The sequence below is a fragment of the Pogoniulus pusillus genome, chromosome 33 (genome assembly GCF_015220805.1).
Source record: "Pogoniulus pusillus isolate bPogPus1 chromosome 33, bPogPus1.pri, whole genome shotgun sequence".
Classification (NCBI taxonomy): domain Eukaryota; kingdom Metazoa; phylum Chordata; class Aves; order Piciformes; family Lybiidae; genus Pogoniulus; species Pogoniulus pusillus.
The window spans coordinates 6977144-7041389 of NC_087296.1; the positions used below are offsets into that span (position 1 = coordinate 6977144).

The window sequence follows — 64246 nt, forward strand, 5'->3', positions numbered from 1 at the left end:
TAGAACAGTGTTCTGCTCCTTCTTAAACTCTTTTTTCTCCCAAGCCACCCATCACAATTCAAAAATGTCATGTCAATGTTTTATGGGCAGACTCCTGGTGGCTTTGTAGAAACAGCAGCATCCTTGAATAATTTATTTGACTGTGTTTCTGCTCTGATTTTGGTTGTTGGTTTGTTTTTGTTTCCCTAGATTTCAGTGAGCTTCCATAAAGGAGAAGGAATTAGCAAGTACTTGCCTCTGCTTCCTGAGCTTGTGCTCCATTGTTCTGCCCTGTCTGTAAGGACAACAAAACTTGTGAGGAGCCTGGAAAACATGGAGAGGCTGAGGGAGCTGGGAGTGTTTAGCCTGGAGAAGAGGAGCTCAGAGGTGACCTCATTACTGTCTACGACTACCTGAAGGGAGACTGTAGCTATGGGGACTTTGCTCTCTTCTCCAAAGCAACCAGAAATACAGTCTCAAGTTGTGCTGGAGGAAGTCTAGGCTGGCTGTTAGGAGGAAGTTCTTCACAAAGAGAGTGATTGGCATTGGAATGGGCTGCCCAGGGAGCAGGAGGATTTGCTGTCCCTGGAGGTGTTCAAGCTAAGCCTGGATTGGGGCACTTAGTGCCATGGTCTAGTTGATTGGACAGGGCTGGGTGCTAGGGTGGGCTGGATGCTCTTGGAGGTCTCTTCCAACCTGCTTGATTCTATGAATCCATGAAAGACAGGGAAGAAAATTCTTCTCTTAGAAATGTTAAAGGCTGAATTCAAGTTCAAGACTAGCAGGGCTTTCCAGCAACAGCTACAAGGATTACAGCAAGAAAAATCAGGCTGAACAAACCTCTGCTTGTTAATATTGTGTTTAGCACCATAACTGAGAGATGTATTAGAGAAATAAGGGGTAAAGAGGAAATTTGACCACACAATGATCTCCCCCTGGGGATTTACCATTGCCTTCCAAGTCAATCTATAACTTAAATAATTTCTGCCTTTGTTGAAGCAGATTTTGAAACAAAGCAAATCAAATCAAAACAAAACCACATAAATACAAAAGAAAGAAAATTAAAACAACCAGCAAAGGCTGAAGGACTGCTGGAGTATCCCTTCTGAGCTGAAACGCAGAGGAGCAGAAAAACATGAAGGAGGTCCAGGAGTGGAGGGTCAGGCTGGATATGCCAGAGTCAACTGCACTCCCCTCCAGCTACCAGCCCTCCCTAGAAAGTAAAAACCTCCTTCCGTGGAGAGAAGGCAGTCTGCCTGGAGGCAATCCAGGCTAGAACTAGGGGACTAAAACATGTCTCATGAAGAAAGGCGGAGGGACCTGGGGCTTTTTAGCCTGGAAAGAAGCTTGAAGGGAGTTCTTATCAATGGGTGAGTGCCAGGAGAACAGGGCTAGTCTTCTTTTCAGTGGTGCCCAGTGACAGGACAAGAGGCATTGGGTACACACTTGGACACAGAAAGTTCCATCTAAACATGAGGAGGAGCTACTTTACTTTGAGGATGCTGGAACACTGGAGTGGGCTGCCCAGAGAGGTGGTGGACTCCTGGATGCAATCCTGTAAACCTGCTCTAGGTGAACCTGCTCTGGCAGGAAGGGTTGGACTTAACCCCTACCAGTCTGTGATTCTGTGAAACATCCAGAGGAGGACTCCACATGTAATGCATTCCTGACTGCAGCGCTGGTCTTAGAGCAGAACACTTTGCTCATCTTTTTATCTCACATTCACCCACTTAGGGCAGATAAAATGTCTTCAGTGCTTTACACTGCAGATCAAAAGTAAGTCTGTGGTTTGTGCAGGCCATTCCTAACCTATTAACCGAACCCTGTACCAGCACATCACAGTAACACGGCGTAAAAGCTTTCAGCTGAGCATTTGCCTTGTTCTGAACACTGAGTTATCTCTGATGGGTGAGAAACAACAGCGTTTCAGCAGCCAGCCCAACTGCTGCTCAGGAGACTATTTATTAAACTTTCATCTCTCTCTTTTCAAAGCAAAATACTGAGATTGAAAGACTTTAGGCTTCTCTTTATCAATTTCTCAGAAGCACAGAGGATATATCTTCATTGTACTTGTTGAAACTTATGCTACCCTACCTGGCACATATTTTACCAGCTAACAGTGAGGCCAAAACATCACAGAACTGCAGAGACTAATTCCATGATACATTTCTCCAGCTTTCTCCATGATAGATTCTAGCTTCCTACAAATATTTGGTAGTGGCATCCAAGTTCTTTTGTAATGTGAAGCTTGCTCTGTTAGACCTGTGCAGGCTGAAGTCAGGCCTTAGCCTCAAGCACAAAAATGCCATAAAGAGAATTGCTGTTTCCTAACTTGAAATAGCCTCTTTGCAAGTACCAGAAGGTTTCTTAACTGCTTTCACAGCCACAGAAATGTGCTCCTGTTGAGAGTGTGCAACTGTAAATTTGAATTGCAGAAGGACAGAAGTTTCATATTCCTCATAAAATGTGAAAGATAATCAAGTCAGGAGTCAGATGTTTTCCCCCTTAAGAAACGGCACCGTTATGATTTAGATCTCAGTCATAATTAACTCCACATCAATATCTGACACTTGCACTATATTTAAGTTATACTGCTGTAAAGCACATTAAGAATTCCCTGCTGAGAATAGTTATCCTCCAGATCAGGCTAAAGAAGAGCTAATGCAATAAACAATTTATAACTTTAAGTAATGTTTCCAGCAATAAAGTTCCAAAAATGCATCCCAAATAAATCTTGGGCAACGTCTCATAATGACTTCTAATTTAGTTATATGAAGAATTAGAGAAGTAAATGATGGTTGTTCTCTAATACCACAGTATTAGAGATGGATGCTTTATCTCTGTCCTCAAGAATCATTTCACATGATAATTGATTGCTGTAGCCACATCTCTCTTCTCAAGGGTGAATAAGAAAAAACCTCACCAAATTATTGTAGAGCCTTAAGACCTGGAAGAGGATTTGCTATGCCCTTATCAGCCCTCCAGAAAACACAGGTATAGAGAATTCTCTTATCTCTCTATGAGGCAGGCATTAGCAAACACATTTCCTTTATGAATGTAACAACTGATCAGAAGAGAATCACAGCTACATTGCACAGCCCTCAAGTGGAGAAGGTGAGTGTTCTCAGAAGTCAGACATGCAGTGCTATGCACATGTACCATTGTGGTACCAGAATGGGGAGACCTCCAGGTCACCCTGTAGCTATTCATTCCCACCACTGAGCCTGCATAGCAATCTGTGGTGTTGCAGGGTGTGATGGTTTGGGTGCTTCAAACTAGCACACAGGGCTGTAGAAGGTTGGACAGATACAAGCGTGATGGGAAATGATTTTGGCATAAGGAAGCTTCCAACTTTTAGCTTAATCAGTCCATTTGACACTAAAATTTAAACCTGTCAAGCTACATTAAAATTCTCTAGCAATGCCTTTGGTTAGGGATAGGTTTTCCTGAGAAGCCCTAAAAGGCTTTAAAAAACATAAGAGTGGAAAGTATAGAATGAAATGTCTATACAGACTTCACAGTATCACAGTATTATCAGGGTTGGAAGAGACCTCACAGATCATCAAGTCCAACCCTTTACCACAGAGCTCAAGGCCAGACCATGGCACCAAGTGCCACGTCCAATCCTGCCTTGAACAGCTCCAGGGATGGTGACTCCACCATCTCCCCGGGCAGCCCATTCCAGTGTCCAATGACTCTCACAGTGAAGAACTTTCTTCTCACTAAAGAGACTTAAAAAAGAGAGCTGATCTCAAATAAAAACTAAATCTCTTTTTGCTCTCAATTCTCTCCTTCTGTTTCTTTTAGTTACAGTCCCCTGAGAAACTGTTTTCTTATCTGAGTCCTTCATCTTTTTCTGCTGAAACAGGGAGTCACCAGCACTAGGAACAGGCCTTCTGATACTGCAACCTGAAGTCATGTAAAATCTCTCCAAGACCCTGGAGAAAGAGCTGAGCAAGATGTAAGCACTTGCCAAAAGAAAGCCTTTTTCTGCCGAATTTCCAAGGCCAGAGCATTGTCTTGGCTGTGTGTGAGAGCTCCAGCGTGCGTGGGTGGCATTTCAGAAATCAGAGCTCTCATCCACACCAAAAGTCAGAATGAGACCAATTAGCAACTGCTGTTTTGAAAGGGCCACAGCCAGAGGACAGCAGCTACCTGAGCTGGACAGGCTGGTGTTCAGACACACATCCACAGCATACATTTTGTGACCAGTGTTTGCTTTACCATATTGCAAGCAAAGGCAGAGCTTTCATTAGAGACAACTAACAATGGCAGTTTTGGTCTCTGATGTGTGTCTGTGTTTTGAGGCAGACTCTCTGGGAGCCAAACCCTCATGTAGTCCCAATGCAAGTAGAAAAAGAGTACAGCAGCCTGCCCCCCCAGCTGCAGATTTATACTGTGCTAATCCCTTAGGCTATAGTTATGCCATGTATCTACGCTATTTCTAGTCTCATGGATCAATAATAAGATGCTGATGTCAGGAATTTAAGGACAACCACAATCTCTTGTGCCTTGCCATCAATGACTTTCTCTTCCCATCACCTCTCCCTATAGAAACATCCCTGTGTTTTTCTTTCAGGGAAGGCTCTTATGAAGTTTGTGACACAGCAGTTCTCAAGTCTTGTTGCTCCCAAATTCCAGTACTTTATTAATCTGACTACAGTAATATTAGTCATTCATAGCTGAGAGGTCCCAAAGATTTGCATCAAGTCATTTCTTATCAACTCCAAAGTCAGTCTGTCAACTGCAATAGGAGTCTATCTTATTATCTTAACTCAATGCATGTGTGCGCAGCAGAGCGACAGCTAAATAAATCAGAGAGGACCCCTGGGCTTCCAACTTGTTACTGCATCTCTCTCTCTGTAAGTGATCCAGTTCCTGGCAGGGATGAGAATATGAATGAGAGCCAGTTTGATAAGGAGAAAGGCAATGCTTGTTGGTGGAACAACTGGAAGAGGAGAGACAATTATTATCACAGCGTTGTGATAAGAGCAGGGCTTCAGGTGATAGTGCTGACTTTGGAGAAGTGGTGCTTGCAGGAGAAGATGAGGGAAAAGGAACAGTGAAGCAGATAATTTTGAAACTTCAGATTCCAGTGCAAGGTAACTCATATCCAAGGAGTTCTACAAGATTGTGCAAGTTCAGTTCTGACTCTGATTGCTTCTGAGAGGAGTGTGGAACTGAGATGCTGGTAATGGCTCAGAGTGGAGAGGAAGCTGCCTCACAGTAAAAGAAACATCTAATACATTGGCTTCTGGTTTTTGGCCATTTCCAATATATAGCAGAATAATGGAGCACTTTGGAATGCTAATGGATTTTGCTGTTTGGAAATGTAAATGAACAAACCATAGTATAAAACTCTTGGAGTTAATGTTTAAAAGTATCGAGAGGGGGAAAGAAAAAGATGAGAGGAAAAAAAGCAATGCTGAAAACCATAGAATCATAGAATGGTTTAGGTTGGAAAGGATCCCAAAGATTACCTAGTTCTAACCCCCCACCATAGGAAGGGGCACCTCCCCATAGAACAGGTTGCTCAAGGCTTCATCCAACCTGACCGTGAACACTCCCAGGGAGGCTGTGGATCACAGAAGTACAGAATGTGATCACAGCCTCCCTGGGCAACCTGTGCCAGGGTCTCACCACCCTCACTGGAAAGAATTTCTTCCTAACATCCAGTTGAAATCCCCCCTCTGCCAATTTATCTCCTTGTAGTGCACAGAAATCCAATCAATACACTTGGATACTCATATCAAAGTGATGAGAGAAAAGAATGCATGGCAACACTCTGCTTTTCTTTGCTAGTGTAAAGAACATCACCAGCAGCTTTCTGTTTCCTCTGCAGTGCTTTCCTGTCGACTGTTCTAGAGACATCAACAATTGTAAAAAGATGGTAAACAGTTCCTATATTATTTCTTCTTTTTCTCCTCTGGATTTGTTGCTTGGTTTGATTTTTTTTTTGTTGCTGAGGGGTGTTTGGGTTTGTTTGTGTTTCTTTTTAAAGGGTAGTTTTAGGGATAAACTTCAAGGCTCAACTATTTTACTTTAGAAAAAGAGCAGAAAAAAAATTCTTCTGTGTCAGCACAACTCAAAAAAAGTCTTTTTTAGCTCCGTGGGAGTTCAAATCCTCCTGTGACAATACTGGTAAAGAACTAGGGCAGGGGGAAGAAATAAAGAATTCTTCCTATACCAAACTTCTTATCTACCTAATTTTAGTTGAATGTATTTTACTGAAAATAGTGATGGGAACCAAGGTAAAACTTCTGTCACATTTTTCAGTTGTAGTGATATTCAGATCCAGGAATTGGCTAAGCTCCGTTTCTAGGATACTGAATGCTTCCAAGGTACATTTAAATTTTCTCCACACCAAAATAAGGAAGGACTGAATTGCAGCTGTGAAGATTAAGATGCCAAAGGACTTTGCAGTGATTTCCCCAGCTTGCTTGCACATCTCATTGTGTTTTTCCTTTTCTGTTAGTCAGTCCTGAGAAGCTGGAGACTGAAAAACATCAATTACGTTGGCCTGCTGCAAGTAAGCATGGGCAGAATGAAGCCTTTGTCATACACCCCAGCTCAGCACTCTATTCAAGCACATGCAGAGTGCTTCCAGGCAAGCAGCAGGTGACTGAGGCAGGGGTCTGTCACCCACTGGGGACCACATCTGGCATAGATGCTCTTGCAACAGAATGGAAGCCATACAAGTTTCCATAAAAATATAGCAGGGTGGCACAACTCTTAGCTGCAGCATTTGCATCTGCTCCAAGATCTACACACTACAAGCAGCTGACTGCAATGGCCTTGGGAGCACTGAACAGGTACTACAGCACTTGGTAAAGGGGTGGAAACAGAAGCAGGAGACCACAAGGACCATCCACTGGGATGAGCCGCATGCTCCATTTTTACTCATGGATAGTTTGTTGAGTGTGAACCACAATAAATGCAGTCTGCTGGTTCAGTTCTTTGCATGCTCTAAGTTCCATGCTTCACAAAAACAGTTGATGCTTATTTCAAGCCTTTCAGAGAGCAAATGTGAGATACAATGGATAAAAATAAAAGACAGCAATATGAGGGATTAAAGGTTCCCTGTTGCTTTATCACATATTTATTATCCTTGCCTATGTTCTTGAATGCAGATTAGGTGAGCAAATATTCTCCAATAAGAGTCCAAAATAAACACAAGAGACTGCCTAATACTTAATAGCTCAATTGCATTGCTCCATAACTTCCTGAAGAATGGAAAGCTCAGGTAAAACAGAGGCTCTTTCTTTCTGGTTGGACATTTTTTTTTTTAGCTATCTTTTGTAATACCACATAAAATGATTTAGTTCTCAAAGAATAACTGAATTACATAAATAAAACATTGCATAAAAGAAGTCTCGGTACAATTTATGTGAAGTGAATTTCACAAGGACCCATTTATTGTAGAGAACTCAACCTATCTCCTCCTGATCCTTTTATTCTATCTAAACAGAGAAATTTATGTCAGTACAAAAAAAAAATCTATTACTCTTTCTCATAACTGAAACCATTATTTTCTCTCCATGATCCATCAGGTAAAAACAAGTGCAATAGATAGCTCTAGCAGAGCCTTGAACATAAAAAGGCCTGAAGAATAGAATGAGATAAAGCTAAACCCTTCTTGCTGTGCATTGTAAATGGAAATGATGGCCTTGATTTTTAATTTAAATCAAGACATAGCAAAGGCTCCTGACTATAATTGCTGTATGTCCCAGATAAAATTATTAGGAAATGGCACTGGAAAGGTATAGTTTTGCTTGTTGCACTGCCTATAAGCAAATTGAACTCCTTGAAGGTTTATCACCGTCTGCTGCCTTCTTCCCCCAGTCCTTCTCAGTAATGAATCCATTTGGTTGCAAAAATATGGACAGAAAGAGATGAAAACAAATTACTAATTTTCTATGCTACTCTTCCTTTCTAGAGGTTTGCTGATTCTATTGCACTGTTGATTTGTCTCCACTTTATTCCTCTGCCTGCTTGGGGAAGAAGAGATCCAAAATTAGAGTGGCAGCAGTTTACACACAGGCAGAATGATGCAGCAAGTGCAAGCACATGAACTTGAGCCAGAAAGAGGAATCTTTGGATCTCACAGCACCATTCATGGTTAGTAAGCCTGGCCTCAGAAGGGTTGTTGGTAGGAGCAAAGGGGCTCTACCAGGCACCAGAATTCTCAGAGCAACCCAGTGCAAGAGAGCGATTTGCCACTGGAACAGGCTGCCCAGGGAGGTGGTGAAGTCGTCATCCCTGGAGGTGTCCAAGAAAAAACTGAATGAGGCACTTAGTGCCATGGTCTACTTGATTGGATAGGGCTGGGGGATAGGTTGGACTGGATGATTTTGGAGGTCTCTTCCAACCTGGTCGATTCTATGATGCTATGAAAAACGAAAGCCCTGGTTTCAGGACACACATCAATGGGGTGGAAATGGTGTTCAGGCTTGGAAGACAAAGTCTGACTGCACGTCTTCACTTACTGTACCTCACCTTGAGGAGGCCACATAGACAGAGGCTGCCTGAAAAATCAATAGGTCTTGGATGAAGTGTCTAGAATAAGACGCATCAGAGTGTTCCTCGCTCCTGCTTTCAGGCAGTGCTGTTGCTTGTCTGGGCTGGGATGTACTAGGAGCAGCTAGTGGATTCAAACTCCATTAGTTAGCTGTCTGTGCAAGTACAGCAAGAGGAAGCACAGGAGATAAAATGGTAGAGGAGGAGCTCACCTGCTGGCAGCAGCCTGTGCCAGGCTGGTGCCTGTCCAGGTTCTCTCCTCACATAATTCAGGAGGGTACAGCTCATTCAGTCCTGCTCCTTTCAGCTAAAGGTGGCTCATGGAGAGCTTGAAAGAGCCAATTTCAGTTCATAACATGTGGGTTACTATACACACCCCTCAGCAGAGTCACATCTTTCCTGGTTAACCTTTAAGCAGCAAATAGAAAGAAGCCCCCCAAGTATACTTCAGAGGAGAAATGTAGTTTTGGCTCACTGATTCACCAGCTGAAGGAGCCTCTCTCTCTCTCTCCTTTGACTGTATTTAATTTAACTGGGTAAACAGACCTTTTATTCCCTTTATGCTGGCCTAGGAAGATATTTATCACACAGGTGAGGTGTATTTTCTTCAGACTTGCTGGCATCTCTTTTATAGAGTCCTACAAGCTCCTGCTGACTTTGTCCCTGAGAGCAGAGACCAGCACAGAGCAGCTTGGGCCAGCTGGCATAATCCAGAGCTCTGAACAATTTGGTATTTTCCTGCTGTTGGGTTTTTCTCTTTTTTTTCTGGCACTTCATCTTCTGTTAACTGCACAGATTTGTGCTTTTTAAGATTGTATTTCTTTCACCAACAGCTTCCTTGAGATGGGCAAACTCAAGTTTTATTTGCAACATTCTTAATGCTGTAAGTCTGAAAAATCACATTAGAAGTAGTGCTGGAACATGAAGAGTGCAAGTGCAATGCAAAGATCTTTGCAAGCAAACAGCATTCCTGTTCTTACCACTTAAAGCTACTCTGTGAGACTTGCTAAGCTCATACTGTAACAGAGTTAAACACAGCCCCCAGCCAGATGAAAGATGCATGGACTGATGGAGGTTTGATAATCATAAATGACATCTTGTTGAGGCCATGAGCCAGTAGTTAGCATGAGTCTCAGAACAAACATGGACAGAGGACAGCAGGAGACCTTGGCTGGAAGTCTCCCAGTTCTTTCCATGCCAATTCTTATCAGGATGGGTGTGGTGAAGTCATTTAACCTTTTCTTTCAGAGTGGCTGATTACTTTCCAAAATCACAGGATGCTCTGACAGCTAAATTAATTATCACTGTTATTATGTTTTACAAATGGAATTAGTACAAAGAGAGTTAGTAGGGGGAAACACTGCACAGGAAATGAAGGTAAACAGAGACAGAATGCTAGAAAGCCTCTAAGTGTAGCAGGATAGAAAGAGGAGAACAATACATAAGGAGTTTTGAATAGTACACAAGATGTGTATGGAGGAAAGAAAAGTCTGCTGCCTGCCAAAAGCAGAGGAGGGGAAAGGGAAATTAAAAGTTAGTAGCAATTCACTGAGATGGGTGGATTTGAAGTACAAAGAGGAGAAAAGGAAATCAAGAAGAGGTAATAAAAGCTACTCAGCCTTTAAAGTAATTGATCTTTTCATTTATTTATACTCTCTTTTAATATTAGAGGAAAAATGTTAGCACACTTATCATGAGCTCACTCTACGCTACAGCTCTTAACTCCTGAATTAAGTTGTTAAATAATTAACCAATGAATTGCAAGTAAGTAATTAAAACTTGGTCTCACAATTGAGAACAAAAAAACTGTCACAGTGACGCCAGATTTTAGCAGAACCAATATTGTGGTTCATTAGAAGAACTGCAAACCTCTAAAATCTCTAGTTGGTAAGACTGGAGAAGAGGAGGCTCAGGGGTGATCTTATTACTGTCTACAACTACCTGAAGGGGCATTGTAGCCAGGTGGGGGGTGGCCTCTTCTCCCAGGCAACCAGCAATAGAACAAGGGGACACAGTCTCAAGTTGTGCCAGGGTAGGTATAGGCTGGATATTAGGAAGAAGTTTTTCACAGAGAGAGTGATTTCCCATTGGAATGGGCTGCCCAGGGAGGTGGTGGAGGCACCGTCCCTGGGGGTCTTCAAGAAAAGACTGGATGAGGCACTTAGTGCCATGGTCTAGTTGACTGGTTAGGGCTGGGTGATAGGTTGGACTGGATGATCTTGGAGGTCTCTTCCAATCTGATTGATTCTATGATTCTATGATTCTATGACTGCTAGCAAAAGCACCTGGGCTCTGTTTCCCCGTGGAACAAAATAAAATGGATCATCCATTAATTAAATCTCCCATACCAAAGTTATACCTGGAGAGGATGGAAGCCTGGATTGCTAGTTTGTCTACCTAGACTCATGCTGGGCCTTGTCCTGTTGGAGAGAGTTCTCAGCAGGAGAGGAAAGGGTGTCATTCTAAAAGGCTAAGGCAGCTTTGAATTCAGGATAAAATATCTCTTCCTCTAATATCCCTAAAATTAAGAACTATAAAACAAATGCTTGCACTTCAATGGACAGTAACTCATGGCTTCCGTGGCACTATTTAATAACATTAGGAACAAACAGCTTCAAGAATCTAGTAATAATTGGGTTTATTTTTGTAAAAGAGGAACAGTAGGGAAACCAAGAAAGATCTCACTTTGCATCCACAAAACACAACGATTCCTTTTCTCCCCTGAACATCTTGCAATCCAGAATAGCACTTGGGCTTCAGATCTAAGCTAAGCAATCAACCTGCATTCTGCCCTAATCACAGTCATAGGATTATTGTTATTGCCTTTGTCAGTGGCAGGACTCTGGAAGCACAGATCCTGCTGTGCAGAGCCAGCACGTGAGAACAACCTGGTAGCAAGGAAACAATCTGAAGGACAGCAGATAATTATTCCAATAAAGAACTGACAAAATGCCACAATAGCTACTTTCATTTGTCCATCCTTTCAATCTGTTACTTAAAAAAATAAATAGAAGATTGTTATTATTTTTTTGGAAGCCCCCATCCCTCCAGCTTCCTGATGCAAAGTCTTGCAGAAAGCCCTTGCCAGCAACAAAAGTTGCAAGTGTCTTTGAGTGCGGGGATGAAAATGTACCCGAATTCCTCAGCACCTCCTCACAGCCTCCTCCTCTGAGGCTGGGCTGCGTTCACAGCCACACTGACTGCTCGTCCCTCAGCCCCCATCCCGGGCTCACTTCACCGCAGCCTCAGGTGGGGCGCAGGATGAGGACTCAGTCTGCAAGTAGCCCTCCAGCTGCTCGCAGAGAGCCTCAAAGGTGGGGCGCTCGCCCGGCTCCGCGCACCAGCACTGCAGCATCAGCCGGTAGAGCGGCGCTGGGCAAGTCTCTGGCTGAGGAAGTCTGTACCCCTTGTCCAGCATCTGGATCACCTGGTGTCCTGGCATACCTGAAAGCCAAAAGAGTTTGTCAGGCTACTGCATGTCTACTTCAGTGATGCCACATGTCTCTGCCTCTTCAATGAGGTGATGAGGTCCCCCGGTGCGTTCAGGGTGGAGCTGGCCTCAGCAGGTGTCCCAGTTTGGGCCACAAGCTTTCCTGGTCCTGGAGGACAGAAATGGCTCTTACCCCTTTCCAGGGTAATGAGGATGCTGCACACTGCTGGGAAGCTTGAGAGGAACTCTATTTACAAGAGTATATATACAAAAGGCCTTCTAGAATCCTCCAGCCCTTCCACCCTCAGTCAGCCTAAGGGTAGGCTGGAGCCACCCTCCCCAGCTGGGCCTACAAGGCCTCCGTGGCTCAATTCCCTGCCAGCCATCTCCCCCCAGGAGCTGCGAGAGTGAAGTGGAGGGAAGAAAAGGGGGAAAGATCAAGCCAGGCACTATCTTTTAAGCTGTGATAGCAGAAAAGGAATAGACTAACACTATTACAATATCCTGGGAGGAGCAGGATGGACCTCTGTCCTATGGTTTTGTTTAAGGGGGACCTAGGATCCCTCAAACCACCACATTAGGCCCACCTCAATATCCACAGGAGTCACTGGGGAATCCCAGACCAACAGCTAAAAAACACCTCCAGCCCTTCCCAGCTCACTCACCCCAACCACACCACCTGAGAGGCATAGCAAATAGGTTTGTCAGGGTGTAAGGCTTTTCCTCCACCACCTGGGTTTGCCAAAATTTCTCTGACATCTGTTTCACTGAAATGGGTCCTAAGTCCCTCTACTCCCAGCAATTGCAAAATCTTCAAGGAAAATCTGCCCTGTTGCTGAGTTGCCCTCACATACAGAAAGCTTTTCCTCAACTCAGCCCTATGTGTCCTCTGGTGCAGCTATGCAAGGGTATCCTGCCTGCTCTGCCAGTCATGGAGAAGAAACCATTCCTCTGTCTTGGCAATACCTTTATTTGTCAAGACTTGCCTCATTCAGTGTCCCATGCAGCACTACAGGCAGAGTGGCAGGGAGCAGCCAGGCAGAGAGGGACCTGAGGGTACTGATTGACAGCAGTTGAACATGACCCACCAGTGTGCCCAGGTGGCCAAGAAGGCCAATAGCATCCCGGCCTGTATCAGGAATAGTGTGGCCAGCAGAACCAGGGAAGTCCTTCTGCCCCTGTACTCAGCACTGGTTAGCTGCATCTTGAGCCTTGTGTCCAGTTCTGGGCCTCTCAGTTTAAGAAAGATGTTGAGGTGCTTCAATGTGTCCACAGGAGGGCGACAAAGCTGTGAGGGGCCTGGAACATAGCCCTTGAGGAGAGGCTGAGGGAGCTGGGGGTGTGCAGCCTGCAGCAGAGGAGGCTCAGGGCAGAGCTCATTGCTGTCTGCAACTACCTGCAGGGAGGCTGTAGCCAGGTGGGGTTGGTCTCTGTTCCCAGGTAACAAGAGGACACAGCCTCAAACTGAACCAGGGCAGGTTTAGGATGTTAGGAGGAAGTTCTTCACAGAAGGAGAGATTGGCATTGGAATGGGCTGCCCAGGGAGGTGGCAGAGTCACCATCCCTGGAGGTGTTTAAGAGGAGGCTGGATGAGGCACTTAGTGCCATAGGTTAGTTAATTAGAAGGGTTAGGTGCTAGGTTGGACTCGATGATCTTAGAGGTCTTTTCTGACCTGGTTAATCCTGTGGTTCTGTGTGATTCTTTGTGGTTCTGTGTTGGGTTTTTTTTTAACCAAATCCTGAATTGCATCATCTTTACTTCTTTTCTCTAGATCTCTGAATGGTATTTCTTCTGTACATTTCCCACTGCCACCCAAGAATCAAAGTAACCTCTCCTACTGAGGCCAAACTCCTGCAAGTAATACCAATTAAGCAAACAGCCACAGCAAAAGGACATTTTCTACTGTACAGTAACAGGCAAACTTTGCCTTTGCAAAGGGCTAACACTGAACATATTTTCAGAGCACCATGGTGTTACCTCTATTTATACTTGACTAGTTTGTTGATGTGCATGTGTGCACACAGCTACAGTTTGTGTAAGAAAGCTTTTTTTGCTTTTGCTTTTTCTTCTTTTCCTCCCAGAACGGTTTTGCAGGAGGCAAGAGTGGGAATCAAAAGCAAAATCATTTTTTCCTTTTACAGGAAATACCAGTTTGGGACCCTGTGAAATGTAGTTTATGATGAATCCACCACCCCTCAGGCCTGCACAGATGTAGCATAATGTGTTTGGTTTGGTTGTTTTTTTCTGTAGTATTTTCCTTGTGCTCTCCTCATCAGCGCAAAATGAGTCACAGTCAATCATCTCACTGATATCTTGTGTTATTGGAGTCACAGTTCCCTCAGTAGTTCTCACAGTGCTGGGAATAATAGCTGCCCTCATCCCATAAATCTGCTTTTGAGGTTGGTGACATTTTATTCTTAATTCTTATCATCCTTCTCTTTAAGAGGGCTTTACACTGCAACAGTCAAATATGAGAGTAGAATCACTCTGATTCATTTTCAGACACCTTTTTCAGACACAATTTTCCATGAGATATACTAAAAAAAAGAAAATCCACTATTAAACAACAACAAAAAAAGGCAGGATAGGGGAGAGAAAAACCTTTCCCTTTTACTACTTTCCAAGAATTGGCATCTTTAATCTGCTGCGGGAGGGAATAGCTGGTTGGATTATGTGTCTGTGCAATGCAGGCTGACTTCAGCAAGAGGAAGCTTGAATGCTGCTAATCACAGCCTTTGGAAAGCTTTCAGGGAGCCTGGGGCAGCCAGAAGGTCTGACCCACTAAAGGGACCTCATCTGAACACTCTTAGAACCATAGATTTATAGATTTATTTAGGCTAGAAAGATGACCTTTAAGATCATCAAGTCCAAGTATTAACCTAACGCTACCAAGTCTGCTGCTAAACCATATCCCCAAGCATCACATTCACATGCCTCTTAAATACCTTCAGAGATGGTGGTTTAACCAGCTCCTTGGAAAGCCTGTTCCAGGGCTTGACAATTCATCCAGTGAAGAAACTTTGCCTAACAACTAACCTAAACCTCCCCTGGTGCAACTTGAGGTCATTTCCTCTCCTTCTGTCACTTGCTACTTGGGAGAACAGACCAACACCCATCTTGTTCTGACCTCCTTTCAGGTAGTTGTAGAGAGCAATAAGGTCTCCCTCAAGTCTCATTTTCTCCAAACTAAACAATCCCAGTTCCATCAGCCACTTCTCACAGAACTTGTGCTCTGGACACTTCACCAGCATTGCTCCAGCACCTCGGTGTCTCTTTTGTAGCAAGGAGCCCAAAACTGAACACAGTATCCAAAGTGTGAATTCACCAGTGCTGAGCACAGGGAGACAGTGATCTCTCTAGTCCAACTGGCCACATCCTAATCCAAGCCTTCTTAACCACCTGAGCACCTTCAGCCAGCTGTCAATCAACACCCTCAAGACCTTTTCCACAAGGCTGCTTTCCAGCCACTCTGCCCCAAGCCTATACTACTGTATGGGGTTGTTGTGACTCAAGTGCAGCACCTGGCACTTGGCCTTGTTAAACTTCATTCACTTGGCCTCAGCCCATCATTCCAGCCTGTTCAGATCCCTCTGCAGACAATTCCTACCTATGAGCAGATCAACACTCCCACCCAGTTTTGTGTCATCTACAAACTAACTGAGGGTGCACTCAATCCCCTCATCCAGATCACTGACAAAGACATTTCTGCCCTTACAGTTTTAACTTTCAACATGACCAGAGTACAGACATTTTTGTGTCTTGTTCTTTGAGTAAGGAAATATTAGACATCACTCTTCAGGTACAAACACTTACCAGCATAAGGCATCTTCCCATAGGTGATTATTTCAAACAGAAGTATTCCAAAGGACCACACATCAGACTTGACACTGAATTTGTTGTAGCGGATCGCCTCTGGGGCTGTCCACTTCACTGGGAGTTTTGTTTCAGTTCTACCTTCATATATGTTTTCATTTTCTACCTGTCACAAGTAAAACAGAGCAAGCCTGATGTCAGCTCTGCTCCTGCAAAGCACATAAACACCTGACTAAAACAAAGCATATGCTTAATCTTATCCTCTTTTAGCCAAGCACTTCCTTGCACGGTATTAAAGACATTTTTTCTGCAGTCTATTGTTGAACTGGGCTTCCCAGTTGAGAAATGCTACTGTTCATCAGAGGCTCTTCTAAAGCATTTATCATTTCAAGCAAGCAGGCAGTGTTGGAGTGGTTTGTGATTAATTATGGCCTTCTACTGCACATTCTGGAGCTGCTCTGCAAGATTTCAGAAGTCTGTTATGAGCGGCAGTTTAAGCATCATGCTGACACTAAAGACCAAATGGCTCCATGTCTGGTCTTCAGTAAACAGAGAAGGCAAGAGCAAGAGCTAATGAATTTTGGAACCTTCCTCCTGTGATTTATTGCAGTGTTGAAGGGCCATTGACTTTGATAACAATCACTTAAGCAGGTTTGGGGACCAAAGAACCAACTCCAAGTGTTTCAAATTAACATATTAGCTTAGAGTGGGTCCAATTAATTCATGTAAAGTGAAGATGAGCGAGACAGAAAAAGAAGAATTAGTTACTTGCAAATTTGTTGAATCATGTCCTCAAAATTTTTCAGCACAGACACCTCAACTCTGTGAACATTTATCCTCTCTTTAATCCCTAAATGTAATCAGCTCCACACCAACCCTGGTCAGGATTTTCACACGCAAATCCTGTCCAATGTGTACCAGATTTTGTTTGTACATTCTGTATTAGAAACCCTCCAACATTTCCCAGCTGCAACACCTTATAGTTTTGAAAAGAGTGATTGTTTTGCATCTACATCCTGATGCATTTGGCACCTTAATGATAATGCTGATCTCTAGGAACAAGAAATTATTTCATTATGCTAATTAATGCACACAGAAAAACAGAATTCACTTCTCACACCTACTCCTTCGGGATGTGCTCATGTGCTCATGTTAGTGTTTTAGCTTAGGAGACAGAATATTCCTAGGGAAGCCTGCCAAGATGACTTTCTGATAGAGTAAAGTTCAGTTTTAACAAGAAATGTCAGCAGCTGTAAATTATGACTCTCTCTAGTGAGGACAGGGGGGAAATATCCATTGTAAGCATTGTTCATGTAAAAATATGTGGGTTTCATGTTAAAAAATATACAGTCTGAACTTATGCATAACTAAAAGATTCCAGATTAAGCAAAAAGCAGTTTCAAAGTCCCTTGATGTCACTGTCAAGCCATTATTCTCTACTTCAGTAGGTAATAAATCCAACTGTTATGAACTTCAATTTCTGCTGCCTAAATGGGGGGGGGAAGCACACCAGAGAGAGCTTTTTTGTTGTTTTTGCTTCTTAGTGCAAGAACATAAATCAATAAACAGAACAATAAGACCTCAGAAATTATGGATTGCATACTGAAATCCATCCAACATGGCAAATCAAACCTCTCCAACTCTGATCAAATAATTTCCGGTCAGGAAATCTCATTTCTAAACCACAGCTCTTTCCTAGGGTGAGCTTGGTCAATGTAACTTGGTATTCCACATCTTCATGGGCCAGAGAAAAAAACCCAGTGCAGTGGCAAAGAATTGGAAACTGCATAAGATTTAAAGCTCTGAGAGCTCTCTTTATGAACCCTGCTGCTAGCAGTAGAGAGGAATAAGGTCCTTTTGTGATTACTGCCTGCACTCACAAGTTACATGGAGGCAGTGGGGAAGTGAGCAAGGAGAACAGGTTTTATATGACTTCCTTTACAGACTCAGGAATATAATTTTGCCATCATTGCTGTGATTTCTTTTCATGTGGTTGACACCAGTGTTTGTGGATAAAGTGTACTGCTTGCCTGGCTCCGACCGTGATGCCTACTGAGGAATTGGACTAGATGACCTTTAAAGGTCTCTTCCAAACGAAACCATTCTGTCATTCTGTGATTCCTTGAGGACTCTGGGAAGCAGAAACTGGGGTGTCATCTTCAGAGTGACACTAAGGCACAGGCCAGCTTCTAATCTCAAATGGGATAACACAGGTACAGGATACAGGTGACACATTTGGGGTCCTTTTTTGGCTGGGCATGCCTTTTGCTTGAACATACCAATTCAGAGACTGCAGTTCATCACTTAGTAGACCTCTTCTACCTTGTTCTTCCTAGAGCCAGTTCATCATCTCACAACCTACCTTAAAAACTCTTGCAAGTCCAAAGTCTGCCACTTTGTAAACGTTGTGTTCACCGACAAGAACATTCCTGGCTGCCAGATCCCGATGGATATAGTTCTGAGATTCCAGATAAGCCATACCAGAAGCCACCTGAGCAGCCATGTCTACTTGGTGTGGCAGGGTGATTTGAGAGCCTGCATCTTCTGTTGAAAAGAAGGAATTAGAAGGATAATATAACATTTACAGCATTTGAATAAAAAACCTAACAGCTGAGTGGTTCAAACAGCCAACACAAATCAACAAAAACATGCAATGCAATAAGGAAGCAGTCCAACCAAATGGCAGAGGTTCATGAATGACACTGCTTCAAGTCACACAGCTAGTTTGACAGTAGCTGAGTAGCAATACTTGGCTGCTCTTCTCTCAAGGAGCAAACACTAAATGTAGCCATTGATTTAGGTCTGGAAGGAGCTGCTGATACTGTCCAAAGAAAAAGGCATTTATCTCCTGATAGTAATGCAGACGTTTGCCTTTCTGACAGGTGCATAACCCATTCCAAGCTGTAAGAGTTAATGTCAGTACTCACTGGCTGTAGCTGAAGCTGACTAAAGATGGAAAAGCACAAAATTAGCCTTGTTCCCTGTTCTCCAGTGATTTTTACTAGGAAATAAACCATCTGCTGTCAGGTGTAACTCTCATTTTCACTTTGCAGTCCACTTGACTGCTTCACACTGTTACCTCTCTTGCTGCTACTCAATAGTAGGACCTCTTGAGCTGCTTTCAAGCTCCCTGCTCCTACAGAAGAAATTTCAGAAGCAATGTGCATGCTATCTCCATCACTGTAAGATCAGTAAGTCCAAAAAATAAGAGATGTGGCAATCAAAGACCAACTCTTCAAACAAAGTAGTAGAAGAATTTTGAACATAGCAACTTGTGTCCATGAGTGAAGGAAAGAGTCTTAGGTCATGAAAAACTGCAGTCAAAAATTGTAAGGCAGGTACCTCCAAAAAATTTGCCTGGTCTAATGCATTAGAATTCAATCTCAGGGCTTGTGTGGCATTTTGAGAACAGCTAATATCACAGCAAATAATTTACATTCCAAGTAAACTAGGTAAGCCAAATCGATGCTCTATTCAAGCATTGCTGTCACCCAGATCCAGATGCTGCAGTGCTGAAGCCTGAGTGCCTACCTCTGTAGCCTCAAATTGGTTTCAGTTTCCTGTTTCAGAATCTTAACAATACTAAAAAGCTGAGAGTTTCCTGCTAGGTTTAATGGGCAGTTCTGTCTTCTCATTAGGATGGCAACTTTTCCTTACTGTCTCTGTCTTGAATAAATCAAGCATTTGGAGCCAGCAATTTTCTATTGCTTGTTTTAAATTAATTCAGAGTGGAAGCATGTCTTAGCATTATTTTGATCAGCCTCCTCCAGTTCTGGCATTTATCTGACCTAACCTTGCAATCACTCCTTATGAAGAGTGTGAAATTCCATTGTTTGCTAATCTATACTGAAATCTCCAGGCCTTGAATTTCTTGCTCATCTGAACGTTCTGTGCTGAATGGGCAAAAGAAATGTATTTTCAATTATTAAATTTGCCCTGCATGTGCATTGTCCTACTTCCTTTCTGAGGCTAAAGCCATTGTCATGGTAATCCAGCACTAAGATTATTTACTTCTGTTGTTGACTCAGAAAGTCGTTCCTCTCCCAAACATATGTTTAACAGTTGCCTTGACCCTTGAAAGAGAGAGAGAGGTCAGGCTAAGTAAAAATCTACAGCTTAACAAGCAAGCAAATCCATCACGAGGCTACAGAACAATATACCACTCTGAAGGTTTGCATTTCTGATAAGCAGCAGGCATCAACATTTATCCTTCAGCTTGGTGGACAAGGATCCAGAAATGAAACTTATGTTGTATTTAATCAGAAAATAACTAAACATGTACAAGCACCTTGCATAAGTACCTGAGTTTTGGAAACTAGTTTATGACTCAGGTTAAAATCCTTCTTTCCATGTTCCCTTTCACATTGCTCCTTCATTTGCATGGGCTGTGAACTACCTCCTGGTGAAAGCATAGAAGGTTGTAAGGTTTGTCATTGCTCTGCCGATGCTCCAGGCTAGAGTGAGACAAGCTTGCTCCAAGAGTCAGAACACGACAACGTCACAGGGAAAAATGATGACTAATAAACCTCATGTTACATGAGCTGCTTCCATGCAGAACAGGAGTCAGAGCTGCAAAACCCTGCTTTGTTCCCTGCAGGACATGAGTGCACCATGCTAAAGGACAAGGAAGGCTTCCACCTCTCATGGTGGTTCAAAGACTATTTCTTTCATTAGGGTCTGTTCGGGTCCCAGCCCGGGCTGACCTGCTGCCTTTAGCACTTGAGATGAGGAAGGGGAAGAGTCCATTGCTGCCCTGGCTGCTGCATTGTTCTTTGGAGAGTTTCTCTCCATTCTGCACAGCTACTGTTCTGAAGCTGGTGAAGGGAAAGCTGTAAGGAGGAGCCTCAGCTGATCAGGTACAGCAAACTGGTCACAAAGACAGAGGAGCCTCAAATATTTCTGACTGTATCTCCAAAACCCCAAGTTGGAGCAGCCAGAGCATTCGAGTTCAAGCATAGTACTGCATTAGTACAGCTATGGAGGCTTCCAAACTAGGGCCAACCTCCATGTGGCTAGTTCAGAGCAGGTTGGAAGTCTTTACAGCTCCATTTTTAAGTGCACAGACATGTTTTAGTTGCTTTTAAAGTGTTTTAAAAGAGGAAGAACTACAACAAACCCCCAAAGTTAATACAACTTCCATACTGAAATCCAGGCACTACTGGTGAATTTACAAACCTTCCCTTGGCTTATTCTTTATCCTATAAGGAAAATGTGGCATTGCCACATCCTTTTTTTACTAATATATTTTGACAGAACTGCCTTCCTTATATGAAAAACTTATTAGAGAAAATATTGAAGGAGGCTTAAGGTCTGCACCCTGTTCTAAGCAATCAATCATCAGGAAAGACAGGAAAATATTCTTATTGGCAGCTACTTGACAATAACACACAAATAAATAAATAAATAAATAAATAAGCAGCAGCTTCTCCAGCTGAGACGATTGCCTCTGTAATAACTCACTGAACTTCAAGACTGCAGCCCTGCCAGAACAAGCCCCAGGTCTATCAGAACTCATAAAAACATTCCTACGTTTATGACAATTTCATTCATATCCAATCACAAAGAAAAGTTTTCAGCTGCACTTTTCTCATGCTGGTGGCAGCTCAATAAGTGCACAGCAGTGTTCATCAAGAAGCAACCCAAAGTATGCTCACAGGGTGCAGAGGAAATTCACATGCCTGTCATTATTAACTAGCTGTCGTTACACTGGAATGCAACAGTCACTAGGTATTAAGTATCAGGGATTTTTAAAGATGGGGAAACATACTATGCATCTCTAGGAGGAGAAATTCAACCAAAAAACAGACTCTGGACATTCCCTGTGTTCCAGTCTGCCCTTACCCGGTGCACACAGACACAGCAGCCTTCTGAAAGCATTTTCCTGAATCCCACAGTGGCTGAATCTTAAGGAACCAGCCTGCTACATCCAGCTGATACAGCTCACATCCAGTCACAGAGCTCTACGTAAGCTTCACAGCTCCTTCCTGCTTACTCCCACCAACAGCAGTGACTTGTCTGAGTAACACCTACCAAAGCACCTGGATCTCTGCCTCCACCTCTTACTTCTGCTTGTCCCCCTGTGCCTAGGCCATCAGACAAGGAGATATGTCACTATGCTGAGTTTCAGCTGGCCATTTTTACAGTTATCTGGGAGGCTGCTTGGAAATCAATTGACTTGCTACAGACTCTCTGGTGCAGGGCTACGGGAATGAGCAGGGAGGGAAAGCTCAGGCTGCAATCACTCTCTGCCCCCAGCCGGGGCAGCTGCTGCACATGCACTGGCAACTGATCCACCAAGGCTGTTTTGGACATGTACTTTGGGCACAAACAGGCCAATTTTCACCTCTTCAATAGCTGTGACTCATCCTAGCTCTCTCAGAGCTATTTCTCCAGCACGATAAATGTTTTCATGCACAGAATCTTTTTCTCTTGTGCCAGACTCTTTCAAACAGATCTGCAGCAATCTGCATACAAAGGCACCAAAGGCAGAATGCAAAGGAAATGTGTGCCTTGCTACCTCTGGCCACTACACGCCTACAAAGCTATGGATGATCTGGCCCAGGGTCATTGCAGCCCCATTCTGTGCAGATATTGGTGGGGCTGCCCCTCTACCAGAGATTTCTTTAGCTGTAATTGTCCTTGGGCTGAGCCTTACTTAAGAAATGGTTCCACAGAGGAGATGGGGAAAGGCATGTGTCATGGTAAATACTGCCTGTGATATTTCAAAAGGCTTTGCCTTATGGGCTGAAAACAGAAATTTACCAAGACAATCACTGTGAAAGTTTCATTTTCAAGAGATCATTACAGCTTTAGAGCCATTTAGCAGCTCAGAGACATCTACTAAACTGAAAGTGGGTGACAGTACTAGAATCAAGCGTTTCCCAATGGCAGGAGTGAACTTAAAGTGCAGTCATTATGCTAGCCTGCTCCAGCCTGTACAACTTTATTTTTAATTATTATTTGCCTTCAAAAGAGCACTTTGAAGTGCTGCTGAGATAAAAGCCCTGAAGAGATAGGCAAGGGACAAATTCACAGTGAAAAGCGACACTGCCTAGCAATAGATTTCAAAGCTGTTGAGTACATTTTGTGGAAGTGCCTCTATTTCATGTCAAATATGATGGTCTACCCTTCTGGATGCTGATATCTTTCTTCTGCTGGTGTACATTCCAATCTGCTCATAGAAATGGGTGGGTCATTACAAGGCAGGAATCAAACTGTGAACGCAATTCTCTCCTGCTTCTCAAAACTTTGGCATGTCAGAACTTCACAAACCTCTTTCTTTCCTCTTTTCTCACCCCCTGTTTTCTCATCCTCCTGTTGACAAACACACAGCTCTTGTATTAAACCAGAGTCTTGTACTTCTGGGTTTGTGTTAGTGTATTCACTAAATTGACAGCTGTGGCACCCTTTGAAATGCATTTATAGCCATTTGCTTACTTTGCAGGTATTCTAGAAGGCTTCCGTGTCTCATCAGCTCAGTAATAATATAAATTGGGTCCTCCAAAGTACAGACAGCATAAAGCTGTATGAGCTTTGGATGTCTCAAGTTCTTCATTATTTGTGCTTCCCTCAGAAAGTCCTTTGGATCCATTGAACCTGCAACAACAGCATATAACAAAACATAAGCTGAGGTTATTAAAAGCCTTCCTAGCAGCCTGGCGGTCTTAAGGGAGTAACTGAGATTGTTTTCTGTCTTTCAAAGTACATTAGCATCTCCAATCTTCACAGTTCCCACAGAAAACAGACAGTGCAGCTGAAATACGCAGCTAATGAGTGAAACATGACAGTTGCACGGGGACAGAGAACATATGTGTGCCAGCCACCAGAAATATAGAAGTTAAAATTAACCACCCTCAGACAGCAGAATGAAAAAAAAAGTGAAGTCTAGAAAGTTAACAGATATAATTTAAGCAAACAATTATGTTACAAGCAGATAACTGAATGACTAGAAGCTGAGGTAAGAGTGCCTAGGTAATGAACATAACATTTCTGACAGAAGAGAGTGCTGCAATGAGCACTGTTTTTTTTATTCCAGCTTCAGCAATCAAAGGCTGAAAGCACTGCAATCACTTTAGCACATAAGGAGTAGATGTGTGCATTTTATACACATAAATACAAATAACCATTTCTAATGTTTATATAATGGCAACCTTATTAGACATAGCAATGCATGCACAGATAGAAAGGTCATTTTACACTCTCTTAAATGCAGAATTAACAGCTAATGATCCCAACTTTTTAAGTGTTACATATGGCCATAATATCTCTAGTTCTATTAATAAAGAGGTTGTAGGAAGGATGGAGCTGGTCTCTTCTCCTGAATTACAAATGATAGGACAAGAGAAAATGGCCTCAAGTTGCAGCAGGGGAGGTTTAGGTTGGATGTTGGGAGGAAGTTCTTTATTGAGCTGGGTGGTCAGGCACTGGAACAGTCTGCCCAGGGAGGTGGTGGAGTTGCCATCCCTGGAGGTGTTTAAAAGGAGAGTGGATGTGGCACTTGAGGCTATGGTCTAGTGATGAAGGATGCTGGGATGAAGGTTGGACTGGCTGATCCTGGTGGTCCTTTCCAACCATAGTGATTCATAGTGATTAGATGTTGTGCTGAGGGATTTGGTTTAGCCAAGGACTTGTCAGTGTGAAACTAATGATTGGACTTGAGAAGCTTGAAGATCTTTTCCAGTCAAAGAAATTCTGTAATTCTGTGTGACTCTGTAATACACACAGTGAGCCAAAGCATAAACTATGGCAAATAAACAATACAGAAGTGGTACAGAGCTACAGTCTGTGGCAAATATAGGATTACAGCTCAGGTGTCCTGAATAAGGGATCAATTAGAAAAAACATGCACAAAGAAGAAAAGCAAAGTTTTCTCCACGAATGATCCACTGGTGAATGGATATTGTCAGGTGTCCTGAATAAGGGATCCATTAGAAAACTGTGCACAAAGAAGAAAAGCAAAGTTTTCTCTATGAATGAGCCACTGGTGAATAGACATTGTCAGTTGTTTGAGGTTAATGGCAAATAACATCTACTTCACAACACTTGTGCAAACAAATGTGGAATTATCCAACTACCCAAATGCTTCCTTCTGCCCAAATCAAAACAGTTTCATTAAGAAAAGATGACAGTGGAGGCTGGGGGAAAAAGAAACCTATCTAAGTCTAGTCTGGCTTGTGCCATGTTTAAAAACAAACTCTTAGTGGAAGCAAACTGGGTCATTTGATAAATCAAGGCTGCAAGAGTGATTCTTTTATATTGTTTTGACACAAGGAAACCAACAAGGTTCATCTGGGAGTTAGACTCTGTTCCTCCAATTAAGAGGAATGTTGGGAGGATGCTAAATGGCTCAGCAATAAAACTGCACCAGAAAATCTGTTCTACAGAGTGAACTGCAAATCAGCTTGGGCCACCTTCAACCAACAACTACCCTAACGGCCACCTCCTGAAAAGCGCTCCAACCTCTTTCCCAGATCATAGCAACGCTGTGTGATTCCACACCTTTGCATCAGTGAAAGAGGAATGACTCAGGAATGTTTCTGACAGGCTTTATGAGAAAAGATCCACTTGACATTGCAACTTGTGAGAGCAAAGATTGTTGCAAAGGACAGGTGCTCCTCTCCCCCATATCCTCATAGTTTCCTTGGCAATCCCACAGGGTCCAATTTGACAATACATTATAGGATGCCATTAGGAAGCATGGCAGAAGTTAATGGATTTCCATGCCATCAATAAATGGATAGCAGCCAATAATACATCTCCTCAACAGGTGCTGGCTGTACCCATTTCCTTTTGTCACTGTCAAAGAAAAGTGGGGACCTGCATGAAAAGTAAATGACTCATATTGGGTCAGGATAAAGCAGGAATTATGGCAGTCAGGTGGAAAAAGATCAGATACCTGTAGTGCTAATGCTACACCTTTTCTCTGTTTAGAATTATCACAATCTTTACAGCTTTATTTGAACTTTACAGCCCCCCCTAGATGAACATTCTAGGGTAGTCTTTGTAGGCTTTGGACTCACAATGACAGTAATTTAACATTATGGTCCTGGGCTGCCCAGAGAGGTGGTGGAGGCACTGTCGCTTGAGGTGTTCAAGAAAAGACTGGATGAGGCACTCGGTGCCATGGTCTGGTTGACTGTCTAGGGCTGGGTGCTAGGTTGGAGTGGATGATCTTGGAGGTCTCTTCCAACCTGGTTGATTCTGTGATATGATTTTATGATATGATTTCCTTAATCTTCTTAAGACACTTTCATTTTTCATTGGAATCATCCTGAAGTCTACAGAGAAGCTGCATGATGTGAAGTATCACAGTATCACAGTATTATCAGGGTTGGAAGAGACCTCACAGATCATCAAGTCCAACCCTTTACCACAGAGCTCAAGGCTAGACCATGGCACCAAGTGCCACGTCCAATCTTGCCTTGAACAGTATTCTGCCTCTGAAGGTAAATGCATAAGCACAACTAGTGATTTAGCTTTGTTGCCAAAATTTGACAAGTTTATCCCAAAAAAAGGATGGAGTATTCCCTAACTTAGGCTCTACCACATCAGCTGCCCTCTATGGATCATTATGCAGGATTTCTGTACGCCATAGTAAATGACAGTCTGATTTGCTCCTACCATCAAAGTTTGCCTACGAGGAATCTCTCAGTTTAATCACACTATAAACTTCTTCCAACATACTAAAACCAAGGAACACATTTTTCACATGTGACAACTTCTAATAAATTGATCAAGAAGGAAGTAATCTATTAGCTGCACAGCAGCAAATCCTTCTCTACTCTGTGAAAGCAATTAATAATGACAACAAACCCATGGTACAATCAATAAGTATTTCCTCATATAGTGAGTGTAAAGAGCACGTGTAACCTTCAGTTTTACTCAGTTTATACCATTAAATAGCACAAGCAGCAGACAGTGCTCAAAACCCTTCCAAAGCCCTGTAGCTCTTATATTGTAATTAATAAGTGGATTCAATTTTAAATGAAGAAATAAATTAAGTGTCTTTATCAGATTTTTGCCATTTTAGCAACTAGATAAGCAAAAAAACTTGTCTATAAAGCTGAGCTAATGTACTTGATACAAATTAAAGCCTGGCACTGTAGTGGCAGAGTTACAATACATGTCTTTGAGGAAGTTCATAGAAATGAAAGAGATAAAATGCATGCCATGTGGATATTCAAATAACTGAGTGGTTTTACTTTGAGCTACAGGCATTTTCAATGAAGGATATGTTTTTAGCTCTGAGTGGTAAATAGATGACTGGGTAGAACCCAGTTGATCACACCCCAAAAGCCTTTACAGAAACTAGGAGCTGTAAGGCAGCAGTTTGAGAGCAGATTGATCAATGCCTGAGGAAAATATATTTTTTTAATCACTTCTTTTTTTAAATTTAAAACATTCTCCAAACATGAATGTCCCTCTTGAGAACAAAATGTTGGCATAAGTTTCTTCTATGTGTTCAGTGATGTGCTGCTGTGTCAGAAATCACCTCTAAGCCTTACTTAGAGCAGGTGTATCAATTCTAATTACTTTCTTCCTGAAAACATTTTGCTCTAGAATGGAGGAAGTTGCACATCACAAGATAAACGCTGATAATCTGACAATGAGTTAGACAGAAAGGTCAGACATTTTCCAGGTGCTACCAGCCTGGATCGAAGTGGCCCTAAACATCTGATAAGCTCCTCCTGAGACACTTTGTTTGCATCTTTCAGTAAACCTTCCCAAATGACTACAAAGTAAGCTTCTACTTCAGGCCATGTGTCTGCTGAATGAGTTTATCCAAACTGAACTCACTTAAAGGGTGCATTGACCGTGTGCTGTGGTCTTATGAGTAAGGTTATGCATAATAAAGAAATCATTTAAGAGACTTAAGGTTTTGGTGGTTAAGTCTGAGTGTAAACTATTCACACTAACAGGGTGAATGAGACAGGTACCTAATAATCCTGAAGCAGCTTTCTCCACCATGCAGAAGTGAACTTACAGGTTAGTGTAAGGGTATGTACTGAACTAAGTGGGATAACAGGTAATTTTTGCTCAGGGAAATCAGGAGATTTTCTTGAGTGCAAAGATTTTTTGCATTGCTTATGCACTAAAGAGATGACATATTGAAGAACCAAAAATATTATTAAAACCTCCACTGGCAGTATCAGCCTAGAGACTATTTTGAGACAGCCTGCTGAAAACAAACAAAAAAAGAAATCATGTTTCAGCAGCTTCCATGCAAAGAGAGGAGCTTAGGAGATGCCTTACAATATGACAAATGCATCTGCCAACTTGAACAGGCATAAGGAGCTTTCTCAGATACAATTAATTGGTGGTGATAGATGCCTGCTTTACATGGTGACAGTTGGAGAAGCAAGCTAGCACAGACAATAGGTTCTAGAGAATCCATCACACTCAGCACAGGACAAGACACAAATCCCTGCTGCACAGATTCCTACTTAAATTGAAAAAAAAAAAAAACCAACAACATCTCAGTAAGGAAATAAACCCCCAAATGTGTTTATCTGACATGTAAGTGCTTATTTCTTCTTACTAATTAATTCAAAAGCCTGATCTCTATGTCTAAAAATAGACAAAAAATATAGCTGGTATGCTACGCCTTGATGTGTCTGAAACAAACACTTGTGACATAGCCACTTTGTGTGCAGTATCTCAAAAACTGGCTCTTGCTCCAAACTGGAATGGAAACAGACTTCTGAACCATAGAACCATAGAATGGTCTGGAGTTGAAGGGATCTCCTAAGGTCATCTTAGTCCAACCCCTCTGCAGTAAGCAGCAGCACTCTCAACTAGATCAGGGTGCCCAGAGCCCTGTCCAGCCTCACATACTCTGATTACTTCCCTGTCAAGAACTGCACATTTGGATCAAGTCAGAAGTGGCTCTGGGAAAAATCCATCACTGCCACTTCACCAAAATTTTGGGAGTTTATTTTTTCCTAGAGGTTGGAAGGTCATTAAATATAAATAGTGCATTTCAGTAGAGGGGTGAAAGGTAATGCCATATAACAACAAAGCAGTCAGACTGTACATGATCTAGGACAGATGTAGTCTGCAAAGTAACAGTCAGCAGAAAAATTCAGACTATCAGAAATCCCTTCTGGCCTTCAGATCTCTAAATCTACAACATACTGCTGTTTGAAAAGTGCCCATGGCAGGGGGATTGGAACTAGATGTTCTTTGTGGTCCCTTCCAACCCTGACTGATTCTATGACTCTATGATTGCCTTACTTATTAACCTGCTTCTGCTTGGTCATTGGAGCATGGTTCCATGTCACAATTTCTCTGGTAGTAAAGCCATTTAATAAGAATCTTCTTCATCTCAGTCCCCCATATTTGCCAGATAGCAAAGGAACATGAGAAACTGCAAGTTCTTATGATGCTGTAAAGCAACTTAGCAAAAAGTCTGTCCAAGTCTCACTGGATGGCCACACAGACATTGAATGAGTGCAGCTCATATCCAACAATAAAACTGTATGTAACTATAATTCAAAATACCAAAGAATATGAGGACCTTGAGCTTTACTAACCTTCATGTTTAAGTGCATGAATGGTTAAGTGCATAATGGTTAAGATCTCTTTCTTATATGGATAAGCTCTCTTTGCAGTATCATCAAGAAATAAAGTGGCAAACTTGCTAACATTTCACATGATTAACATTTAAGAGTAATTCACCTACCTGGTTTTAATGTTTTGATTGCCACAGGGGTGGTGTTATTCCACAGTCCTTCCCATACCTCACCAAACTGACCAGATCCTAATTTTCTCAGCAGTTGCAGGGACTGTCTGTCTATCTCCCACTGATCAGCAGTTTTATATGACAAATCGAAGGTAGCAGGAATTTGTACCTGGAAAAAGAAAAGAAACAATACAGCAATTGAGACTTCTAATTTTTCATTTCAACAGCATATACAAGTCATTGCTAACTTGGTTGTGTGAAGTCACCACTGATAAATAATGTGTCCTTAGTGCACAGAACGGTTTGGGATGGAAGTGACCTCCAAAGGTCATCTAGTCCAACACCCCTGCAGTGAGCAGGGACATCCTCCACTAGATTAGGTTGTCCAGAAACCAATCAATTCTGACCTTCAATATCTCCAAAGGACATTGCCTCAAATACATCATCAGGCAGCCTCTTCCAGCATTCCATTACCCTCATGGTATAGAACTTCCTCCAAAAGTTCAACATAAATCTACACTTCTCTAATTTCACAGTATCACAGCATCACAGTATCACCAAGGTTGGAAGAGACCTTACAGATCATCAAGTCCAACCCTTTCAAACCACTGCCCCTTGTCCTACCACAACAGGCTTTTGTAAATAGTCATACAATCATAGAATCAGTCAGGGTTGGAAGAGACCACGAGGATCATTCAGTTCCAACCCCTCTGCCATGCCCAGGGACACCTTACCCTAGATCAGGCTGGCCAGAGCCTCATCCAGCCTGGCCCTTTTACAGCCTTCTTGTAGCCCCCTTCAGGTACTGGAACACTGCTATTAGGTCCCTTTGGAGTCTTCTCCAGGCTGAACAACCCCAACTCCCTGAGCCTTTCCTCACAGGAGAGTTTCTATACATAAGATAACCCGAGCTGAGAACATAAAATACAGTCCACATACCGGGGATATTTTTTGTTAGAAAGAAGAAATATCAAAAAACCCCAAACCAACATAAAAATCTTGCCATTAGAAGCAAAGATTAGAACTCATCCCCCTAGCAGGCTTTGTGAACAGTGACGTATTGCTTGCCAGAATGGAGAGCTTTCTCTCAGTAATTACTTGTGGACAGCCAGAGTTATGAAGTTGGAGATTTCATCTCCATATAAATTTTTTAACTGGTATCCATAAATCATGATTTGGCATCTTTTCTCCTCTAGCCACATGATGGCTTCTCCAAAACAGTGTGGTGTTAACATGTCAGTGTCAAGAATGAAACTCTAGCACTAATTAGAACCTCCTGAAAAGAGGCAGATCAACATTTTCAAATGATAGAAGCAGGTATGTGGTTAACAACTTGTGATGGTTTGGGTGTTCCCTGCCCCCCCACACTTTAGAAATCACCCAGACTAGACTCAGCCAGCTCTGGAAATATGAATGAAGCTTACATTTACAGCTAGCACAAGATAGGAGCAGATATTTACAGGATATACAGTTATAGATAGAAATATGCAAGGCAAAAGGTAACACAGAAACACAGCAGCCCTCCCAGAAACCTGAGTCCCCAGGAGGGGCTCTCAACCACGCCTTCACCTTCCCCCTACCCCTCTCGACCTTACCCCAGTCCCAAGGAAGAATGGAGGTTTGGCCAGGGGGTTAGGAAGCAAAGTGGATTAGTCCAAAATGGAAGGTGAGGTTAGAGAGAGTAAGATGCAGCTCAGCCAGCAGCCCCAGTGAGAGTGGTGCCAAGAGTCTTATCTGTGTTTTGACTTATATTTTTATACATCTCAACAAGCCTATGAGGGAAGTAGACATCACTCTCGTTTTGATTTCACAGCCTATGATCTAGTCCTTCTCACCAAAACATTCTAGCCTCCTTCAAACTAGCACACCCCTTCTGGCTGCTAGCTGATAAGTTAGCTTACAAGACTCACGCTGCACAGTGCAGCATCTCCTCTCACCTTTGGGCATGGCTTTCCGAGCGCCACGCAGAGGCCGTCGCTGTTCGTACTGTAGTAGTCAACAAACTCGTTCAGAGTTTTGAATGTTTTCCTGCTGCTCGCAAAAAAGCCTCCGTTGTCCAACTTTCTGATCCTGTAGTGCTTCACCGACACACCATCAAAAACTACACAGATGTAAAGAGATGAAGTTTGCAGGAATTACAGCAGTGGTATGATATAGCTCATGGGGAAACCATCATAAGGTTCCCAAAGGTATTCGAGAGGACCTTAAATTATTTTAGTTTCAAAGATGAACACTAGGTTTTTAAAAAAATCTTTTGGAAACCAAAGTGGCAGGATCACAGGATGTTAGGGGTTGAAGGGGATCTCCACAGATCAAGTCCAACCTCCTTGCCAGAGCAGGACCATAGAATCTTGCAATACCAAGCACAAATCCAGGCTGGGCGGTGAGTGGCTGCAGAGCAGCCCTGAAGAGAGCGACTTGGAGGTGCTGGTGGATGAGAAGCTCAACAGGAGGCAGCAGTGTGGGCTTGCAGCCCAGAAAGCCAATCAGATCCTGGGCTGCATCAGGAGAAGTGTGGCCAGCAGGGCGAGGGAGGTGATTCTCCCACTCTGCTCCGCTCTGCTGAGACCCCACCCAGAGTACTGCATCGAGCTCTGGAGCCACTATTACAAGAAGGATGTGGTGATGCTGGAGTGTGTCCAGAGAAGGGCCACGAGAATGCTCAGAGGGCTGCAGCAGCTCTGCTGTGAGGACAGACTGGTCATTTGGTCATGTTGGCTAGGGGCTACTCTCAGGTAAATAATTTAAAGGAACTCTTTTCCAATTCTAGAAGCAGTCTTGCCCTGGTACATTTGAAAATATAATTATAAATTACATATATATATATATATATATATATATATATATATATATATATATATAATTACTCTTTTCTGCAGATATAACTGACAGATCCTTGAGACTGCAACTGCATGAATTTTGGCCATCTCCCTGGTTATAGAAGCAGAAGAATGCACAGCTACATGTTGTTGATGGGACAAAAATAGAGAAAATCGTGGGCTGCATGCAATTAACGATCTGATATTTAAATAATTAAGCTAAAACAAGGAAAATCTCTCCTTTCTGAAGTACTGTCATGTGAGATCACTTTTCTCCTGCACTGTGTGATTGTCAGCCCAGACCACCAGAGGGCATATGGGAACTGTTGGAAATATTTAGGGATTTTCTATCTGCCAGTTAATATTTTTAGTTAATATTTTTAGAGATCAAAGAACTTCAAATCCTACCTGAAGGGTAGAAATGAGAATATTGGTAAACACAGCGCCACAGTATAAAGATAATTACACTTTTCAAATGGGGACAGAGTGGCAGGAGAACAGCCCTAAGGAAAAGGGACCCGGGGGTACTGGTAGATAGTAGCTGAACATGAGCCTGTAGTGTGCCCAGGTGAGCAGCAGAGCCAATGGCATCCTGGCCTAGATCGGGAGCAGTGTGGGCAGCAGGATAAGGGAGGTTATTCTGCCTCTGTACTCAGCACTGCTCAGGCTACACCTTGAGTGCTGTGTCCAGTTCTGGGCTCCTCAAGAGAGATGTTGCAATACTGGAAGGTGTCCACAGGAGGGCGACAAAGCCGGGGAGGAGCCTGGAGCAGAGCCCTGTGAGGAGAGGCTGAGGGAGCTGGAGGTGTGCAGCCTGCAGAAGAGGAGGCTCAGGGCAGACCTCATTGCTGCCTACAACTACCTGAAGGGAGGCTGTAGCCAGGTGGGGTTGGTCTCTTCTCCCAGACAACCAGCAAGAGAACAAGGGGACACAGTCTCAAGTTGTGCCAGAAAAGGTCTAGGCTGAACATTTGGAGGAAGTTCTTGCCAAAGAGAGTGATTGGCATTGGAATGGGCTGCCCAGGGAGGTGGTGGAGTCACCATCCCTGGAGGTGTTCAAGCAAAGCCTGGATGAGGCACTGTGTGCCATGGTCTGGTTAACGGGATAGGGCTGTGTGCTAGGTTGGACTGGATGACCTTGGAGGTCTCTTCCAACCTGGTTGATTCTATGATTCTATTTCTTTTTAATTCAACATCCATAATTATTGGCTTTTAATTATAAAGTGCACACATAATTTTTGTGATGTGTCATTTGGAAACAAAGCTGGAGTGAAATGAAGGAAGGAGTAACTCAGTAACAAGGGACTGAAAATGTAAGGACTTCCTCAAAGTTCCCAGGAAACTACAGCTGGCCAGATGAATTGCCATGAAAGGCAAAGGAAAGGCCAGCAGGAAGCCTGTGCCAGGTGTATGTCTCAAGTGACAGTAGTTGGACTATCTGCTTTATTTATTAGCAGGATTATAATTATTACTTGAAGAAGCTAATTCTAATACAAGAGTTAGTTTGAAGGGTGAGCTCTAGTTTCTTAAACAAGCCTTGTATGAAGTTGTAGCCTCAGCTCAAAGTAGCTGCTGGATTTGAAGCCACTGTGGTGGCTTTCTCTTCAACTTTCCCTTCCCAAAAGGATCACAGCTCCCCATTAGATTACTTCATGGTTTAATAGAAGTGTTTTCCTCTCCCTGCTTCCCATCTTCACATGGTTGTGACATGCAGAAGTAGAGTTTGACACCAATGAGGAAAATAAAGTAATTTACTATTCTTTCCCCAAGGCAATAAAATTTATGGTGGCATCAGCAGACTCAAGACCTTCACCAAATGAACCACAGAGACACTGAGGCACCATTACTGCCAGTATCCCAGCACATCTCCTGCCAGCATTCCTCCCCCAGCACTATAGTGGTGCCAGCAGGATCTGTGCATGGTCTCTGTGGCCAGGGGGGATGTGGGAGGAGGGTGGCTTACGAGATCACCCTCACCAGCATGGAATGGGTGCAGGGGCTGATCCAAAACTGTTCTCTTGCTATGGCCATGGTTTTGCCACTCTTGTCAGTGTGCTGCTTTGGACCACTGAATATTTTGCCTACACTGAAAGCCAGTCTGGACTACAGGAAACCACACAATCCTTTTTTGGAGCAAGGGGGAAAACGGAGGCAAACACAAACCATTTATGTTGTCATTTAATGCAATCAGTCTTTCAGATACCAATATGCAGTGAGGGGGGAAGAAGAGAGCCTCCTGCTAGTGTTGGCAATGACACTCAATTAAGCCGAGCACATCTAAATTATGGCTTTTAATTAAAAAGAGGCACTGCCTAAGATGGCACCAACATGTTTAAAATTTAATACATTTCACACCAGATGCTGGAGTCATCAGCATAAAAATCTGTCGACAACATGTGCATTTTTAAATTGGGAAAAGCTACTTTTAAAATGTCAAACCCTTTCAGACGATAGCAACACATCTCAGTGGCCTATCTGGTTAGATGAGCTCTCCATTTAACCAGTCACAGATGAGAAACAGCAGTTCTGAGCAGGACTTTTTTTGGTTTAAATTTAGTCATTTCTCATCTAAATCTCACCAATTGTGAGTTTTCTCATCAAGACAAGCTAGAAAGTGAGATGTGTGATTTTAATGACATTTTTTTATTGCCTAAGGTGATCCATTTGTCTCCCTCATTAATTCTCTTTTACATTGCCCATATGAATATGAAATCAAACATGAAAATCATCAAATCAGTTTGTGGGCGCTTGGCTAAAAGCCTCCCTTCCTTTTCTACTTCTTCTCTTCATTTTCTGTTTCTTTTTTCTTTTTAGCTTTATTACACTTAAATGTTAGGCAGGACAGAGAATTACAATATTTTCTTCAAGACCTCAATTCTGAAAGCCAGGTTGTTACTCTTCTAGTCATTATTATCTACTCTGGAATGAAACCAAAACAGGAAAAGGTAATAGAACAAACCCAACCAGTCCTGCAGGGGATGGGAGCTTAGGAGTTTATTCTTTCTGCATTGAAAAAAACTGGAAACAGAAATTAAGGACATATTCCAAACTATGAGGTTATGACTTCGCTTTTGTCACTGTACCAGCTACAATGGAGACAGAAGCCACCCATCTTTTAAAAGGAATAATTCTGAAGCACTGTTCCTCAAGACAGCACTGAGTTTCAATCTCAGCTTTGAGTGTGTCTCATAACTCCTGATGGAACAAAGAGAAAGTCAGAGAAAAAAAAGCCTTCTTCACAGCATCTGGTGGACTAAACAACCTTCCTTCCAATTAATTCTCTCCACAGTACATTCCACTTCATCATTTGCTTTAGAATGCACTAGCTCTCCCCAAAGTAGACATAAGTAATGAGATTATGGACACACAATGTCTAGATCATTATGTATATTGTTCAGTTGGAAGCAAAAAATAAGCTTGCACAACACAAACAGATTGCATTTAGTCAAGCCTGTTCAGTAAGCAGCAAATAATATTTAGCACTTCAGGATGAAGTAGCATGTCGAGGCTAAATTGCATTTGAGTCTGGGAAGCTGCTAAAAGGTCTAGCAGCACTGGTAAAACATGTCATTAATACTCACTGCCTACAAACTGCTTCAGAGCTTATTTTCTTTCTTTGCCTAAAACAGCACAAATGTTTAGTCAATCTGAGATGACAGATATATACATGCATACATCCTCAGAGGACAGCCCATGTTTGTGCATGGCAGGCTGGCTCCTGTAGCTGGAACTTTGCCTCTACATATATTATGCTTTTCAGTGCCACTTTTCCCTTTGCTCATCAAACAAATCAGCATGGAAGAAATCCACAACGATAGTTTCACATCTTGCTGTTATCAATCATCATCGAATCTTCTGCTCACAAAAAAAAAAGTTAAACCTGAAAAATGCCTACCATAAGCCTTTATAATTGAATCAAATACAGTAAATCAGAACATGTTTTCTATCCACAATCTGCATGGAAAAAATTAAACAGCAGCATTAAAAGATGAGCTCACCCTAAATGCTGACTTGATTGTCATTCTCTGCAGTACTTCACATAGTGAAGAAGGTACTGCTACCTTCCTCTTAGGGAAGTAGTCAGGATGTGGAGTAGGAAAAAAATATAATTTTCATCTTTCCTGGAAGGCTAAAATTGGAGAAAAATAAGACAAATTGCACTTCCAAGCCTAGGTGCATCAGCACAAGATGTTTCCTTGACTTTTAGCGAGGTGTTGTGTATTCAAGCACCAGCATTAAGCAGATAATCACAGAATCATAGAATCAGTCAGGATTGGAAGGGGGCACAAGGATCATTCAGTTCCAACCCTCCCTGCCACGGGCAGGGACACCTTATACTAAATCAGGCTATCTAGAGCCTCATCCAGCCTGTCCTTAAACACTTCCAGGGATGGGCCTACTACCACCTCCCTGGGCAACCCATTCCAGGGTCTCACCATCATGTAGGCTTATTGATCTTTCCATGCATAACACCACACTCATCTGTCTAGTCCAGTCCTTGGATGAAATCAGTTCACTGGCAGATAACACTTGAAGGGAGCTGGAACAGTATAGGACAGGGAGAAGTTTGCATAAAGAGGAAAAGAATTTTAAAAGGTCTGCAGTTGTAATAGTCTTTGGATAAAAAGATGCACACACAGGGGTCAGTTCTGTCACAGATCAGGAGCAGACTAATTCCTTGCTGATGTCAGGTTTTTTAGCAGTGCTCCTTACCAAGAACAAACTTCCTTGAGGGAAAAATAAAGATTATGGAATGAACTTTTCTAGAACCATAAATATATTTATTTCATAAACTTCCCTGTTTCCATATCATTCCATGAGCATTTAGTAAACTCCCTGTTCCATTTCACTCCATTTCCACTTGGTCTTGGAAACAAAAAGCAACCTTCCCATTACCACAAGACATTGCAAATTTTCTTGTGGTTTGGAGAGAGAAAGCATAAATATGTCAAAAGGTCATTAAGTACCTACAAGCGTTGTGTAGCAGAAATCTCATTTTCTTCAACTGCAGCCATCAGTCAGTATGGTTTAATTGTGTGTGTGTGTGTGTGTGTGTGTGTGTGTGTGTGTGTACTAATCAGGGCATAGAATAGAATCATAGAATCAACCAGGTTGGAAGAGACCTCCAAGATCATCCAGTCCAACCTATCACCCAGCCCTAACCAATCAACTAGACCATGGCACTAAGTGCCTCATCCAGGCTTTTCTTGAAGACCCCCGGGACGGTGCCTCCACCACCTCCCTGGGCAGCCCATTCCAATGGGAAATCACTCTCTCTGTGAAGAACTTCTTCCTAATATCCAGCCTATACCTACCCTGGCACAACTTGAGACTGTGTCCCCTTGTTCTATTGCTGGTTGCCTGGGAGAAGAGGCCACCCCCCACCTGGCTACAATGCCCCTTCAGGTAGTTGTAGACAGTAATAAGATCACCCCTGAGCCTCCTCAGTACTCTGAGACTGCAGTGAATTTTTTTTTTTTTGCAGTTTAATCATGAAAACAGTTTCTATTTCAAAGCAGCTGGCACACTGCAAGTACTAAGCATTAAAAAACTAAAGTTAATTTCTGTTCTGAGCATATTAATAAACAGAGCCTACAAAATAAATTTGAGTAAAAAGTCAAATTACTCTTGCCAAGTTTTCTTTATATATCTCCTGGGAAAGAAACACTATTACCAACTTAATTTCATTTTCATGCCCATGGTTTGCTGTTCTCAAAAGCAAATTAGAAAGTCCAAGTCAGATGAAGAAAAGTTAAAACAGTGCTTAGAATGAAAAACCAGAATGTACCTGAAAGGGAGTATTCGCCTTTTAAACTTTCACTTTCTCGGATTAGGAAGGCTCCTGCCTGGTTTCCAGGGTGTGACAGTTGTCTCTCAGCATCTGCTCGTTTGATTGAGCCAAAAAACCACCTGAGAAATAAAGCAAGCATTGATTTTACCAGTCAGTGAAAGATACCAGGAAAAGAAGTTAGCTTTTATTAACGTGCTGCATAGTGACTAAAAGATAATCTGTGTGACGTTTGTTACAAGCCAATAGCACAAGGGGAAAAAAAGCCAACAGGAACTACACAGCAAGTTTAAAGCAGCTGGCACACTGCAAGTGCTAAGCATTAAAAAACAGAAAAGAAAGTTCTGTTCAGAGCATATGAATAAACAGAGCATATTAACACATTCATAGTTTATATTAATGAAATATTTGAACTGGAAAATATTTAATACACATTTGAGTGAAATCTGAATTATATTGCTGATGAAAAGTCCTACTGTTTTCAAGGGAATGAGGATTCACAAACATTGAATCATAGAACCATAGATAGATACTGATACAGACATAGAGATAGATAGAGATATGTAGATATAGATATGTGGAGATTGAGATACAGAGACAGACATAGAGATGTAGATACAGATCATAGAACCATAGAATCAATCAGGTTGGAAGACACCTCCAAGATCCCTAGGGCACCCAGCCATAGTCAATCAACCAGACCATGGCACTAAGTGCCTCAGCCAGGCTTTTCTTGAACATCTCCAGGGACAGCAGCTCCACTACCCTCCTCCCTGGGCAGCCCATTGCAATGCCAATCACTCTCTCTGCCAACAACTCCCTCCTAACATCCAGCTTAGAGCTCCCTGAGCACAACTTGAGACTGTGTCTCCTTGTTCTGTTGCTGCTTGCCTGGCAGAAGAGACTAACCCCACCTGGCTACAACCTCCCTTTTACGTGGCTGTAAACAGCAATGAGACCTCCTCTTCTGCAGGATTCACACCCCCAGCTCCCTCAGCCTCTCCTCACAGGGCTGTGCTCCAGGCCCCTCACCAGCTTCTGATCTTATTACAGAGAAGTTAAATAAATAACTAAATAAGCAAAATAACTAAATAAATGGAATCATTAGGACAACTGATACCAAGTCTGTTGATGGAGGTGCAGGTGTGTGCCAACATCCTGATGTCTTAGAAGCCAAAAGATGCCTGGAACTGCAGAAGGGCTCTCGAGTTCCAACACGTAAACCACCCTGCAGTCTTCCCCATTCCACTGCCACAGCAATATTCAAAATACTTCCTGGCAGCGCCTCAGCCCTGCTGAAGTCAGACTTAAGTCACCACAAAGACCCATGTTCTGCAGAAATCTACTCTTGTCTATGCCTGCTGAACACATTTTTCCTCTCTCACTAAAGCCTGTAGTTCAAGTTTTAGTTTGCTCTTCTAAAGGGACTCTTCTGCTGCCGTATACTTGTGCAAGTTTGAGCCCAGCTAGAACGTTTTGGTGAGAAGGATTAGACAACAGTGCTGATGTCTCCTTCACTCATAGGCTTGCTGAGATGTATAAGAACAAGAAGCCAAACACAGATAGGGCAGTCGAACTTCTTCTTGGGGCATTGCCTGAGCTGCACTTCTCTCTAGCCTCTCTGCCATCTCTCTGATTAATCCACTTTGCTTCCTAACACCCTGGCCAAACCTCCATTCTTCCGTGGGACTGGGGTAAGGTTGAGAGGGGTGGGAGAAGGTGGAAGGGCAGTTAGGAGCCCCTCCTGGGGACTCAGGTTTCTGGGAGGGCTGTTGTGTTTCTGTGTTACCTTTTACCTTGCATATTTCTGTCTATAACTGTATATCCTGTAAATATCTGCTGGTACATTGAGCTAAGCTGTAAATATAAACTTCATTCAAATTTCCAGAGCTGGCTGAGTCTAGTCTGGGGGATTTCCAGAGTGGGGGGAGGGGGGGCAGGTAACACTCAAACCACCACAATGCTGAGGGTAAATGCAGACTGAGATGAGTCAGCATTTTCAACTGGGGTGGCAGTCAGCTTCCACCCAACAAACATTCCAAGCTCTTTCCAAGATTAGGTCCACCCTTTATTTGAAGGCAATGGTGATAAATAGCTATCAGACCTATGCCACATGCTGATAGGATAAGTCCTTTTAAATTAATCATAGATAAACCTACTGTGCAAACTTTTAAGCTAAATCAATGTACTCGCAGCACAGGCAAGTTGCCTGTTCAGTTAATTACTCAGTTTGTCAATTACTGGTGAAAAGTACAGGAGGAGTTCAGCAGCAAACTGAGGCTTGCAATGATGGAGGGGAATGGAGGATACAAATGAGAACATTGGGTGACACCTTGGCTGAGCAAGCACCAGGAATGAAAAATGGGCTTGTGTTACTAAAGGGGAAATAAAGCAAGGTGAATAGAGACAGCGCTAGCCCACGCTGGATGTGCTTTGGTAACACAGGAAAATGAAACTGGATCTTCCAGACTGCATTCCTGTCCTCTGACGTGAAGATGATTTGGATAAAAACAGGCTTGATACATAGTTGGCAAGGAAAGGAATCTCATTAGAAAGCCGGAATATGTTAGTAATAATTTTCATTAGTTAAATGCGTTTGTTAATTCAACTCATTAATTAAGGTCATTAATTAAACTGTAGAAAAACAAGTAATCAATAAATGTTCAAATCCTTGGCTGAGGTTCTTGCCAAAGAAATGAGAGGACAGAGTACAAGTTCAACTTTGTTCAAGTCCCAAAGAAAATCTTTCTGCCCTAAAAAATGACTTAGAATCTTTCTGAGATGTCTGAATATATTTGCTTGGAGAGCAACATCTGAGAACTAACAAACTAGAGGAGCTGAAAAACGTTTGAACTGATGTATTTTCTAATTGATATCACTTGGCAATGTCCAGAGGGACTGACTCTCAGGTACACAGAATCATAGAACCATAGAATGGTTTAGGTTGCAAGGGACCTCAAGGATCATCCAGTTCTAACTCCTTGCCACAGGCAGGGACAACTCCAACTAGAATAGACTGCTCAAGGCCTTATCCAACCTGGCCTTGAACACCTCTAGGGAGGGAGCAGCCACAACCTCCCTGGGCAACCTGTGCCTGTCTCTCACCACCCCCACTGGGAAGAACCCTTTCCTAACATCTAATCTGAATCTCCCCTCTGCCAGTTTAAACCCATTACCCCTTGTCCTGTCATTACAAGACCTTGTCAATAGTCTCTCCCCAGCCTTTCTATAGTCCTCCTTCAGATACTGGAAGATCACTATAAGGTCTCCTTGAAGCCAGCCTCCTCTTCTCCAGGCTGAAGACCCCCAACTCTTGTAGCCTGTCCTCACAGCAGAGCTGCTGCAGCCCTCTGAGCATCTTTGTGGCCTCCTCTGGAGTCTCTAACAGTTCCATGTCCTTCTTGTGTTGGGGGGTCCAGAACTGCACACAGGACTCCAGGTGGGGTCTGAGGAGAGCAGAGCCAAGGGGCAGATTCCCTTCCCTTGCCCTGCTGGTCACACTGCTCTTGCTGCAGCCCAGCACAGAGTTGCTGTCTGGGCTGCACTCACACTGCAGGCTCCTGTTGAGCTTTTCATCACCCCAGACCCCCAGGGCTTTTTCCTCAGGGCTGCTCTCAGCCATTCCCCATCCAGCCTGGAGTTGTGCTTGGAATTGCGCTGACCCAGATGCAGGACCTTACACTTGGCCTTGTTGAATGTCATGAGGCTGGCCTGGGCACACCTCTCCAGCCTCTTCATTTCCCTCTGGATGCATCCCAGCCCTCCAGCAAGTCGACTGTGCCATAGAATCACAGAACCATAGAATCACAGAATGGCTTTAGCTGAAAGGGACCTCAGAGGTCATCTACTCCAACCTTCCCTGCCATGGGCAGGGACCCCTCTCAACTAGACTCAACTGCTCAAGGCCTCATTCAGTCTGGCCCTGAAGAGGCCAAACTGCTAAAGCTGGAAAGATGAGCAGCAATATAATGAAGGTAACAAGAAGAAACTAACGCTTTAGTTGGGAAATGCAATGTAAAACAGTGTTACACTTGCATGTATAGGATCATGTCTACAGTATAGACACTACCTAAATGCATATCCCATTTAGGCACATGGATCTGTTCCTTTGGTTTCAAAACATTTCTAGTTATCTGTTTATTTTTAAATGATTTTTTTTTCTCATCTGATAAATCAATATCAATTTACCACTAAAGGTTATATGGAGGACATGTAATGTGTAAGCTCTGACTCCAGATAAACTTAGTAGTTTAAAAGATCCTGATAATATAGATAATTAGAGCAAGAGTATTTGAGAAGGTAAGTGTAATGGAGAAGAAAAACTGAACACACTGTATATTACCTCATTTGCCTGACTTGCTGATATTAAAATGTTTCAGAAAAATATAATGAAAATTACTTCTAACAGCACTTGAATATGAAATTCTTAGTTCAAAGTCATTGAGCTTGTAGTAATAATCATACAGCACCAAAAGCAATAGTGGCTGTGAAAAAAAAATATAACCCCTTGACCTCAAAGCAAATAAATCTAATTTTAAATTCAGCACATCCAAATTTAAAGTCCTGTTTTCACTATAAATGGGAGTTTGAATTCCTTTTATAAACCATGATGGGCTTATTTCAATTTCTAGCAATTGAACTTAGGCTACAAAAGGCTTAATATTTTGCTTCATCCAAAAGTGTGTTTAGTAGAGGAAAAAGTACTTTGAAGAGCAATAATGAATCAAAGTAATTGCTTAACATGAGATACTGCACGACAGGAAGGTCAGACCAAACCAACACCCGATCGTTAGTAAATCTATTTGTGTTTATAGCTCAGAGATGGATGAAGGGTTTGAAACAGAGCACTTGGGAAAACACAACGAAAACACCAAGCAAACACAAGAAGTTACTTAACCAGCACTTGGACTTCATTGTGCTAGGCTGGCACAGCTCAGGAGAAGGCTGCATTGACAATTCATACAGAGTTTCAGTGAACTTCAGCTCACAGCCGGATCACCCTGGGCCACCACTGTCAATGCAGGATCAGTAGATCACCAGGTACAGCACAAATCAGTGCAGTCAGATTTGTGCATAAACTTCAACTCCTATCCAGAGCTGCCTGGTTACCACAGCAACAGTGCTCTTTCTATCAGCAAGACCCAGGAGCGTACTTTCTTGGCCAGAAAAGTGTCCAGCATCCAACTCCCTTTTCCAGTGTAGGATGCCTGATCTGCTTTTGGGGAAACTGTTTCTAGCAGCTTCCTCAAAATCTCCTCTTTCCACCAGCTTCATAGCACTCAGGAATCACTTCAATAAAAATTCCAGGCTACTTCCAGGTCACCTTTGGCCACCATATAGAGGGGGACTCTGGGAATAGAAAAGATGACTTTCACAGAATCACACAATTAATCAGGTTGGAAATGACCTTTGAGATCATCAAGTCCAACCTATCGCCTAACCCTTGTAATTAAATAAACCATGGCACTAAGTGCCTCATCCAGCCTCTTCTTAAATACCTGCAGGGATGGTGACTCCACCACCTCCCCAGGCAGCCCATTCCAATGCCAATTACTGATTCTGTGAAGAACTTCTTCCTAACATTCATCCTAAACCTGCCCTGGCTCAGTTTGAGGCTGTGTCCTCTTGTTCTGTCACTGGGTGCCTGGGAGAAGAGACCAACTGCAATTGGCTACAACCTTCTTTCAGGTAGCTGTAGACAGCAATGAGCTCTGCCCTGAGCCTCCTCTTCTGCAGGCTGCACACCCCCAGCTCTCTCAGCCTGTCCTCACAGGGCTGTGCTCCAGCCCCTCACCAGCCTTGCTGCCCTTCTCTGGACACATTCAAGCACCTCTACACCTTTCTCAAATTGAGGGGCCAAGAATTTCATGCAGGTCTGCAACAAACTCTCTTTTCTTGGTGCAGGTGATGTTCAAAAGCAGCACAGCCATGAAGTTTGTTGTAGCTATCCACAGCACAGTAATTCCATTCCTATTTGCCATCAACTCCACCGGCAGATTTTCAATCATAGGATCATCCTTCTAGCAGGCTTTGCCACAGGAACACAGAAAGCTTGTGCAGTAGTTAAATAAAGATACATACACTTCAGCAGTATATAAAACTTACATTTACATGCCATCTACAGTCATAGAGAGCTGCAACTGCAAAGTCAAGAACTGAGATTAGGAGTTGGTCGTAATAACATTGCTTTCATGGCACCAACTCAGCCATTTGCAGGAAAATCCAGCATGATACCATCTTTAATTACATGGCCATATCCAGTGCTTCCAACTGCATTAATATGAATGCTGCTGACTGAATGGTTAGCCACTATTTTTTTGTCATTTTGTAGATGGAATTTATTTACTGTACATTGTTTAGTCTCTGCTCTCAACACAAGTTATAAAATTACATGAGTGGCTAATTTCCTGGCAGCCTCTATTATGCTGTTCATGACTACAAGATCGAAGTGCTTTATGAACATTCATTAACTTCTTTTTTGTGCCACTCCTGCTTGTAAAACACTTCTTACACTAGGGAATCATCAGAGAAAGAAGCTAAGCTAAGATGTTAGTATAAGCATTTTACACTAATTTTGGATGTCCAGTTTGGAATGCCTAGGGCCTACCTACCTTCCAGGGAATTTAACATTGTGCAACATCTAGCAGTTCGTTTGGAGAGCAAAAGTTGCTCACTTCTGTGTCATAGAAGATGAGAAGAGATGCATGGAAAGATAAAGAGACAGAGATCCCCCAGGGTCTTATTCAGTGACATACATCATATGACCATCCTGTGATCACTGCCCTTACTCAGCACATGGAAACCTGAACAGGCTTGTGTGTGCCACTCTTCACTGCTGTCATCCACACAGGATAAAGAGGGCTGCTGAGCCAGCTTTTAATCCATGCCAGGCTTGCAGTCTGCTGTGGGTAAACAGTGGTGTAGAAGCAGGGGCAGAAGTTTACCAAAGGCACCACCAGCACATCCTCTCTGCACTGAAAGGAAGGCTCCAAGCACTTGCTGGGTTTTCCCAAAACAGCACAAACACAGAATGCAGCTGTCAAATTCTAATGAATATGTTTTGCTACCACATATCAAGTGTCATTTTATTTTCAAAGGCTTGGTTAGTTTGAAGCAAAATGTTCATGTAGCAGTCTCCCCTACCAAAGATCAAGTCCTTCCTCCAAAGCACATGCACAAAGAATTTCTTGTATTGTTCTGAGACATGTTTATTTTTGCTTTCAGGGAGAGAAAGAGGCAGCCTTTGTCTGGTATCAACCCTAAAGGATTTACATCCAATCAGGAAAAGCCTGGAAAAATTATAAACAAACTCTTCTGGTAGAAAATATTAGGCTGCCTTAATTGTAAGACTAATGAAGTAATAGCATTTCTCCAAGAGCTAACATTTCAAGAAATTAGGAAGTATCACTGCAAAGATGAAAGCCTTCCACATATAGCACAGTTAAGAAACAGATGTGTGCTCTGCAAATGATGAACTGGGAGCATGAAGGAGAGCGTGGGAGATGAGCACTGACTGCTTCAATTTTCCCTTTACGCTCCACAGCGAACACAGTGACAGCACTGAGGGAAAAACAAAGAAGGAAAAAAAGCCAAACCAGAAATATCTACAGTCAAGCTAAACCACAGAGATGAAAACTTGCAAAAGATTCTTTTCAAGAGCACTTTCAATAACACAAGCTTTCCCAACATGGAACACAAGTCCACATAGTGAAAGGTCCAGTATTAATCCAGGGATTGCAGGCTTTCACTGTCCACAGGCTGGAAAAGGTGAGATTGGGTTTCAGATCCTTTGGAAACAGAATGCTTCCTCTTTAATTTCTTCTATAGGCTTGACTGGGATTCTTTTTAATGCTCTCTCTCATTGTCATTTATTATTAGATACTGAAGGACACATGGGACAAGGACAAAATTTAAGAGGAAGGAATTTAAAAGCTAACGTTAAAAGACTGCAGGAGGGAAGGAGAAAACAAGACAGTGAAAGTTCAAAGCAGAGAGGATGGCAGAATTTTATCAATAGGGTGCAGGGAGAGAAGAGAGAAAGTCATAGCAATGAGGAGGAGTAAATAAAGACACGACATAACTGAGGACCACCTTTATTGCCTAGGGGCTATAACCTGCTGCTGCCTGAACTACTGCACCTGCTTAGGAGATATGAGTTGCAGCTAATCCTGCTCCTGCAGGACGTGTGCCTTGGGCAGCACCTTCAGTCCTACCTGGGGAAGTGATTTCAGAGACTATCTCAAGAACCAGCTTCACAGACTAACTCTCACTGCAAAGATTGCTCTTCACAGATCTTTCTCCTTTTGCTTTCTTAGTTCATCATATCATGATGAAATGAAACTGGAGGAGTGGCTGGCACACTGAAAGGCTGTGCTGCCATCCAGTGAGATCTGGACAGGCTGGAGATCTGAGAGAAGGCAAACCTCATGAAGTTCAACAAGGACAAACACAAAGTCCTGCAGCTGGAGAGGAACAATGACAGGCACCAGTCTAGTCTGTGGGTCGCCCTGCTGGAAAGCAGCTCCATGGAGCTTGGAGTCCTAGTGCACAGCAAGCTATTCATGGGAAAGCCCTGGTTGCCAAGGGGGCCAGTGGTGTCCTGGGGTGCATTAACAAAAGTGTGTCCAGCAGGTCTAGGGAGGTTCTCCTCCCCTCTACTCTTCCCCATCAAGACCACACCTGGAACTGTGTCCAGTTCAAGAGACAGGAATATGCTGGAGAGAGGCCAACAGAGAGCTACAAGGATGACTGGAGAGCTAGAACACCTCTCCTATGAAGAAAGAGCGAGTGAACTGGAGCTGTATAGTTTGGAGAAGGGAAGGCTGAGAAGGGATCTTATCAAAGTGTATACCTATCTGAGGGGTGGGTGTCAAGATGAAGGTGCCAGGCTCCTTTTGGTGGTGCCCAGTGACAGGACAAGGCACAACGGGCACAAGCTGGAGCACAGGAGATTCCACCTCCTGTGGGTGACAGAGGCCTGGAGCAGGCTTCCCAGAGAGATTGTAGAGTCTCCTTCACTGGACACTTTCCAAACCCACCTGGATGTGTTTCTGTGTGACCTGCCCTAGGTGATCCTGCTTTGGCAGGGAGTTTGGACTCAATGATCTTTAAAGGTCCCTTCCAACACCTGACATTCTGTGATTCAATTATTGTTTGTCCTTGCCAAGAGAATGCTTGAACATTAATTTTCATCATGTATTTATTGACCAGAAGTCAATAACTGTAACAGTTTTAACCTTAGTCACCAAAGTACCATCAGCAAGAAGTCAGTCTGATAAAGCCTTTAAGATAAGGTCTAAGAGGAGCCTTCTGCATTTACCTAAGTGAATCTGTTAAAATCTGAACACACTGCAGAGAGCACCTGATTTGGACAACACTTGAAAGTGAAAAAAAATCATTCCAAATGTTCTTGTACCACACAGCTCAGTTCTGATTACTTATTTACCATAATCAGAAACGAGATTCTTCCAAGTGAAACTAGAAATTCAGGTTTTCAGGGATGGCCACATAGAACAACACACTTAACCTTTCGCAACCGCAGTGAATTTGCTTCACACGTAAAGATCTGAGTCACACAAATTGCTCAGCCCCTGGTTGTTGAATAACAGCACAAACTGAAATGAAGCCCATCCACATGCATTTCATATGGGACATGGAGCTTATAGAGTCATAAAATCATAGAATCAGTCAGGGTTGGAAAAGACCACAAAGATCAGCCAGTTCCAACCCCACTGCCATGGGCAGGGACACCTCATACTACATCAGGCTGTCTAGAGCCTCATCCAGCCTGGCCTTAAACACCTCCAGGGATGAGGCTTCCACCATCTCCCTGGGCAACCTCTTCCAGGCTCTCACCACCCTCATGCTGAGGAACTTCTTCCTAACATCCAGTCTGAATCCACCCATTTCTAGCTTTGTTCCACTCCTCCCAGTCCTATCACTATCTGACATCCTAAAAAGTCCCTCCTTAGCTTTTTTCTAGGCCTCCTTAAGGTACAGAAAGGTCACCTCAGAGCCTTCACCTCTCCACACTGGACAGCCCCATTTCCCTCAGCCTCTCCTCATAGGAGCTCTGAGTCTTTACACAACTGCAATGAAGTCTGATATTCTTTCTATGAGGAAAAAACAGAACATGTGAATAGCTGCGAAAAACTAAAAGCTCATTTTTACATTATATAAGCTGTGATTGTGTATAGAAGTTTGCCTGTGTGTAGAGTGGAGGAAGAGAAGTTGTAATATTTCATAACACAGATATTTTAATAATATCAGTCATAATTCTACAGAAAACATAGAATCATAGAATCAACCAGGTTGGAGGAGACTTTCAAGATCATCCAGTCCAACCTAGCACCCAGCCCTAGCCGATCATCTAGACCCTGGCACTAAGTGCCTCATCCAGTCTTCTTTTGAACACCTCCAGGGAGAGTGACTCCACCACCTCCCTGGGCAGCCCATTCCAGTGACAATCAAATAACCATTTCAGTGTGAAACACAGAGCTCTGGAAGATAACAGATCTAATTTTGCTCTTGGCTTTTGAACAATATCTTGGTAATGCTCTCCTCAACAGATTAGAGCTGACTGCTTTGTGTTTCTTCCCTAAATACTAAATTCATGTTAGACTTGAGGGAGTTTTGTCAGTGAGATGGCAGAAATAAAAGGCGATATTGGAAGAGACATAGAAGAATAAAAAAAGAGAAAGAAAACTAAGCTGTACTTCTCCATATATTTTCTCTGCAAAACAGCCCAGCTTGTGAAGGTTTTCCATTGGAAACATTTTCAAATTCAAAGTTGGGTTTGGTTTTTTTAAATATTTATTCCCTCATTAAGCTTTCCTCAAAAGATGAGCATATCTTTCTTTTGATTGTGTTCAGAGAGGACCAAGTTATCAGGAAATATGATACAAGCAAGCAGCATCCTTCTTTTGTTTCAAGCCATATTAATTTTGATTTGAAACAAAACTAAAATGAAGGACTCTCAAGAAACATTACTGCTGCTTTGTTCCAGAAGGAGGCATCAATTTGTCCTTTCTGTCTTCTTACATTCATGACCAAATAAGCATTCAAGGTCAGGCTCAACAGGGCTCTGAGCAACCTGATGTAGTGAAGGATGTCATAGAATAGAATCAACCAGGTTGGAAGACAGCTCCAAGCTCATCCAGTCCAATCGATCACCCAGCCCTATCTAACCAACTAGACCATGGCACTCAGTGCCTCATCCAGGCTTTTTTTCAATACCTCCAGGGACAGCGACTCCACCACCTCCCTGGGCAGCCCATTCCAATGCCAATCACTGTGATGTCCTTGCTCACTGCAGGGGGGTTGCCTTGGATGACCTTCTGAGGCCCCTTCTAGTCCAAACCACTCTAGGATTCTACGGGCATAAGAGACAGGTGATACAGTCATCCACAGAAAGGTGGATCTTAATCTAGAATGAAGCAGCTTAAACCTGTATCTGTAACATAGTCACTATTTTGCTGGAATATACAAGCAGTGCACGTGCTTACATACAATAACTGGAGAATACACAACTGCTAGAACAGAGGCAGTCTTTCTGAGGCTGAACATACATGGACTATCACCAAAACCTTGGATACTGTTTATTTTTAGCAATCTAGGAAACTGCAAGTTATTGCTAGGAAAAAAAAAGGCCTTATACTTCTAAGCTCAAGGACCAGTGCTTTATGCCTTTAAAAAACCCATCATTTTATTTTTACTACTTGCCGAAAACCAACACTCAGCAGAAGCTTACCACACACAATCCCAACAACTGCAATGCAACCATAGTCAACCTGAAACACCCAACTGCACTGCAGACTGACCTCGTGGGTACCTGTGACCCAAAGGGAGCCCCAAGCTGCACTAGCAGATTGTGCTGGTTTGAGGCTAACTGGAATAGTTTAGTGAGAGAAATTAGATTATAGGCAGTGAAAAGGAAACTATGGTGATGTCTACTGCACTCATAGGCTTGCTGAGATGTATCAAAACAAGAACACAAAACATAGATAAGACAGAGAGAGGGTGTCAGTGTGCTTTAGTCTATATTGCAGTTGGTGCCCTGGGCTGCTTCCATGTAACTCATCCTTCTGCTTTCTAATCCCCTTTGCCGATCCTCCAGCCTCACTTTGCACATAAGGCAAAGTCTGAGATAAGGTAGAGGAGTGGAAAGAAGGTGGAAGGATGGTTAGGAACCTCTCCTGGGGACTCTGATTTCTGGGAGGTGTATTGTGGTTCTGTATTACCTTTAACTTGCATATTTCTGTATATAGCTGTAAATATTGTAAATATTTGCTTGTATATTGTGCTAAGCTGTAAATATAAAGCCTAATTCCTTAATTCCCAGATCATCTGAGCCTAGTCTGGGTGATTTCATAAGAGTAGGGGGGCAGGTAATTTCCAAACCATCACACAGATCACCAAGGGAAAACAGCTGTAGAAACTGCAGGAGATAAGAGCTCTCGAGAAGAGGGCAGATGTGTCAAAAAGGACTCTGAGCCCTTAAAGTATGTTTTGGTCTCAGAAATACCTTTGTTTTGCGCTGCTCCATTGTTTTTGTTAGAAATACTAAGCTGTGCTCTAAAGAAAAGGCTTGTCAGGGCTTCAGGGACTTTTACAGTAAGTGACTGTGTGGGATTGTTTGGCTAAGGTAATGTTCAACAGTGAGTAGGTGTGGTAAAACCCACCAAGAAGGAGGTATTTCCTCTTACGGGCTAAAACAAATTTACTGCCTTGTAAACGTAAACACAAGGATTGCTTAGACCTTGGTCTAAAAATCCATGACACATTTGTGTATAAACCTTTTTAGTTAGTTCTTCAATGGGCCACAAGTGTTCTGTTGTGCAATTCTCTTGTCAGGGATTATGCATAACACTACATTAATTTTTCAGTGGTCGATAACAGCAGTTGACTGTGCTGCAAACACGGAAATTAATTTGCTGTGAGTCTGCTTCAGGATGACAAAGCATTGCACCTTTGGCTACTCTAGCACTCTGCAGTGACTGGGAAGTGATTATTTCTCCTGCAGGGATAGTATCACAAGGCCATGTGCATGAGCTGTGCAAACGAGCACTGTTCTCTCAGTACTAGTTTCGCTGCACAGTAAGAACAAAAGATAATAAACCAGCAGCCAAATCACAATCTGATAGAGTTCATTTGCAGAAATTTCCATAACTAAATTTCATCCTGTGAGTCCCCACTTCACTTCTGTGTAGTTAATGTCAACATTTGTATTCACTCTGCACGATACTGGTCATTTGCATGCTGTATTATTTAAATCACTCTGAAAACTCTTCTACATGGGAAAAGAAATGTTAGATGAAAGGGATATCTTATTACTTTTTTATGGCATGTTTTAGTTACCTAAGCCCCAGATATTTCTCCAATTTAAAATACTAAACTCAAAGTTTATTTCCAGTTTGTACTTGAGTAAGTACCTCACTGTACTTGAAACTTGTTCTAAAACTTGTCTTTGGAGTCAGTGAATGGCTGCTGTTGGTTTTAATGGGCATTGTTCTGGGAGATGTGGGTGTGAAATACAACTATATAACCACTTCTTTTTTAGGGGAAAAAAAAAAAAGAATTAAAATATGTTCCTCAGGCCCTATTTCTACTGCACAGTCTTCCAAATAGCACTGTAAAATCTTGCATCGATACTAGCAGCAGCTCTGTGCATTTCTTAACACATCCATGAGCAAGGGCACTGATGTATTGCCATAATATATTCTAAAAGTAGCAATAACTCTGTTGTTCATAGCCACTGAGGAACAAAGTTGAAACCTTGAGGTAGCCTTAATGTTAACATGGTACAGAGAACACTAATACCAGCAATTGATTTAACATTAGGAGAAACTCAGAAAGGACAAGAAAATGTTCAGTCGTACACTCACTTAAACCATTACAGCTTTCAAAAGCACTTGGCTGACTTTCCTGAGAAAATCATTCCTGAGAAATTTTCTTTTCTCACAGAAACAAAAGAAGTGATGCAGAAACCATCAGAAATAAAAAGCCTCCCCTTGCCTGCTCAGGGACTGGTGGCAGAGCAGATCTCTCCATTCTTTTTGTGCAGAGCTCTCTCTTGGACATTCACTTGGGCACATACCTCCTCAGCCTGTTGCCAGCTGTCTGTGAAGACTCATGTCCTCTCTCGGGTCAACTTTCAGTAAGGAATAACCAGGTCATTCTGTCCTCAGATGGGGCTCTGAAAGAAACTGTACAGCCTGGCACCCCCAGGTGACCCTCAGGCTAAAGGAGAGAATAGTTCTTTCACATAGGGACAAATTTCTTACTCAAGTGGTCTCCCAGTTTTCAGGGTAACCTTTTCAGGGTGACAGAAGGGAAGAATGACACACTGGAGACACCTCTGACTTCCTGATGTAAGGCTGGAGCACACTGAACTCTCTACCTGTGCATGTATTATCAACCCAAGATACATGCAGACTGTTCCTTTCCTAAGAGATTCACAACACCATGTCAAAAAAGGTCTATTAGCATCAAAATAAGTTTCTGGGTAATTTTTCAAACATTTTAGCTCTGTAATAAGAGCAAGATGACATTTTTCTTTCAGGGGTCCAGAAAACTAATAATTATCTCACCGAGCTAATCAATTGTCATTCTGGATCAGCAAAAAAATCAGGTAAGTATATGGATAAAAATTACACAGATTCATCCATGGTAATGGCTGAGAATATAGAGAGGTAAATATTGTGTTGTCTGAACCAGGGAACTGGAAGGCTGCATCATTATTATAATGCTTGTAATAAGGCATCTCTGCTACAGCCTCATGTTAGAGGATGTCTCTAATGTAATAACAGGACACATTCTGGGCTCAGGTCTGCATCACTCCTAGGAAGCAAAATGAATTGGTGGTAAATTTGTGAGGGTAAAGCCCCTGAGGTCTGCAGCCCAGGCTGACTTGGGTGCATTCAGGTAGATGAGGCAGATAGGTCTGGTCTGGAAAGGTCTGTTCCCTGAATTTCAGAGGGACCTCGTGCAGTATCTCCAATTCCTTTCTGCCAGTATTTAGCCTGTATTTGGGGCTAAACTCTATAAGTTACTTTATCACCCCATGACACCTTCCCAGCAGACTAAGAGAATCATGAATCTAAGGATTTACTTTGAAAAGAGTGTCTAGACATTGTGGGTCTACCACTTTGAAAAATGACCCACATGAACCAAAGAAACCCCACAAGCCTGGCTTTGCAGGCAGTCTGAAAGAGGTCAGCCCAGGCAATGCTTTATTATTCATGTACAGCAATTCAGATTCAGTCAGTGCATGAAATAGTTAAAGCTGAGTTAGGTCACAGAAGGTGAAGGAATTATGGAGATTGACAAAAATAACCCACATGTCACTTCTGCTTTCTAAAGGGTAGTTAAAATTGCTCATCGTGGAATTGACTGGTGAGGTTTCATTGATTAGTTCTGGGGTTTGGTTTCCACCAGCTGGGAAATACCTACCTAGGAAATTTCTCTGAGATCAGGACTGTTTCTGAAATTGGCAAAAGTTTAAAGTAATTGCTATGATCTTCTTTGACCTAATCTACTAGGAATTTGTGTGGATTTGCTTCCCTCGGCACAGCAGTCTTGTGTCAGTAATGGTGGCACGGACATACAGAACAAGGTTGACTCTCAATAAACAGCCAACAGGTCCATCAGGATGGCAGGCCAGAGTGCCTTCAAAGTACACTCTACCTTCCCTTTAGGAAAAAAAAGAATTCAGTTCATTCCACCAGTGAGGGGTGGGGTTTATTTTTGCTTCATTAAAACTGACTGCACAGCTGGGCTTACATTTGCTGTCCATAACAATTTGTACTTTGTCATTGACTTGTTTAGCTAAAACAACTGGCAGAAATAAAGTAAGGGCAGGTGAATGAGTTTCTATGGCTCCTGTTTATAGTGCAGAATAACAGGCACAGAAAGAGCACAGAGGTCAAACCCTTTGCCAAGGAAATTTATACCTTTTAATTCAGATTTTGATGCTAATTGGATTGCTCTTTCTGGTCATCTCTTGCAGGACATGCAAGTTAAATTATGTGACTCTATCCCCAGTTGTGGTTTTTGCTGTCCTTTTTCTAAGTAGGAGGTATCTAAACTCAGAGAGAAGAGCATTCCATGGGAGGTGGCAGAAAAAACCTCACTCAAACTTCCCTAGGAATGAAAAATGGCTGGCTTGTGGGTTTGACTTCTACCTGTGATGCAGAGAGTGGAAAAGCACCAAATGTTCTTACAGCTGCTAATTTATCTTCTTTTGATCAGGTATTAATTAAAACAGTGGGTTTGCAGCAGCAGATATATTTCCTCCTGAAGTGGAAGTTCACTCTGTGACTGTGGTTTGCTAAACTATTGTTCTACAGCAATAAGACAGTTTACTGGTAAATAAAAAAATTGAAGGGCCTTGTTTCCTCAGTCTGTCCAGAGCAGCCTTCATAGCAGCAAATGTGCATTTCTTGGATGTACTTAATCTTTTGCTGCACACATTTGGATGGCAATGCTGCAGCAGGCAGAACTTAAGCTATGGATTTACTTCCTTTCCATTTCCTCTATTCACACAGACTTGCTGATTGCATCCAAGCCATTTATGTCCAAGCCAACAGCAGGAAGCAGAAGAATCTTTTCAAGACATCATGCATAAATAGTAAGTGTTTGACTGTTGGCATAAGTTAGCTATATTATATTATATAATCCTAATAAGAGTATATTAGCAATATGCAATATACACAAAGCCTCCCTTCAGTTTTAACATGCATATTCTACCAATAAACTATGGTCTTCAGGAAAGCACCATGGTAAAGAAGTCTCATTCCTTCACAGTTCTGCTTGAACGTTCTGATAGCCTAGGATATATAAAAAACCCTTTGTTATAAACAGCATTTAATTCTTGTTTGCCTCAGACTGCAGATATTGCACATCCTTTCTGCTCTTTCAGTCAGCTATTGATTCAGACACCACTACCACCTCTGTCATACTGGACGGAGTCAGAGACTTCTCCAAGAAAAACTCTTGTCTAAGTGAGGACAAGGAAGAGAAGTTTCTCGCATTCCTTCTTACTTCATTCTCTTGTTTGCCAAGCAAAAGTTCAAAAAAGCCTTTCTCCCTGAAAAAAAAAATTCACAGGCACTTCAGCAAGGAGAGAAAATGATGTGCTGCATCGCTTGCCAAGAACAAGCAATTACCTAGCATTATCTTCTGCCAGAACAGACAACACAGACCTAGATGGACTTTCTGATCCCTGTCAAAATATTGATTAAACAGACCTGGATATATTTGGTTACTGATCTTCAAGGCTACAGGCAAAACTGAAATGATTAGCAATAGAAATTTGGCTGTTCTGCATGCAGCTTTCAAGCATATATAGACTAAATTCACAGTGGCCTTGTCACTTCTAAGTCTTCCCATGACTTACAGAAACTTTCATGCTCCTCTATTCCTCTAAGTTAATTTATGGAGTAACCATGCACACGTATAAATGTAATATTTTAAAGTTTGGGTGTAAATATGCTGAAATCAGTTGCTAAAGGATATTGGCAGTTTGGTTTTCTTCCCAAGCTTACTGAGAGTCATACCACAAATCAGGTCTTTTTTCCCAGAACAGTTTAGCAAGTTTGTCTTGATCTAGTAACATGGAGAAGTAAGGTGATGTTCCCCTTGAATGCCCTGCAGATACACAGATGATAGCTGGTGCTAGGAAATGTGCATTCAGTGAGCTCAAAGACTGTCAACCAGCTGTGCCTGGCAATTATTGGAAGGTATAAATAGCACACTGCAAATGTATAGTATATATCCATGTGCTAGTTTGAGCTTAGCTAGAACATTTTGGTGAGAAGAATTAGATTCTAGGCTGTGAAAAGGAAACAATGGTGATGTCTACTTCACTCATAGGCTTGCTGAGATGTATAAAACCAAGAATACAAATACAGATAACACAGCTGCTCCCTCTGGCTTTGGGCTGCGCTTCTCTCTCTCTAACCTGCCATCTGTGTGACTAAGCCTTCTGCTTCCTAATCCCCCTGGCCGATTCTCCAAACTTACCTCAAATGTAAGGCAAAGTATGAAGTAGGGTTGGGGGTAAGGTGGAAGAATGGCTGGGAGCCCTTCCTTGGAACTCTGGTTTCTGGGCAAGGTGCTGCGTTTCTGTATTACTTTTTAACTCATATATTTCTGTCTCTAGCTGTGTAGATTGTAACTATCTGCTTATATATTGTGCTAAGCTGTAAATATAGCTTCGTTCTTTAATTCCCTGATTGGCTGAGTCTAGTCTTTAAGTTTTCTTAAGTGTAGGGGTGTGAGTAATACCCAAACCATCACAATGCATCTGGATAGGTGAACATAGAACTGCAAGTCTTCCAATCTTTATCATGTCCTGGGACAGAAAAGAGCTGATACAAAGTATGCAAGGATGCAATAAAATCTTCTTCTCTTTCCACAAATGTCTAGATCATGGCCATGAGCAACTGGCCAACACTAAAAGGAAGAACTAATGAAAATTAAAATGCAAAGTTGAAAGAAGTTCAAGTTTGGGCAGAGGATATGATTAAAGCATTGAATTTTAAATAAAGAAACATTAGAATGACTTCTATCATCTCATTCTTTTACTTTATGGAAAACAAAGGTTAGTTCTTTGAACCTTCATTACTGTTGCGCTTGTTTCATTTGCATAACAGAGGAGTGAAATGTGAGGGTGAGTGAAAGGGAATTCTTAGAAGGAATTGTTATAAGAAATACTTTGGCTGGATATAAGGGAAAAAAAAATCCTCACTAAGCTCCTGGAAAGGCTCCTCTAAGCAAATGGGTCTAACTTTATTTTGGCCATGTTTGAGTTGGGATGACTGCTTCAAATGTCCTTCAGAGGTCCTTCCCAACCTGAGTTAATCTACCGTTCTACATGTGTGGCCTGACAGCAGATAGTTTTGTGTACATATGAAGATCACTAAAGCCAACTGACATGGAAGGAAATGTGAGAAAAGGCAACATGTTTAGCAAAATCGTTTTGGAGGAATGACTTCATCTGAGAGCCGTAAAAGCTCTCCATTTCCTCCTGTCCAGTGTTCTAACAGTCTGTGAAAAAAAGTCTTTTGCCAAAGTTAGCCTTTATTAATAAAGGGGGAAAGGTAAGTAAAACATAACATGACATAAAATCTGTAAAAAGAGAAAAGCAGAGGTTATGTCACAATGCACTTTGGCAAAATTCACTTCATATTTGATGCTGCAGTTATAGAAAGATAAGAGGGGCCTTAAAAGCTGAAGACCTTGTTGTATAACTGAGCAAAATAACTTTCAAAGTAGTAACAGCAAGCAGAAATCTTAGATGAGTTGTAATAAAACTAGTTCTTGAAAGAGAGCAAAGGCCAAGCTGAGCTGAATTAGAACCTACCACCATTTCTCTAGTGGTTCAGAAAATGCCTTCCCTGCAGATTAATTTCTGCAGTTGGAAGAATTCTTTTGAACATGACCATTGAAAGGGTTGTGTCTCTGAATACAGAAATAGAAACAGCTGGTCAAACTCAGAAATTAAGGTCTTTATGTCAGAGTAGAACCTTACAGTTGCCCTAGGATGCCTCTAGCACAAATCCTACAGCTGATGAAAAACTGGCATAATCATATCTGAGCCTATGTTCCTAGCCCTTAGCAGTGTGGTAGGCAGGTCAGACTGGAGATGATGTTTCAGGTTCAAATGAGATGTAACTGAAAAGCTGCCACATTAACCCTCTAAAGGTAACATAAATTCTGATCTTAATAACAAATGCCACTTCTGCTGTCTTGTTCCATGCTGATAAGTCGGCCAAACATACCTCTGGAAATGCAGTCAGACCTATTTCAGCAAGCACTGCCTCTGCCTGCAGCACACATAAGTAACTGCATCCCCAGACTGATTCAGCCCTTACTCATCCTCACTAGGGAGCCACATAGCTGATTTTGTGTCATTTCTGCTCTAGTTCAGAATATCAAATAAGATCAGACATGTTTTAAAGGGGCAGGAAAACATGGCATAGATAATTAAACTCTGTGAAAGTTTAACACATTTACTTTGTACTCTATTGCTACCTTTGGCTACCCTTTTCTGTACTTACTCCAGTTAAGCTTGCCCTGAAAGTAGAGGTTTACCTTCTAAGAAGAAACAAAAAATGTAGAGAAAACCATATAAACTAATTTGTTAAGGACTCACTCATCATTTGTAAGAAGATGTAAAGGTAGCTTCTTGAAGTTGATTAATTGATAACTTTGTGGCTGGTTAGGCTGAAGGCTGTTTGGGGCAGGAGTCATCTTTTCAGTCCAGGGGAATCATTTGACAAGTGCAGTTATACAAATAAGAAATAGGGACCAGCACAGTGGCAACCTACTTGATACTCCCAGACACTTCTTAAACAAGTGATTAGGGTATATCAGAAAGAGAAAACATTTAAACCAAAACAAACTCCCCCACACTCTCTTATACCTGATTGTCTTGTGGCCACAGGGTCTTTTCCTTGCACATGCCAACTACTGCTATCACTGGTAGGACCACTGGGGGTTGAGTGTGGCAGGGCACACACACAAAGAGAAGGAAAGGCCATAACCTGCTGTCCCAGACCCATTTAGCATAAGAGGAAAGAGGCTGGGGTGTGCCTTAGGTGGTTACTCACGGCTGAGCTCTGATGCTCTGGTCAGGAGCGATGTAGTTGGCAGGGATGTAGCCCTCGAGCTTGCGGCCAGGACTGACTGACCCTGGTGGCAGGAGGAGTCTAGAGTACCACCAGCCCTCGTGGGATGCCGCCAGCACTTCAAGCTTATCCCCAGTTCGGAAGCTCAAGTCCTCCTCAGTGCGAGCCTCATAGTCAAAGAGTGCCACAAATGTGCAAGTATTTGCCAGATGCTGGCCAGGCAGTGGAGGTAAAGGTTTCTCTTTTGTCTTATTGTCTCCATTTTGGAAGTCATGACATACCACAGCGGGGTTGGCAAAAATTTGGCCGTCTTTCTCATCCTGCTCACCATCTCTCTCTGAGAATAAGCAGGGGATGAAGGGCTGCAAACAGGCACAATACTTCCGTAAAAAGTTTCCCATCCTGGTTCTTCGTGTCTTCCTCTGATCCTTCTTCTCCTCAGCTTTTCCCAGTTGTGATACCCTTAGACCATCTTCAACATTTTACCTTTTTCAGGATTTCTTCTCACTCTCCTCCTTTGTCACAAAACAAAGTGGTTCTTGGCACAGCTGGAAACCTCCCTCCGAGCCCCACTGAGAGCTCATTACAGGCAGCTCCCAGTCCAGGAGAGAAACCTGAGCATTCAAGTGCTGGAGTGCATAAGGAAGGAATTTCTCAATTCCTCTTCAGAGCAGGAAAGCAACACAACTGCTGTGCCGGGCTGAGGTCCAGGAACAACGGGGGATCGTGAAGTCTCTTCTCCCACAGCAAAACAGCGAAGTCAGAACACCCAAGCAAGGGAGGCTTCTCAGCTCTTCCTGCTTGGGATGCTGGCTTCCTTGTCTCAGATGGGGTCCTGTCATATGATCAGCACTCTGCGAAGTCTCTCTCAGTAATGATTAACCAAGCTGACCTGCCTCTTTCCTCCACAGTCTCCAACGTGGACAGGTTGAACATTCCTTTCTGTTTCCTGGTTTCAGTTTGCAGAGAGAAGCCTTTGCTCACCTGAGGCGGGCAGACACCCTCACCTGGGGCACACCTGCTGCTTCTGCTCTCATTCACCCTTAGGTGCTTTCCCTGCCCAGTGCCTGCCCTTCACACCAGTCCTCTGGCCTGTTTTTCTGTTGAGATGAGTTTGGCACTTCCTTCAGGGAAAAATAAATGTATGTGGCTTATGTTAATAGAGCAATAGGTTTTAATTCATCCCTTATTCTGTATTTTAGGGAAACAAAGTCACTACCCACCCACCCCCCCCCCCCCCAAAAAAAAAAAAAAATCATCTAAGTGGTTGGCTAATTATTAACACACATCAAAATAAAGCTTGTGTTCCAGTAAATAAAACTGCACTGCTCAGTATATTCCCATTCCTAAAGAACCTTTAACCTGGCATACGCTCTGAGCATGGGCATCCAGACATTGCTGTGGCAAAGCAGCCTGGAGAGCCAACTGCCGCATACCAGCTGTGCAGCCCAACCTTTGTGACAGCTGGAAATCACCACAGCCTGGGGGCCATGCAGGGCTTGGAGCAGGAGCAGGAATCACAGGAGATAGCCTATCTGTAGCATGTGATGGCATTTCAGGAAGAGGTAAACTCTCATAGATGGGAAATCAATCAAAACCCACACATAGACCTATAGCTTCCTGGTGATAAAACAAACTGGCTCACATCCTTTTGTCAGGAATAACTGCTGTTTGCCTAAACCATTTACACATGTCCCTCAGGTCTGTTTAGACTTGTTGACTTCTGTTGCTTTGCTAGAAAGCACATGAGAGTAAGTTTGAAACAAAAGCCACTTGTTTTCATGCCCCTGACAGTTCTTTGAAGGAGGAGGTCAGTGGCACAGGCAGAAGCCTGCTTATGAGCTGTGGGACAACTGAAAGGAGTCTCCACTGAACAGGGATGGAGAATTCACTCCTCTTTTGCAAGAAAAAAATGAAGCCTCCTTCACCTCATAAATATGCTGTTCCATATTTCAGAGACAGGGAGTGAAAATCACTGAACATCAGGCTTTGGTACTGATGATACATGATGTTTGAAGCAATTCCCCTATGCCATTCAGCGAAGAGTTGCAGTCAGAACAGTATTCTGCCGAGGAAAAAGAATATTCCAAGGCAATACCCACCAGCACTTCTGGAAAGAAATAAAATTCAGTTCAATTTGGAAATTGGAAAAGAGAGGGTTTGTTTTTTTTTTTCTTAATAATAAGCTGAGATCACAACAGAAACAACCATTTCCTTCCTGGATTGTTTTGAATTTTGTAAACAGGAAAAATCTCCATGTGGGAAAATGAGAAATTAAGATATAAAATACAAGAATCATAATTAAATAATGTATGAAATTGCTGCCCCATAGCATCAGTTTCCTTTTCAAGTCAGTAGCTATACAGCTGCGTTAATATATCCAAATTTCAATATTTGACATAATATACCTTGCTTAGAGAAACTTCTCAATGCAAATAATATTCAAAGAATACAATCTTGAAAGAAAAGTAAATGCAGGCTGCTCTGAATCTGTGCTTGGGAAATAATTTAAGTGATTAAACATTTTAAAGCTGTGTTGATTTTTTTTCTTTTTTAAGGTTAACAAATTGAAATCAAGTACAGTGATTTTTTTTTTATTACAGCTGCTCTTTCAGCTACGTTTCTTTCCACTTGCACATTAGAATGGAACACATTGCCACCACTTTGTCGCTTTCTTATGAGCCTTTTAATCAGCCCTTCCATTTTGTTTCTGCAACTTGCAATTCCTTTGAAGGAAAATAAATTCTGTGTGTAATTTTACTCCTGACAAAATTGTTTACTCCTATTGATTAATCAGTTCCCTGGTTTTGAATGTTATCTTCAACCATAAATCCCCAAGACGTGGAGTTCTATTTGATTCGGCATTTTCCAACCTTAAATCTTTTGCATTCGTAACGAGGACAGTCTGGCTATTTATTTTCATAAGGCTAATCCAGCAATCCATCTCTACTTTAGAAAGCATTAAAAGTCCATTTTCAAGTTTGTTGGTGATGAGGGTTGCTTATTTATTAGCTGAATTTGAGGCTAAAACAGGCTACGTCTGACAACAAATGAAGAGAGAAGAATAAGGCTTTGTCAGGGATTGGAAGAATAGAGACTTTCTTGATTTGTTCAAACAATCAGATTTCACTCTGCTTAAATTCTGTGTGAGTTTTGCCATTATCTGCAATGGGACCAGACCTCAGTCATTATTTTTCATTTTATTGAACATTATTCTAAATGATATACAGCACAGCCTGTTAAAAATAGTAAGTTAATTTGCTTTCTATGAAGCAGCCTGTCTGAATAAAACTGTGCTGTAGCTCTCCAAGGCATGAAAAATACTTCTAATCAAATCTATCTCTGGGTAGGAAAAAATATGGTGAGTGGATGGCAAAGGAATATCAGCAAACATGGCTTTGCCATTCTTTCAAGCAAATGAATTCCATAACTGATGATGTTAGGGATAGTTTTTTCATTTAGAAAATTTATATATTTATGAAGATTTTATGATGGGTCAAGATCATTTCTCACATTACTCTACCAAAGTCCTTATGCTATGCCATGGGTGACTTATGAACATGATTTATCATTTTTAAGTTCAGAAGTTGGAAGTGCTTCATGAGAAGCAGAAAACTCTAAGAGGGACAGATGGAAAGGAACAGTCTAATGATGTACTGTACTCTTTGTTTCACCTGTGAATGACCTGAGCATGTGGGAAAGGCAGCCTCTTACAAGGAGGTAAAAGGGACAATTTGAATACGTGGATATACCATATAAAAGAAACAACTTTTTAATTATTGAAACATTACATGTGAGAACCACAGAAACCCACTACCTATCAGTTATAAAGTAGGGAGAGGAAAGGGAGAGGGAGAGGGAGGAGAGGGAGAGGGAGAGGCAGAGGGAGAGGGGAAATCTTCCTCTGCCTGAGAAAGAATTTTCTCTGAGGCTCAACACAGCAAGACAGATAAACACAGTTTTCCTAAAGCAGAAGAGACAGCTTCTACCTTCTTCACTCACACAGAAACAGAATACAGATCTTTAAGAAGCTACATCAGCATGAATGAATCTTAAAGTATTTGACTATGTTCTCCTAGATCACTTTGTTCTTATCAAAATCCAATATTCTTTTTGGTTTGGTCTTTTAACCTTTCATCAGATCACAGGATCACAGGATATCAGGGGCTGGAAGGGATCCAAGGAGATTATCAAGTCCAATACCCATGCCAGCGCAGGACAACACTATCTAACACAGATCACAGAGGAACACATTCAGACAGGCCTTGAAAGTCTCTAGAGAAGGGGACTCCACCACCTCTGGGGAGGCTGTTCCAGTGCTCTGTGACCCTTACAGTAAAGAAGTTCCCCTTTGTGTCGAGGCAGAACCTCTTTTGCTGCAACTTACATCCATTGCTCCTTGTCCTACCCCAAGGAGCAAGTGAGTAGACCCTGTCCCCGACTCCTGACCAGCCTTCAGATACTTATAAACATTTATCAAATCCCCTCTAAGTCTTCTTTTCTCCAGACTAAACAGCCCCAGGTCCCTCAGCCTCTCCTCGTAAGCCATGCCCTCCAGACCCCTAATCATCCCTGTGGCACTCCACTGGACCCTCCCCAGCAGATCCCTATCACTCTCAAAACTGAGGAGCCCAAAACTGAAGGCAGTATTCTTGACAAGATCACTACTAGACATCCTCTAGAGGCAGAAGCAGAATAGTAAATACTAAATGTAATTTATAATCAAAATAAGCTCTTACATTTGAGATTTATAGGCATTATTATTAGTGTTTCATTATTGCAGACCCAAGGAACATCACCATCAGTGTCCAACATACTCAGCAATGAACACATCCTGAGGAAAATATTTCTTCAAGACAAGATCAAGCACCCTTAATAAAGATCATTTGCTGTTAAAAGAAGGAAAAAAAATACCTCTCTACTCATAGTGATAGAATAGAATTTGATCGTGAAAATCCTGGTGTGGTGATGATTATAACAAATTAAGTAACTTGTATGTTACTTTGAAAGCAGATTGCTGTGTAACATTTACTACAGGTTCATTATTTATGTACTCAGTCACAGTAAGACCAAAACTAGAGCAATATGCCCATTACAGAACTACAGAATATCTGGTGTTGGAAGGGACCTTTAAAGGTCATCCAGTCAGTGCTGCATTCCAGAAAAAAAGAGAGAAAAAAAAACCAACCAAAACCAACAACAACAAAAAAAAAAGCAACAAAAAAGAGTGACTAATTAATATCATCCAAATTGGGAATGTAAACTGTGCAGCCTTGAAAGCCCTCAGTCTTTAAAGAAGGATTGTAAACTATGCAACAAAAAGAGCCTGTGGGGAAATACATAGTAGTAGCCCTATAATGGACAGAACTCTTGTACACAATGATGTGGTTCTCATAACTGCTAGGAGTAGGACATGACACACAGCACACAAAAAAAACAACAAATGCCTTAGAGCAACAAAGACTTTGATTTGATGTGGAGAGGGGAGGGGGAAATTCAAAGTATTCTATAAGGATTGTTGACCATTGGAAGAAATTTTGTCAGTGGCTCTTTGGGTCTTTTTAAGTCAGACAATTGACCACTAGGGA

General features: G+C 42.4%; 1 protein-coding gene across 1 annotated transcript; it reads right to left on the minus strand.

Moving 5' to 3' along the window:
• Positions 1-11725: 11725 nt before the first annotated feature.
• On the minus strand, positions 11726-59059 carry FRK (fyn related Src family tyrosine kinase). Its single transcript, XM_064170117.1, has 8 exons — positions 58641-59059; positions 38029-38150; positions 31359-31522; positions 29422-29590; positions 23178-23336; positions 18103-18284; positions 15741-15906; positions 11726-11940 (listed from the first exon to the last, which is right to left on the minus strand). Exons 1-8 carry the CDS (start codon positions 59057-59059, stop codon positions 11726-11728), a joined length of 1596 nt encoding a protein of 531 aa, XP_064026187.1.
• Between the last annotated feature and the right edge of the window lie 5187 nt (positions 59060-64246).

Bases quoted from the DNA above. Each gene is read 5' to 3' on its own strand.
- FRK (XM_064170117.1), bottom strand. From the start codon at position 59,059: ATGGGAAACTTTTTACGGAAGTATTGTGCCTGTTTGCAGCCCTTCATC. The intron at 18,285-23,177 runs GTAAGCAAATGG...TCTTTTCAACAG, and splicing joins CCTTCTAGAATACCTGCAAA to AAGATGCAGGCTCTCAAATC. The intron at 11,941-15,740 runs GTAAGTGTTTGT...TTTGGCTTTCAG, and splicing joins TGGGAAGATGCCTTATGCTG to GTATGCCAGGACACCAGGTG.